Consider the following 71,832-nt stretch of genomic DNA (forward strand, 5'->3'; position numbering starts at 1 on the left):
CCAGTGAAACGCCTGAATTTGCTCTTTACTACACTCCCACACGGCCACTGCGTGTAACGAAACACACGAGAAATTAATCCAGACAAGGAAAGGTTTTGCCGGCGCCGGGGATCGAACCCGCGACCAGCGTAACGGGAGAGCCACTCCTTTACCAGTCGGCCAAAGAGGTACCCCATTGGCCACGTGGGTTATGGGAGGCTCGCCCATCAGGCAAGTCAGCACTACAATAGCACAATAAAAAGACATATTTTTTCGTCAGTGGGTTGCCTGAACGCGCTGTGAAAGAAGGCGAGAATGGCATGCACATCCAGAGTGCACATACGGCCCCAGCTTTAGTCACCCCTGAACTGGCGGGTATTTTTTTTTTGGCTCCAAGTGACGTCATCCCGCTGCTCCGCCCCCAAACCGCCCCCTGCGCGTACCGGTCGCAGTTTTGAAGCAGAGTGACTTGACTTGTTATAAATATAGACTTAGATATCACGTACGTGTGTACGCATAATTTTGCAGCCTGTTCATGAAAAAAAGCATTCTTAGTTAACCAAGGAGATAATATTAAAGTCTCCACGGTCTTCACCAAAGAAAGTATATATGTATACAGCCTATAGACAGTCTCCTTGGGCTTATTACCTGTAAATATATTTTAGCTGCTTTTCCTGGCCTATACTGGGTACTGAACCCCGACTGTTGCCAAGGCTCGATCACATCTGCCTGCACGTTCTACCTCGCAGTGGCTCGCACCCGCCGAGGCGCCGAACTCTCACAACAATACAACTTCGTTTTAAAATAGGCGGACAAATAGATACTCCAATCAAAAATTGTATCATGCATGCCGTTGCTTTAAAATCCTCAAGATCCTGTCCCTATAGTGTACCACAGTGTAATTTCACCAATATAGGGGCACGTAAGCAATGATATTGTCCTGCTGGTATTTGATTACTGTTAATAAGTGTAGCTTATGCAGTACAAGTATCATAAAGTATCACGAGGCGGTTGTACTCTGGTGGGCCGTTGGGGGGGGGGCTGGGCTTAGCGAGAGTGTGTGTGTGTGTGTGTGTGTTGTTGTGGCCGCGCGCCCCGAAGAGGAAGAAGAGGCCCCGCTGCGCCGCGCCGTGCTCTTCGCCGTCCTGCACGCCTCCTGCCCGCTGACAAGTGTTCCCTGGCGTCGCGTCCTGCTCGTTTCATGAGGGCGCGCCACACGGGGGCTGCCGGGCTGTGTAACATGTGTGTGAGGCTGAGGCTGACGTGAGTGCCATCAGCCGGCGACGCAAAGAGCGGGTCAGGCCGGGGTCAGCGGGCCCAGCATGCTGGTGGTCAGGGGCGGCCCATGGCCCGGCCAGATGAGGGCCTACTGCAGCGGCCTGAGGGGCCTGGGGGGACGGCCTCCTGCTGGGGTGAGAGCTGGGGGCCTGAGGCACGGGCAGGGACCGCCGGCCACCCCCGGCAGGCCCGGTCCTTCTCTCCACTTGGCCAAGAGGAAAGGTAATACTGCGGTGCCTCGTGCAAGGGCTGGCCCAAGAGGCTGAAAACATCAATGAGATGTTTTGTCAAGATTTCATAAGTGCACCGTACAGTGTCAGGGAAACTAACCAGTGTTCACTAATTGTGTAGGCACTTCCCTCCTGAAAATAATAATAGAAATAAATGAATAAGTTTGCCTGCATGTTGTAGTAAAAGAACAAATTGCAAATCTCTTTAAAAAGGTGGGAATGGTTAAACCTATTTTGGTAATTTATTATTATTATTATTATTATTTTTTGGGGGGGAAGTAACTTGCCACAGTTTTGAGAGAAATTGAATCAGCTTATATCAATATCTTGGACATTTAGATAAATGTAGAAAGTAAGGTCCATAATTGCAGTCTATTCAAGATTGTGGAGCAAGGCTGTAGTGACTGGCCCACCTGATGCAAAAAGTCTCCTGAACTCACTCCACCAGCAGGGTACCTTCACTGCTGACTGGTTAAGGAGTGGCTCTCCCGTCTAGCCAGTCGCAGGTTTAATCCCCAGTGCCAGTAAAACCCTTTCCAGCTCTGGATTAAGTTTGCATCTTTCATGACATGCTGAAGTTGTTTCGATGTATGGTAAAGTTGAATTTGAGGATGTTACAAGGCCACCACCTAACCCACACAGTGCCACCCTGAGTTTTCTTAAACCAACAGAACCCCTTGTAAACCTAACAAATAGTAACCTGTTAATGCTAAAATAAATAGTAACCTACTGATTTGAGACAGAAGACAAGACTAGGCAAGATGTAAGAGTGGAAGTGACAAGCAGTTCAGAGATACTTATGTTATTTTATAAGATTCTTTTTTTATGCCTATATTTCAAATAAAATGTATTTGTGGGGCTCTGATGTATGCTGATTCAATTTCTACTCTCAAAATTGTAGAAAAATACATCTTATCAAAAACTTAGAAATGTAAAATGAAGCTTAACCAGTATTCCAAACAAGAGATCACCAATGTAACTTAGCAGATAAAGTTAGGATTCGTTTTCAGTCCCATTTCAAATAGGAGATAACTTTCCCCAAATTTGAGTTAGCTCAGGTAAGTGGTTAGCTTGCCTAGCTATGAATCCATGAGCAGGGCCGGCCCGACGCATAAGCGAAGTAAGCGGTGGCTTAGGGCCCCGAGGCCACAAGGGGGCCCCCAAGAGCAATAAAAAATATATTGTAAGAACATTGTCTACCTGTTTATTTACTTAGGGGGCCCCCAAATACAATTTCGCTTAGGGCCCCATGGAGGCTTGGGCCGGCCCTGTCCATGAGCCTGGGTTCAAGTCTCAGACTGAGCAGTCAACTTGCAGCTCACCCAGCTGTTCAGCCTCCCTTTTGGGCTGGTTGATAAATGGGTATGTGGGGAGGGTAATCTGTGGTAACTTGGATGCCACACTAGCCCTGTGTCTCAAGGTACTGGGACACCCACCCACCAAATGCTCAAGGGCCAGTGCAACGGAAATTAACACCTCGACCACATGCAGCTATATAGTGTATCCTTCCAACTTTACCTTTATTCAAGTTACAGGGGGGGAGTGGTCAAAAATGAAAATATAGTGATTAGCAATTGAAACAGATCAGATTAATGAATTGAAAAGCATGCCAAAACTTATCAGAAAAAAAAGTATTTAATTTAGAATGAGAATTTTTTTTTAAATTAACCTTTGGTACCATCGTACCAGGTTACCAATTTAGTGAGGCTTGCCATGAATTTGATGGTACAGGTGACCCCCGCCTAATGAATGGGTTATAATCCTGAAATAAATATTCACTTGGCAAAATTTAACTGAGTGAATATATTACAATATGGGTTAAATGGAGTTTGGTTTTAGAACTGATTTCTCCCACATCCACTTAACTCCTTTTTACTCACCCTGAATCAATTTTTGTGTATTTTATGACTCCTTAAACCATAAGTTTCAACTACATCTACAATGTAACATACAACTGACTAGTAGATGACAAGTAACACTGTTGACAATGTGCTGCTTAGCTGGTGTTTACCTCTTACTGCTGACTGGTTAGTCAATCACTCAATCATACGCCGGGGGTGCGTCGCCTTGCCCACCCTACAACGCCAAGTCCAGGGGGTTAAGAGTGATGGTTTCCCATCTTACTGGTACTAGGTTTGATCCTCAGCAATGAAAAGTTTATTTTCCCCTTTCCGTTCTAGATTAATTGCTCATGTATTTAAAAAAATTTAAAGCTAAGTAAATCAACTATCTTTAACAGAGGTATATCATTATTGACACAGGGTGTCAGGGCTGCACATGATGCTGTGAGGTGCTGTACTGTTTTGGATGTTTGGATGAAAGTGAATGGTGCGTGTTTTCTCTGTTATTGTAACTTTGGTGGAACAGGGCAGGGGATAACTGTGGCAGTAGGAGGAAGTGGGTGGTGGGCAGAAATCAACTGACAGAGAGCATGTTTGACTTAAAGTTGACCACAGGAAAAATTTTCTTATGTGCACTTTGGCATTTGGTAAGTGAGTGAAGGCTGGTCAGATGGGATCTTTGTTAAAGCAAATTTTTAATGTGTGAATGTTTGTAACAGGTGTTGCCTGTAGTAAGTTAATTTTGTTTGGCTAGGCTATCAATTTTATGGAGTGAGTGTTCTATTTTAGCGGGTCTAAATTATTAGTTAGTTTAGGTTAGACATAGTCGGAGAGCCCCAAAAGGTAAGTACCATTGTTTGTATTCAGATGGAGGCCTTCACATCCATTGTTAGAAGTCCTAACAGGTGCCTAGCTGTGCCAGAGCATTATTATAAAAGTTTAATAATGTATATGTTTATTCTTTTCTTTCTGATAATGAGTGCTTCATAACCTCTCAAGGCATGAGTGGTCTGCGGCATCTTCTGGTGCTGCTACTGGGGCATGAGGGCCAAGGTGAGACGCTGGAGCAGGCCAGGAAAGTTGTCCGCTACCTGCTGTGTACCATTGCCCGCCAGTCTGAGGTGCACACATCTCAGAAGCTGCGCCGCGCCCTCCAACTCTACTCAGCATACTCCCGACTCTGGGGAGAAGAGGTAATGAGAGGGAGGGAGGGAAAGAGGGGTGGCAGTGCAGTCAGCCCACCTTATCGTCTGATATATGGTTCCGGGACCCCATGGATGTACAAAAGCTGGTGATGTTCCACACACACATAAAATGACATTGTTTTACAGTGATAGTGTTCATAGTTTTACAGTGATAGTGTTCATAGCTGGAAACCCCACTTATATGTGCTACTAAGAACTGCTAAAACCAAATACATAAATCAAAGTGACTAAAGGATTCTTGCAGATTGTATACCTCCATTAGAATATAATTCAAGATAAAGCTATTTAGTGATCAGCACTTGGTAAAGTTGATGTAATGTACTTATTTTCTGAGCAACCTGGCAGTGACGTTGGTTCTGTTTAGTTATATACCAAAGAGCTCGGTAAACTATAGGTCAAACTATTGACTAGCCTATACTCATAGTTAGTAAAGGTAACTTAGCTAATATTCATTGACTACCTTCCTCTCCCACAGGCGGCTCGCAGCATGCTGGCCAGCCTCCGCCGTACACTGGCATCCAAGAGCCGACGCCTCCTCCTCTCAGCTGTGTGCTTCTCCAACTTCAACTGGGACCAGGAAAAGATACCCAGCGAGTCCCTCCAGGAGTAAGGTCATGCTTTTGCTGTGAGGGTGACTTGATCGTCATGTGTGTGAAATCTATGTTTTGAAGTAATTTTGAGACTGGATTTATTTTTCCAACACACAGAATATATATAGGATGGATTTCTTGCCTGTAGTTTGACACTTATTTTTGTCATTATCTTGTATTGTTAACATCATTGTTTCTTTTTCATTTTAACAACCCTCTTATAAGAAATATAATTTAAAATAGTGGTTTTTTAGTAGACTGATGAGAGTTTAGAATAATAAAACCTCAAAGAGGGAAGGAAACTTCTACATTGTTATTTATTTTCCTGCAGGTCAGCCAAAGATCTTGAGAGTGTGGGTGACCTGTGTCGGGCCACTGTGGAGTGTCACACGTGCGGAAAGAGGCAAATCATCGACCAGAAGGTAATGAAGCTTTTTCCATATGGGTTAAGGAAAAAGTTAACTGATTCATTTGTGTCTTTCTAGTCACAGCTATTACTGTTTATCTGACCCTTTACGATTTTCAAATATTCAATGCCATGTAGGTGTTTCTTCATTACTATTAAAATGCAAAACATTATAAGCAGTATTCTTTAAAAAATATGAAATAATTTTCTGAAACATTGGTGAAAAACGCATGTCCTCAAAGTTCCATTACAATATCGATGGCCTGACAGATGGCTGATGTGGACTACTGTGTGTGTAGCGGCAGCCTGGGCTATGTTAATGAGTCTCAGGAGTATGAGTCTTGGCGGCCCTTCATTGAGCGGGAACACCACATTGTGTGGCGGCAGAGACACCCTGTCTACAACCACCTCTTTGCCTATAAGGGTAAGGTGGATGTTTGTGTTTTAAGAGCATGTTTCCTGTGTTAATCCTTACAGTGCAGGTGTCAACACTAGTCGACAGCTGGTGCCTGGGCTCAAAACGCGGGTGTCGACAATAGTCGACAAGGCTTTTTTTTTATTTAGCGCTCTGTCAAATTGAATTTGTTTGTGATGAAGTAGAGTAAGCATGTCGTTTTCTTTCAAGCAATACCCCAAACATGCCCACTTGACTAATTATTGGTCAGTGAATGCCTTGTGTTACCTTTGAGAAGATGTTTGCTAGACATCCCACCTCTTCTCACCTTTCAATGAATCTCATCCACAAGATGGAGGCCCTTTGACCTTGGCACCCAATAAGGGCAACAGGAATGCCCAGACATAAAGTTTTTTTGGGTGTGTTTCACATAAACTGTATAAAAGTTGTGCTTTTTATTATTAAATCATAGTAAGGAAATCCACTAGGGGTGGAAAACTGTCTATAATAACGTGTTTTCAGTGATCCTACTTCAATATTCCGTACTCGCTCTAGCATTGGTTATATAGTCTTCAAATTAACGCCAAAGGACAGTTAACCCTATCGCTGTGCATGGCGAGGAAGCGACTATTCCCCCAGGTGCACTCTGGCAGCCCAACAGGGGATCTCTTTTAACCTCTGTATCTCAAAAACTATTCATCACAGCTAAAACCAAAAACACCATTGGAAAGAGGAGGCCAAGATCTATAGGATTCGGGTATGTATGCCTCTCCTGTGAATGTACATGCACGTGCAGGGGGTGTTGCCTGTGAACACTTATGTCAGTGCGTGCACGGTGGTCAGCCATATTGAGGCAACTGTGGACATCTCTCCATGAGGTGCTGGCAAGGTAGTATTGCCAACTGCAAAATTTACAACTATTTGGTTAAAGAATCAGTCCGGTAATAGGTGAAACTATGCAAAAATGCCGCTATATTGGACAAGAACATCCACCTGTTACTCGTCCGTAGATTTTCCATGCTAGGCTGATATTATTTTTCAACAAATTTAGTGGAAAACCCACTGAATTGGTAATCCTATGTTGTGAGAAATAGTGTTGGAACACTCTCATGCGTGGGAGATTTGAGTGCAGCTGGAGCTCACAGCGAGCATTGAGCAGTACCAGCAAATGCGCTACCGCTCGCTGTGAGCGTTTAGCAATGAAAGGGTTAAAGGTTGGTACTTTACAATGATACTTTATGCAGTCTTGTGAGGTAAGTAAAAGTGAAGATATAAAAGGTTGAAGTGAGGTATGTTTTGGCTTAAATATGCCTGTGTAGGAGGACAGGCACGGCAAAACAAGCCCGCGCTTGAAGGGTTAATGTGAGTACTTATAAGTAAGTTGTCTTTAATACTGTGTGATCCCAAGTAAATGAGTTTTGCTATTCATTAGGAGAAAATCATAAGTGCATATATACATAGTTCTCCTGGAACATTTATGTGTTGATACAATCATACATAGATATAACTAAGGCCTTTTCAATATTGATTTCAATTGTTAACTTGTCTTACATTTCATATATTATAAGATGAAAAGTCTAATTATTAATCTCATACAGTGTATGGGACATACGATGATGTCAGTCTGAGTTCCTTCATGGAGGTGCAGCTCAATAGCAGCTACAGGACTGACTGGGATGACACAGCCTTAGAACTGCAGGTGCTGGACTCCCATGAAGACTCCAACTCAGATCTGCTCTACTGGCTGGTCAAGTTCCCTGTTAGTTTTACAGACAGTGTTGTTAATCTTATTACCATTTCTAAGAAGTAAATTGTTGTAATAAGAAATTTTCAGCATTTTCCCTCCAATGTAGCAGTTTTTTAACATCAGGCACCAGATGTATAGGATTACTTTTGATCTACTCCAGTGTTCATGCCTAAGACAACCATGCTAACTTGCTGCAACATACAATGCTAAGACTATGCTCACCTACCAGTGTTCATGCTGACCTACCACAATATTCCTTCCTTCCAGCACTTCTTTGCCAACCGAGACTATGTGTTCAAGAGGCGGTTCAGGGTGGACAGGGAGAAGAAAGAGGTTGTGATCGTGAGTGAGGCTGTGAGTGCGGATTTCCTGCCACCGGAGAAGGGGGTCCACCGCGTCAACGAGTACTGGTCCACCATGGTGATAAGAGCAAAGGATGACATGGACCAGGTGTGGGAAGATGGCTGTTTTGTGTTTGTTTCTGTTCATTGTGGTGTGTCAGGGTTTGGTATTCTAGCCAGAAATGTGAGATAAACTGTGGAAGGGAATGAGGGTGTGGTGTGGGTGTGGGAAGTTGATTGTTTTGTCTTTGTTCCCTGTGTTTGTTCCTTATCATTGTAGTGTGTGTTAGGGTTTGGTATTTTAGCTGCAAATGTAAGATAAACTGAGTAAGGAATGAAGAAGGTGGGAGAGAAAGAGAGAATCATGGAAGAAGGAGCTATGCTTGAAATGGATGATTTGTAAGGTGATGATGGTGCAGAGGGAGAGAAAATAAGGAAGTAGGAGTAAGGGAAATGGCGTGGATGCCCAAGTGTAGGCGAGGAAAGGAGATGGGGAAAAGCGGGAGATAGAAAAAAGGGAACAGATTGAGGAGAAATTAGAGAGGGAGAGAAACCTTTATTTTGGAGCTGTAATAGGCATTGTAGCCTATTTCCCTTGGTAATATTTCATCATAACTAGTAGATATTTAGTAGTGGGGAGAGTAGCCATAGAAACAGACAATATCTAAGGCTATTTTTCCATCTTGCAGCCAGGTATAGAGTACACACTCACCTACTTTGACAACCCGGGGACCAGCTTGCCACAGGCCATCACAAACTTCATTGCTGTGACAGGTAAGACTTCACCCCAAATACACGTCTATGGCACAGTGGATATAATGAATGTATCTTGTTGTCTGGTGTGCTTATTGCATGAAGATAAGCTTGTTGATTAGTACTGATGTAAATGCTGCTCTTGATGTGCATATTTTTTTCACCAATCTTTCTTTACTGGTGCAGGAAGTGAAGTTATGATAGTAATGACAACATTGTATTTCAGGGTTCCCAAACTTTTTGAAAAAACTACACACAGCAGCGCTGCACCTCCAGTCCATTCATGAGAAGGGTGAGGATGTGTATGTCAGCTTGCCAGATGTGCTGCGCTACCCTAAGAGAAGTAAAGGTGCCCCTGAAGAGCTGCCTGAACCTAGTTTGCCAAGTGATGAAAAAGTGCTACCATCAAGCACTGAAGTTGTAGCAGTGGTTGATAAGTGTGTTAAAATTTTAAGTGAGGAGAGTTTGCATGATAAAAGTCAAGATATAAAACCAGGAACTGTTACTTTAGCCATTACTTCTGCTGCCGTGGAAGGCTCAGGCATCAATGAAGGTGAATGCAGCAAGACTGAAGAAACACACATGCAGGAGGAACTGAGCATCACAAGTACAGATCTTGAAACTCATAATGAAAAAGGTTCCTCTGTCAGTAACAATAAATCCACCAGCTCACCTTCAGATACATCCGAAGAGACCATGTCCGACATGTCCCTCCATGTAAATGTTGGTGGCAAGGAAGTGTTTGTTGATTTATTAGAAGCCATGGAGGTGGTGGCTCCTGACCTGGAAAAGAAAACACTTTTGTTAAGAAAGATTGAGGAGCTGAATGAAAAGATGCAGAGTGACAATGGAAAGCAAGGCATCATTCTGCAGCAACTGTGGAAGCTGAGGCACAAACTGAAGTCATTTCATGAACAAGCAAATTTGAGAAGGGAACATTCAAGACAACACATGGAAGAGTTGGCAACCCGGGACCGCTATCAACACATGAACATCGATGAAAAAACCCTCACACAGTTGGAGATGCTGTTTGAGGCCATGAGATATGTCCTGCAGGCTGACAAGGACATGCGGACTGGGAAAATGTTGCTGGAAGGGGCCTCGGAAACTCATTCCAAAGAAGAAAATGGAGACAGTACCACAGAGAACTCAAATCCAACCAATTTGTCTAACATATTCTCTATCTTAACTCATATGCGGAAAGATGGGAAATACCGAGGCTCCAATGAGGACAATAAACCACCTGACGCAGCAGACTCAGAGACCAGCAAGAAGAGTAGAAGGAAGCGAGTAAGTCAGGAACCACAAATCCGTAAAGACCCGCCTCCACCAGACTCAGCCGGGGAGACGTGGCCTGATGGAGAACCAAGTGAAGGGGCAGATGACACGAACAATGAATCAGGGAACTTCACAAATGAGTTAGGGAACGTTGTAAATGCTGTAAATAATGTACATGGTGAGACAGGGGATAGTGGCAGTAAGCAGGAGAGGGATACAGTAAATAATGTTATCACTGGGAAAGCAGAGGAAAACAAAGCCTCTTCTGATGCTCAAAATAACGCTTTACTCGCACATGTCATTTATATAGTTAGCCTTGGGTGGGTTTCTGTCTCTGAGAGAGATGAAGCTAAGGCAAAGAGTGAGGAGAGTGTGAGGAGTGTTCAGAGCAGCCGTGAGGACAGGGACGGGGCCGAGGAGAGTGAGTGCCATGATCAAGCCCGCTGGTACTGGTATCCCCTGAGTGGTGCTTACAGGCTTTATGCTTGGGTCTTTAGTGCCTCTGGAGTGAATGCTTGAGTACTGATAGGTGATGGATTTTCCTCTTCAGGTTTCAATACCACAGTGTTTTCAGTACATAGAAGGTATTCTCATTGCATATTTTGATAGAGCAACCATGTCCTTTTTATTTGGGTCATTTTTTCAATTTTTAAAGGTTGCATAATGTGAGTTGAATGGGTTGAGAGCCTTCTAGGTAATGCTAAGCCACAATGCAATTAAGGAATAGTAGTTGTCTGTACATCTGACTTATTTATCATGTTGCTTTATGCTGGTCTTACTGGTGATCTTTCAGGATAAGTGAAGTTTCCACTTGTCTTCAAACAACTAGATCTTTAAATGAGCTTCATTGAATGTAAATATCTGACTATGTGTTTACATAGTGTGTTCTGTTGAGCAGGGATGCTGTAGTAGTACATGCCAATTTAATGTATAGTTTTGAGGCAATGCCTGTTTCATATTGATTATATTTTAAGTTTTGCTTGCTGATGCCCTGAATGGTTCAGATCTAACATCAGTTTTTGTTGGAAATGTTCATTTATTGACTGTCAGGATAATTTAGGACTCAAAAGGTAGTATCACTGAGTTGTATGTTTTCAATTGACTAAAAAAAATTGTTAAAATTTAAAACTATCCATCAGTTTATAATTTCAGATTTTGCCGTAATATTTATTACAGCTTCGATCAAAAGCACATGGGCAGTGTACATAAGTAAATCCCTTCAACAATTTAACACAACTCCAAAGTGCTTCAGGGGCAGGTGATATTTTTATATCAAAACGGTTTCATTAAAATTTCAAAATAATATATGTGAAATTTTCAGTGCTCCTTTTCATGCAGGACCTTTGCAGTTACGTAGTGACCTTGAGTGTCATTGACAACACACCTGTGCGTTGACGTCTGCCATCAGAAAATTAAGATACTGAACCATGTGGAAACATCACGTTACACCCATATTCCCAAACTACCTGCCTACAGAAGGACCATGAGGAAAGTAAGCAAGCATCGATAACGACGCTTTAAAGGTAAAACAAATTCCTTTCCTCGTGAGTTGTACGGGTGTTGCCGGCTCCTTCCCCGCATCCTGCCCGCTCCTCGCCCTTACACCCCGGGGCCTGGCTTTTTTTTTTTTTTTTTTTTTTTTTTACAGCTCAAAAGACACAAAAAAAAAAAAAAAAAAAAAAAAAAAAAAAAAAAAAAACGCTGCTCCTAAAAAGAAACAAAAAGGGTGGCGAAAAGATGGGTCAGTTGGAGAGGTCAGTCCTGATACCCTCCTCTTGAAAGAGTTCAAGTCGAGAAATACAGATGAAGGAAGATTGTTCCAGAGTTTACCAGCGTGAGGATGAAAGAGTGAAGATGCTGGTTAACTCTTAAGTTCAGAAGAGCAGTCAGCGTGGAAATATCGATAGAAGATAAAGAGAGGCAACATTGCGGCGAATTTAAGAGGTGAAGACTATCAGTATGAGGAGGAGAGCTGATTTGCCTCCACTCTGTCAAAGAGCTGTGTGGGAGCCCCCCCACACATGAGATGCATACTCCATCTGAGGGCGGACAAGGCCCTGTATATGGACAGCAACTGTGCAGGGAGAAGAACTGGCGGAGCAATTTACAACGCCCAGCCTCGAGGAAGGAAGCTGATAGAAAGAGAGATATAAGATAGTTTCCAGTTGAGATTTGAGTTAGTTATGGATAGACGTTGAGTGTGGTGATAGCTGGGTGTTGTCAAAGAATAGGATAGTTGTTTGGAAGATTGTGTCAGTGGATAGGTGGAGAAACTGTGTTTTGAGGCGTTGAAGGACACCAGGTTCTTCTTGTCGGAAATAATAATAATAGGGTCTGGGGCTAAGCTTTTCCTGCAGCCCAGCCTTGAGTCGTTAAGTTCCTGAGGGTGGGTCTTCTATTAAAAGAAGTTGAATAATGCAGAGTGGAATCATCGGCGTAGGAATGGATAGGACAGTTCGTTTTGGAAAGAAGATCATCAATGAACAACAGAAAAGACAGAACCCTGTGGGACACCACTGTTAAAGAAGGATAGAAACCGTGGGAGGTAGTTTAGAAAGCAAGATTTGTGCAGACCCTATCAAAAGCTTTTGATATGTCCAGCGCAATAGCAAAAGTTCACGAAAGCGCTAGAGAGGATGACCAAGAGTCAGTTAAAAGAAGATCACCAGTAGTAGAAGAGCGCCGGAACCCATACTGGCGATCAGATAGAAGGTCAGAAGTGGAAAGGTGCTTTTGAATCTTCCGGATTGATTCAAAAGCTTTGAATAGACAAGAAAGTAAAGCAATAGGAGGCACAGTTTTTAAGGACAATAGAGGCACTCATCAGGTCCATAAGCCTTCTGAGGATTGAGGCCAGAGGGCATAGAAAACATCATTTTGAAGAATCTTTATAACAGGCATAAAGGAGTCAGAGGGGGGATGAGTAGGAGGAATATGCCCAGAATCGTCCAGAGTGGAGTTTTTAGAAAAAGTTTGCGAGAAGAGTTCAGCCTTAGAGATAGATGAAACGGCAGTTTTGCCGTCAGGACTGAGGAGTGGAGGGAAAGATGAAGAAGTGAAGTTGGAGGAGATGTTTTTGGCTAGATGCCAGAAGTCACGGGAAGAGTTAGAGAACGCAAGGTTTTGACATTTTTATTAATGAAAAGAATTTTGTTTAGTCGATTTCGGGCAGAAATGTAAAGTTCATAATTAGCATTAGCATTGGCAGAGGAAAAAAAAAGTGACTCAGGCAATGACATTATAGGGAGGGAAGGTTTGCCTGCATCAGCATGACTAGATTCTTGTTCTTCCGGATCACGAGGATCGAGTGCGGGAGAGGCGGGGGAGGGCAGAGTGGTGAGTCAGGGATTGCTGGAAATCGACAAGAACGCTGCATAGCCGCGCACGCAAGCACACATGTTGCAGCCACATAGCAAAAACCAAAGTCACTTTGACAAAAACTACCAATTCTTACAATTATACGTGGGATTCTAGACTCCTCAAATTATACCGAACACGATGGAAGGAACCGCATCATGTTTAGTTATAAATGTTGGAAGGAGAAGCAGGTGGTGGCAAGGTATAATTAAAGTGAATGAGACGTGTTTGAGACCGCTGCCCAAACAGTTAAGACTGCTTGTAAACATTCTTTCCTTCTGCTGGGGGGTGGGGGCTCCGCTGATGCCAGTGCATGCCTGACCTGAGACCTCAGGGGCCCCACCTCAAGCACTGATGAGGTGGCGATTTCTTGTAACTCTTGTTAAGCTATAGGATATGGTCTTCAGGATAATATATTAGCTTAGATGCATGATGGTGTATTAATTTATACTTCCTAGCTCGGGGGCCGGCCGGGGGATTCTTTTTAATCACCGTCTTTTTTTTTGTGTGTGTGTTGTGTGTTATTGTGAAATGCAGGCTAACATATTTATTTCTCTTGGTCTGTACATACGTGACTTTAGGGTGTCATTTACCTCACCCTTTATGACGTAACATCAATTCTTGACAGGGCATGGCAGACTGTTCACAAAGTCCCTTCAGGCTGTAGGCTAATTCTCGTATCGGAAAGGAACATTACAGATGACTTCACAGCAGATGGTAGTTGAGCGAATTTAAGTCAATTAATTAAGTAGCATTTTAGGGACCGGCATGTCGATCACTCCACCGGCTCCACCAGCATCTCCCGTATATGACATTTCTCTTTGTGGCTGACTTGTTGCTAGCTTGCTGTTAAGCTGCATGATAATCGATTCAAAAAGTGATGGAAGAGATACGCGTTATCTCCTGCCAAGATCAAGGACGGGAAAACAGTTCGATCGAGCTTTATAAGAGTATGCAGAAGCGAAATTTAGCGTGATCGAGGCCTCGAAAAAGAATGAGCTTTGTGCAGAGTGGAATGATACATGAACCTGAGTGTTGTTAAGGATTAGAGGATTATCTCGCTGTGTGGTTTATATATATATATATATATATATATATATATATATATATATATATATATATATATATATATATATATATATATATATATATATATATATATATATATGCCTACAGAGAATTAACTTACTCGTCATTGTCAACATAATTAATGTGGTACACCGCTCTCTGGGTGACGCATGTCGTGACTATCAAGAAGACGGAGTGTTGATGAGAGGCCGAGGATGTGCATTACTCAGTGTGTGTGTGTGTGTCAGGCAACATTGCGCAAGGGTAGGTCAATAAACCTATATATATATATATATATATATATATATATATATATATATATATATATATATATATATATATATATATATATATATATATCTCGGCGCTCAATGAAATAGGCGTACGTATATATTTCACAAGACTTTTGATCGTAGGATTTGTGGACATTTAATTCCACAGGTAGTTTTATGACGCCTGCTGTAGTACTTTGACAAAATTTCTGCACCATATGTAATGAAACACTCATACAGGGACGTAGTACGCTTTTAATTATATATAACCTTTTTGTTGCAATGGCCTTTCGATCGAAATGATTGATGGAAAATAAGAAAGCGTCTAATAAGAATACAGCCATTGCAGGGTTAATTGGTTAAACTTACTTATATATATATATATATATATATATATATATATATATATATATATATATATATATATATATATATATATATATATATATATATATATATTCTATAAAACACAATTTAAACATTTGACTATATATATGCAAATTACGATACGACATCCAACAATTAACTCGACTGTATAGCAATATATAGGGGGGGTTAAATGATCAATTATACAAGGACCAGAGATAACTAAACAAGAGGCTTTCGTTATGCTCAGTGTGGGGCCTAAAAATTATCATCCTTCCCCTGCAATCATTAGAACAAAGGCCTTTCCCAACGTTCTCCACCTCACACACACACACACACACACAGCTCTAATCTCACCACTCTCTACCCGTGACAATCAGATGGCTCAGTTCAATAATATATACTTTTCTATGATGGTTAGTTAAGGGTGGGTAAAAATTAAATACACAGAACCGGACGTAACAGGTTTCTCACGTCATCGCCTTATGCTCGGTGCGGGGCGCCATAACAAGGAGAGGAGACAACGCTCGGTGCGGGGCCCAGTCATATGACCACTTGGGGGCTGTGAGGCAGGACGAGGACGCCGGTGTTTAGTGCTACGCCAGTCACTCAGTTGCGCAGGAGGCAAGAAAGGCATCATGAAGGGACTACTGCTGCTGGCTCTGGCGACTCTGGCCACGGCGGAGCTGGGGAGGTGAGGGCCAGGCAGGGGTTGACAGGGGCAGGTCAGGGCGAGGGTTGACAGGGGTAAGTCGCTTAGGAACAGCCGGTCAGGGGTGAGTCAGGAAGGATGTGTGGTGTTGGCATGATATGAATGTTCTGCTTCACTGCTCTCTATACTGCTACGTTGCTCTAGATTCTGCTACTGTTTTTTTTTTTAGGTCGGCAGGGTTACAGGGGTAGGTCAGGGCGAGGGATGACAGGGGTAAGTCGCATAGGAACAGCCAGACAGGGGTGAGTCAGGAAGGGTTGTGTGTTGTATGTTGAGAAAGTTCTGCCACGACGCTCTATGACTGCTATTCTTTGTTTGTTAGTTCGGCAGGGTTACAGGGGCAGGTCAGGGTGAGGGTTGGCAGGGGTGAGTCACACGAGAACAGCCAGACAGGGGTGAGTCAGGAAGGGTTGTGTGTTGTATGTTGAGAAAGTTCTGCTACGATGCTAAGACTGCCATTCTTAGTTCAGCAGGGTTACAGGGGCAGGTCAAGGCGAGGGTTGGCAGGGGTGAGTCACACAAGAACAGCCGGACAGGGATGAGTCAGGAAGGGGTTGTGTGTTGTTGGCATGTTCTACTACTCTGTTAGGTTGGTAGGGTTACAGGCTTTGGCCAGGTCATGGGTTGACAGGGGTGAGTCATGAATGGGTTGTGTGTTATTGGCATGTTAAGAAACTTCTGCACTGCTCTATACTCTGCTCTCTGCTCTGTTCTCCTTCTCTGCTCTGCTATGGGTTGCTAGGTAGGCATGATGAGTTGCTCAGTGTGTGACAAGGGTGTTTTATGAGGCAGGAAGGCCATCTGCAGGCATGGAGTAATAAATAAGCCTTTGGCAACAGCTCGTTATATGTAGTTATGTTATTTTTTTATACTTTTTTGTGTTTGTCAACATACTAATAAACACTCCATTTGACCTTTGATAAATATAAAAGACTGGTTCATAGAAAGACTGACTGGCTGTGTGGGCTGAACCAATGAGTGGACTAAAGTGATGCACAGTGTAATTGCTCATTAGCTAATCATCATCTGGGTATATCATTTTGTCATCATGCCACTCAAGTTCAAAGTTTTGGTGGGTATGAGTCTGTCCTTCCTTTGTCTGCCTATGGTGAATTGAGGAGCAGCAAGAGGCTTATGGGGCATGTCAGGCATCAGGCATGGAGCTGTGGCTGTGACTTCACACACACACACTTATCAGCATTCTCTTTCAACATGTTTTATCCATGAATAAGTAGTTGTATGCTGTTAGGGTAGTTTCTTTTCTATTCTAAGGGCCATTGGCAAAGTGTTGGACATTGCAACATTACTGGCCAACAACCCCCACAGCAACAGGAACCAGCAGGGTGTTGCACTATTGTTTTGCAGTGTCATCAAAAGGACCCAGTTTGCTGCCAACTCAGCTGTCATGTCATTAAGGGTGGACTCATGAACTAGATTATTTTATGCTGTAAATTACTTAAGTTCATTTCTCCAGCAGAGACATTCAACAGACATTGGTGCAATAACCATTTCAACCTCAAGATGCTATTTAGAGGTGAAAACTATTGTTGATGCCTGTGTTGATTTGTAATGAAAATTGTGCTTGGAAAAGTTATTGCAACAGGTTATATGTGACAAGATTGGTTCAAAGTGAACCTAGAGTAACAAAAGGAATGCCAACTACACAAGTAGTAGTACATATTTATCATGAGTGAAATGATCTGCCTTGCTATGTAACTGTGGCTCTTCACTCCAAGAAGTTAGTTTCACACTCTATTTTCTACACTCTTAGACGATATATACCTGTATATATGTAATGTAAATTTTTTCTAGTAGAGGCTTACATATTTGCCATTCAAGGTTTTCTTATTTGTTGTGATGTCCTGTAAGGAAAAGGCCAGCCAGATGAGTAACACTCCCAAGAAATCAAGAGTAACTGCTTTTACAGTTGGATTCACTTAGGTTTAAGAATAGATCACCCAGTCTGAACTGTCAGGTGTGTGGTTTGAACATCTACAAGTGTGGGTGATTTATTTCAATCTTCAAGAGGCTCATACTAGTAAATGTGAGTAACCAGGCCATTTTGTCTTCAGAATACCATTATACAAGGTCAAGTCAGCTCGCCGCACACTTCAGGAGGTCAACACATCCGTAGAGCTGGTGCGGCGGCGATGGGGGCAGGGCGGACCCATGCCAGAGCCCCTGTCCAACTACATGGACGTACGTCTTTTTGTAGTGGCAGTAGTGTAGTCTTGTGTGATACAACTTTTATTCTATACATTTGATCAGTTTTATTTGACAAACTCAAAAGAAGGGAGTAGTAAAATATCTCTGAAACTAAAAACTGATTTTCTTTTTTGGCATGTTCTCTTTAGGAAGATCATGTTTCTTTTTTTCTTTTGGTCTGTCTCTGCCCTGTATATAAAAGATAGCAAGGTGTGATTTGTTTTCACATATATAATGTTTATCTGATGATTAGCTGCATGAAGCCTTAGCCAGAGTTCCACAGAATGGAGGTAATGTTCACTTTTTTTTATCACCCTCTTATGGATGTGGGGCTGAAGCCATTTGCCATGTGAAAAATCATTGAGAAGGCTCCCTTACTTTTAAGTGTTATCACAACTGCGCATAAGTTTAATATCTGGGTCGGGAAGGATACAATGTTCTATTCTTCAGTGGGCTTTGTCGAGTCAGTGCTATTCACCTGCTTATTGTATATTACTCCTTGGTCTACATAAGCTTCAGAATGACTTGAAAAAATTGGGTTTACATTTTTGTTATCAGTTGTGAAAAATGCTATACCTTGCAACATGAATATCAGAATTGACTTTTTTTTTTTTTTTTTTTTATCTAGAGGTGCTCATACATTAGTAGTGAAACATGCTATAACTTGCAGCATAAGTACCGAATGCACTTTTTTCTAGTTGTGCTTGTATAGAGTTAATAGGAATACACATTGAATAAGTGATATCCCTGCAGGCTCAGTACTACGGCCCCATCTCCATCGGTACGCCACCCCAAACCTTCCGAGTGGTCTTTGACACTGGCTCCTCCAACCTGTGGGTGCCATCCAAGCATTGCCACTTCACCAACATTGCCTGCTGTGAGTGTTGGTGGTGCTGCAGGATAGAATATTAAGTTGGAAAAAAGTGAAAAATAGATCATTGGCTGCCAGAGTTCAGGTCTGGGAATGTAGAAGTTAATGAATTTCTTACATACTTATTACTTCTTTTGGTGTGTTAGTCATTAATGTTGTTATCAATTATTCCATCCATTTCCCATAACAAGCTGGTTGAAAATCATGGACTCTAGAAGCAATCACAATACATAAAGGGTGGGAAAGTTCAGGTTACAGACATGTATGTGTGCGTGCACACACACACACACACACACACACACACACACACACACACACACACACACACACACACACACAGACAGACAGACAGATGTAATCTTCCTTACAGATGCCTATTCAAACCTGCTTAGGTAAAAATTAATGTAGTTTTGCAAGACTGTGTAAGAGTTATATTCAAGTGAATCTAGTATCCACTCAGGGTCAGGTGTGTTGCCTGGCTCACCTCTAAGGCTTCCCTCCCCGGCTGGTGTGACTATTGATTACAGGGGTCGTGGGATATCACCTGCAGGGAAGTTCACTTTCCAGACTTAGATATTATGGATTTTCTTTTTTTCTTTTCATCATAAAATGTGTTGGTATAGACTTGTGTGTAATTGGCTGTGTAATTATATAAGAGTGAAGTTTTATGCTGAACACAGTTGGTCTTATAAATTTCTGAGGGAAGGAGATCTAGAGTAGCTATATGATGATTCACTGTATTAGAAAAGGCAGCTAAAAGAAGTGCTGGCCCTCTGATATAGGATAATGTTAAGGAATGGTTTGCAAAATCAGTGGTCTGCTCTGTTGCCCTTTTTGATACCATTACCTCACTCTTTCTTAATTTATTTTCAACTTTCTCATTTTTCACACCCTGTCAAATTCATCCACCATTCTCTGAAGCATCTTTTAATTTTCTGCTACAACACTATTGTTTGCAAATAGGTCTTCCATCATGGACTGCTCTGTACCTCTAACTTTCAGATTTGTGTGAAAATCTCCTATTCTGGTTTTCATTTCTCTCATAAAACCATTAATGTAAATACTGAACAGCTATGTTGATATCACACACCTCTGTCTTGCACCCACACCAACACCAAAACTCTCCCCACTTGTCCTCATTTATACAGAGGCACTTTCGTCCTTGTAAAAATATCTGATCCCTTAAAGTAAACAGCCCATCATACCATATATCGTCTGGGCAATGGGCATCCTATAAACCCTTCCTGTCAACCCTGTCATAAGCCATCTCGGAGTCCATGAAAGCAGCAAACCGTTTCCTGCTCTTTTCTAGGTAGTATTTTCAAGACACTGAATTTATTATAGAAATAAGATTCATATTGATGTGTTGTTCTTATTTTTAGTGCTTCACAACAAGTATGACTCCGGGAAGTCCTCATCCTTTAAGAAGAATGGTACAGAGTTTGCCATCAAGTACGGGTCTGGTTCTCTCTCGGGCTACCTTTCTACAGACACTGTGACTGTGAGTGTGGCCTTTGTTTAATTAATGTGACATGTGAAGAAGAGATTGTAGGAAGATATTTTTCTATTTCATTTAGTGAAAAGGTTCAAGAGCATGCCAATGCAAGTTTTTGACATTTTTACTTTCCGTCAGGACATTGTGTTTAAATCATTGTAAGCATGTTTGGTGTGTAGGTTGGGTCTGTGGCTGTGAAGGACCAGACATTTGCAGAGGCCCTGAGTGAGCCGGGTCTGGCTTTTGTTGCTGCCAAGTTTGATGGCATCCTGGGCATGGCCTATGACAGGATCGCCGTGGATGGCGTCACTCCCGTCTTCTACAACATGGTGGCACAGAACTTGGTGGCAGCCCCTATCTTCAGCTTCTACCTCAACAGGTGTGGAATATTGTTTTCAAGGCCCTTCTTATTCTGGGAGTTATGCCATGGTTTATGAAAACTTACCCATTATTATTATGTGTGTAAATGACCTTTCAAACTCTGCTCTGATATCTAAAGAAGCAGTTTAATTTTCTTGTATAATTTTTAAAACCTCCTAGTGTTACTTGATCTTGACTATTGAACACTTCATAACACAATTTACCTTTGTGTTACCCAGAGACCCGTCTGCTGCCGAGGGTGGTGAGCTGATTCTTGGAGGCTCCGACCCTCAATACTACACAGGAGACTTCACCTACCTGCCTGTCGACCGCCGTGGCTACTGGCAGTTCAAGATGGATGGGTGAGTGTTTCTCCTTTATAAGAGTCACACAAATACAAAACTTACCAGCTCTTGTTCTCTAAAAAAATACATCTTTTACTCTGCAGAAGGTCAATGGTTCCCTTTTAAAAATACATTCTTCCATTAAGGGGGCCGGTCGGTTGAAAACGACAAATATCTGTCAAAAATGAAAAACTGAGAAAAAAATTCCTCAGCTGCCTATGCCCTTTGAGAAACTAATGAAATTTTTCATTAAAATTCGCATTACTTTTTTTTATGGTGGTATAATGGACCCCCACGCATCAAACTCAACATTATGAAATGTACTGGGCATGTAATACATCGATTATTACGATTATTTTCGAGAAACATGTTACCCTGTTAGTGACATCTGGCATTTATCCTTCTCTATACCCCGGCTCACACACACATACAGCCTCAGGGCCCATCTGAGCTTATCAGAGTGAGGTTCAAGAAAAAAATACTAAAAGGAAAAGCATGAGTAAGAAGAGATCAAAAAACATCAAAGAGAAGAAGAAAGAGGTGCTCCAGGAGCATTCTGAAACAAACCTGGCAACAATGAGTAGCTTGGCAGCTATGACACCCCTCCTTTGTGAGCTAATACCTCGCCTCAGGCTGAGGCGGGGTGGGTGGTGGGGGACCAGGAGCCTTACAGACAGAATATTTTATGCCTGGACATCAAAATATATGACTGAACATGAAGACATCTTTTTATATATCATTACAAATAAATGAAAGGATAAATGCCATGATATCACTTCGCTATGTTTGAATGTTACGCATTCAAAACTTTACCTGGCCGTATCTCAAAATGTAAGTTATATAAGTTTGCATTTCAATTTCTCTACCATTTTTCAACCAATTTCAATGAAACTAACACCAAAACCATGCCTAGACTTGTAAGAATCAAATTATAGTGAGTTTTTTTTTCTCGTATATGAAGTGACTGAATTATGGTGTATTTATGTCTGAATTTTTAGGGGGAAATTATGACCATGAAAATTTGAAAATTTATGTTCTGCAAACTAATGATTATTGATACAATATCTCGCTATACTTTCATTGGCCTAAACATGGTTCTTGTACTGTAGTAATTGTTCCCATGTAGAGCAATTATCATAGTAGAAATAGCCTTTTAAAAAAACTTCAAATTTTCCAGAATTTGTCATTGGTAAAAAATGGAAAGGTGATAATTGTATTTTTTTTTTGGGGGGGGGCTAAATCTTATGCATAGGGTGTCCCTTACGTCTGGTATATAAATCATGACAATAACCAATAACTCATTGAATAAAGAAAAAAGCCGGTCCCCTCAAGGAGGTCAGATAAATTTGCAGAAATTGATTTATTCACTTACTTTCTTGCAATGAATGCCATGATGCAAGTGTATCTCCTTCACAAGTTTCTCTCTGTAGAAGTGAAGATGATGATGCTCATGATCTTACTATTCCTCCAGCATGCAGATGAATGGCACCCCAGTTCCCATCTGCAAGGGTGGATGTGAGGCCATTGCCGACACTGGCACCTCCCTCATTGCTGCTCCTGCAGAGGAGGCTCGGCTCCTCAACAAGAAGGTTTGTGTAATGGGGCTTCTCTTGATGGTAACTTAGCATTGTTGATATACAGTAGTAGTTAGGTGGCCTCAGCTGTAACTGGAAGGTTATCATATTTGTTATGCTACTTACTGTACTATTCATTTATTTATTTATTTATTATTTTTTTTTTTCCACTTCACTTGGCTGAGTGGAGTTTGACAGAAGTTTTCTAAAGCTCTGTTGCTCTTTGTTTCAGATTGGTGCCAAGCCCATCGTTGGAGGAGAGTGGCAAGTGGACTGCTCCCTCATCCCCCACCTGCCCAACATTACCTTTGTGTTTGGTGGGAAGGGCTTTACACTGGAAGGGAAGGATTACATTCTCAGGGTAAGGAGGAGGCTCAGGAAGTGGTACATCACTGAAGCATTATACAGCATCAGTTAAGTTTTCATGGTGGGGTGTTGTGGTCTAGTGTGTTAGAGGGTCCAGCCAGGGAAGTCAAGAGCCAGGGCGAGGTAGCTCAAACCTTGGTGCCAGCACGTGATGACAGGAAGGGCATCCAGTCTTATATCTGAAACCACAACCCCAAACAGTGACCCCATATGACCCAGCACCAGGAGGCTTTTTTTTCTTCTTTTTTTTAACTGCCTCCCCTTCCGAAAAATAAAAAAAGATGAATAAAGAAATGGGTTAAAAGCTGCCGGGAAAGACCAACAAAATTTCGGTATTCTGTACCCCAAAGGTAAAGATTAGGTTTGATAAGAGACTACATTTGTTTTTCATTCTGTACTGCAAAAATTTATTTTTCTTAATTGGTCATTTGACTTCTCGCATTGTTTTTAAAGCTTGTGGTGTGATCTGTTAGGTTTATTTCATCAAGGCATCTCATCATATAAAGAAATGTGTTTTATGTGACCTTTCATCCCCTTTGTTTCAGGTGAGTCAGTTTGGTCAGGTGAGCTGCCTGTCTGGGTTTCTGGGCCTGGACATCCCCGCTCCCATGGGTCCACTGTGGATCCTTGGTGACGTCTTCATTGGCCGTTTCTACACAGAGTTTGACCTTGGGAATAACCGTGTTGGTTTTGCTGAAGCCAAGTAGGTCAATAATGATGTCACCAGTTTTGTGGTGCAGTTGGTCATGACTAGGACAGTGGCAGGTCTGTTGTTCTCTTATAATTATTTACACCATTAGGACTCATACCAAAGTTTTGTGTCTGCTTGGAGCTCTTGATGCTGAAGAGTGTGTTAAACTGTGACTTAAGTATCTTCTATTCAATAGTGTGTGCAATAAAGTGGGATGTAAATTTTTTTCTTTTAAAGTTCAGGTAATGTTTGTGTTCATTTTAGTGTCGGTGTTTTGTTTCCACAACACGTATGTTGGCTGAGAAGAGATGCAGAAGTATACACAGAAAAGCACTTTTTTCCTGCCTTTCCCTTACCTTTAGGGTCATGCTATCAGGATGTAGTCAACAACATGCATGCATTTCCAGTAACCTGTCCTTAGCCCCTTCACTCTGACGACGTCGGCGTCCGACAGCGTCACCATATGGAAAGGGTTAGTCCTCTTCTAAACCTCTTAATCCTCTTCTAAACCTCTTAAGAGGAAATGGAAGAGGATCAAGAGGAATTTAGAGGAGGATTGAGAGGTTTAGAAGAGGATTGATCCTCTTCCATTTCCTCTTGACTCTATCCATACTGTGACACCGACATCTGCATCACGGATGGAAAGGGTTAAAGCTGTGGATATCTGGCTTTCCTTTGTATGCTTTATAGGGTTTAGTTTTCACTTTTCATCATATTCTTGGGGTAATAAAACAGCTCTCTGATTAACATTGACTTAATTTGGTTTTCACAGTGTTGTGATGTGTAAGCAATATGGTTGTGTCATTAACAATTTGGAAAAATGCAGTTAAGTGACTTTTTTGGGGGGTAATGAATTCTTTGGTGTATATTCTATGTATTACACTTGGATAGGGTATTAAACTGTGAGAGTTAACGCTGAAGTGTTCAGCTTTGTGTGGCTGGTGTATGTTTTTCGCCTGTACTGTGGGATCAACAAAGGAACATTACATAAGTATAGCTGATGATATAACTTCATCAGTGGGCATGAGTGCTTGTTCTTAATATACACCATGTGATACCTTAATTTTTGTTGCATTTGTAGATAGAATATGACTACAACAGGATATATATACACATGATGCAGCTGTTTCTCGGCAATCACATACTTAGCAATTGTCATCATTAAGGGCAGTGTTGTAAAAGGCAGAGAGTGCATGGAATTCACTGATACATAGGGTGTTTTAATGGTACTCTTGGCACTTAAACACTTTCATGAATTGCTTATGAGATTTACCAACCAAGTCAGTTGATTGATGATGCTACTGTCACATTGTTGGTTCTTGCTTTAGAGTGGATGTTGAACTTGCATTATGAATGGTTTTGAGTAAGATAAGTTCACCCAATTTTCTTGTATGTTGTCCATCCCTAATACAGTATTGTAAACCTTTTTTGTGGTGTTTCTGTTGACACATACTTTAATTGCAAGTAGGTAGTGTCCAGAATCTTCAGTTGCATATTCTCCATTAAAAGTATTGTAACTTTCCTTCAACCAATCTATTTACTTACTTCCATTTTTACCCACAAACCCTATTTACCTCTATTCTGAGCCAATAATGTATCTTACGCCTCCATGGCCTAGTGGTCAGCGTGCCTGGCTCCTACTCCGTGGGCCCAGGATCGAATCCCGGCCTGGTCAGTCGGCGTGCAGCTCACCCAGCTGTTCATCCTCCCTCTCAGGCTGGTCGATAAATGGGTACCTGGGGAAACCTGGGTAAGGTAAGCTGTGGTAACCTGGATGTCACACTGGCCCTGTGTCCCGGGGTAATGGGCTCCCTCCCACCACAGGCTCAAGGGCCAATGTTACAGAGATGAGCACTGAGGCCATGCGCTGCTTCAGCGTATGCCCCCAACTTTACCTTTACCTAATGTATCTTTCACTATTCTCCTATGACCTCATTCCTTAATGGCAGATAAGGCATTTCCTGTTTATCCCTGGATGTAACATTTCAAAATAATCTCATAATAATGGTTCCATACCAATGGCTTTATGATAAGTAGTTTGAAGTATAGAAGTATTGAATCTTGCATACATACTTAGGTCATTTCCTTAATGGTACTGTGACACAGAAGGTCTTCATGATGAAGAGCCAAAGCTAGCCTGTGATTTAGGTTAATGGTAATAACAATGCCTCTCGTTTCTCCAAACTGCCAACTCTTGGAAAATTCATTAACATTTGATAAAGAAAAGTATATACAATATAAGTATACAGTAATATACAATATAAGTACATATGCAATAATCAGTATAAGAAAAAAGTTCACTAATCTCAGGAGACTGGCTATTTTTAAACTGGTTCACCAAGAGAGAGAAACAACTTGGAGTCTGGAAGGGAATGAGTTGGAACAGACAGTTGAATACAAGTATCTAGGGGTGTGGATGGATGCAATACGGCCAAGAATGAGAAGATAAGTATGACGAACCAGTGGGTACTGGGTAGGCTGTCTGGGGAGTGCATCAAGGATGAGAGCGAGTAAGTATGATGTCATCCGTGAGGTTTGGAAGAGTGTGGCTGTCCCGAGTATTATGTATGGAATGAATGTGGTGACATGGAACGAGAGTGAGATAGAGAAACTGGAAGTGGGGCAGAATACGGTAGCAAAAATGGCACTGAATGCACCAAGATTTGCGGCAGTAGAGGCTCTTAGGGGTGACGTGGGATGGAGCACTTATAGGGAAAGACTAGTGAAGGCAACCTGAGGTATAAAGTGAGACTGGAGCGAATGGAGGATGCAAGATTAGCAAGAAAAGTATACTTGTGGAATATAAGAGGTGGCAAATGGACGAATGATAGACAGGCCGGAATGTTGCGTTAAGTACATAAGAACATAAGAACGTAAGGAGTCTGCAAGAGGCCGGTTGGCCTATACAAGGCAGCTCCTGTACACTCAACCCCACCTTACCTCACCATCCATGGCTTTATCTAACCTCTTCTTGAATGTATCTATGGTATTGGCACCCACAACATGGCTCCCAAGCCTGTTCCATTCGTCCACCACTCTATTGGTGAACCAATTCTTGCCTATGTCTTTGTTGACTCTGAATTTGTCTAACTTAAAACCATTTCCACGCGTCCTACCTGGCTCTTTCACTCTCAAAATTTTATTGACATCCCCTTTATTAAATCCCTTCATCCATTTATAAACTTCGATCAAGTCTCCTCGCACCCTTCGCCTTTCTAGAGAGTGTAGATTTAACTGCTTCAGCCTGTCTTCATAAGGCAAGTTTCTCACCCCCTGAATCATCTTTGTCATCCTCCTCTGTACAGATTCTAACATCTTGATATCTATTCTATAGTAGGGGGACCAGAACTGAACTGCATAATCGAGATGAGGTCTAACTAGTGCTAAGTAAGTAGTAGTGGGTATAAGTAGTAGGTGGGTATACTGACCTTTTTTTTTTTTTGGTATTTCGTTGGGAATATACCCCAAGGGAGGAAGGCGGTGCATGCCTCGCAACCACCCAGACGGCTGGTAGAGAGATGCCCAATTCTTTCAAGGAGGAGGCCCAACAACGGGGCTAAAAGATCCCACCTTTCCACTCCCATGGCACCGGGCAGGTCGCCAACCTTTACGCTCGCGGCTCTAGCACCCCGCTGGAGCGCAAGGCGGAGACTACCACGGGACCACGGGAGAATAACAAACAGAAATGGAGAGGGGTTTGAGTGGGATGTAAGAAAGTGGAAGAATATGATAGATATGGCAGTAAAAGATGAGGTATTGAGCAAGTGGAAGAATGAGATGGAAAGAAAGGAACCCCTCGACTGGTACAGGGAGAAAGTGGCCCCAAAGTGTGAGGTGTGGTATGAGGGAAGCCTGGGAGGTGATCTTTTCCGTGCTAGAGCGCGCACAATGTCTGGATGTGAATGCAAGGAACTATTATAGATTGTCAGAGTCCAGCAGTAAAGTGTGCCAGATGTGTGACAGGGGTGTGGACGAGACTGTGCAGCATGTAGTGCTGGAATGTAAGAAGTATGACAGAAAAAGAACGAAGAAGATGCAGGTGTTTCTGATTGAGAAGAGACGTGGAGTGAATGGAAAAGACCAGAAGGGAGAGGATGGTGCTGCTGCTGGGGCTGAGCGGAGAGACGAATGGACGAGTGATTGAGGCAGTGAAAGAGTTCCTGGAGAGCATGTGGCGTGCGAGATGTAGGGAATGATATCTTGCCCGGAGAAGAACATAGACTTTCCGCATATTTTGTTTTCTTTCACAGGAGCTGCTACCCCCGTGTTCGGGCTGTCCATGTGTACTGTGATGGCTCCGTAGATGGCAGCAGGTCGGGCTGTGGCGTGTTTATCCGGGATTACGCTTCCCCCACTCAGTACACTGACATTGAGGTTACCAGGCGGCTGCCGGGGTACCTGTCCTCGACCCGGGCTGAGCTGTATGCCATCCTTGAGGCTCTCCACACTGTGGCAGCTTTGCACGAAAATGTCTACTTGTTTGTCGATAGCCAGGCTGCATTGCATGAACTTGTGTCCTCCTCCCCTGCCGACTGTGATCTTGTAGCTAAGTGCCTGACTGCCGTCCGTGCCCTTGAGGCCGCAGGTGCCACGGTCCACTTCACCTGGATGCCCTCTCATGTGGGCATCCAGCTCAATGAGAAGGCAGACTGCCTTGCTCGACGAGCCCTTCAGGATGACACAGTGGACCCTGGCACTGACTATACGCTTAGCTATGTTAAGAATAGACTTAGGCATTATTCACGTGATAGCATTGCTACCCAACTCAGACACTGCTGTGACAATGGCAGCGCCAGCAGCCTCCACTATGTTAGTGTCTCCCAGCGCTGTGTTTACCTATGGGCGACACAGTGCCCCTCAGGATGTGGTAGCAATGCGCCTTAAGCTAGGCTATAGGTACTACTGGGAGGTTAGTAACCCCTGGTGTCTGCTGCACGCTCTGTGCCAGGCCGAGGGGCCACACACTGCATCACTATGTCATGGAATGCCCTCTCATTGCTAAGTTTAAGCCACGGGACTGCCTTGACCTGCCCCAGACAATTTGTTGGCTCCTGAACCATGATGTCCTCCCTGCTATCCTCAAGGAACACCCTCAGTTTGCACCAAGGTGGTGATGCCGTGTGTGGCAGCCTGAACTACTGCCGTGCTATACAAGGCTGTGATCTCTGCAGTATTTTACTTTAAGGACTAGTATTTACTCTATCTCTGTATTCATTCCCATCTAGTGCTTGGGCAATGTTCTCCGTCCACACATTTTATTGTCTTATTGTCCAGGGGGAGGTACTGCCCCCTCCCTTGTTGTGCTTTCCTTCCTACCATTGTATCTTTTTAATTTCATGGTGCTACCTACACATGTATTAATAGTTGTATAATCACACTCTGTCCTGCCTGGGGGTTGGGATGGCATGTTCCTCCCTTCTCCCTTGTTGTTTACCTGCAACAATAAACTATCAATCAATCAATCACAGGAGCTGCCGATACAATGGCCTGGCTGGGCCCTGGGGATAAACACCAAGCCATCTGTGACGTCAAGATCAAGACGCGCGGGGCCGACAAGCGAGTCTCCGTCGGCAACACAACAACCCAGCGAGCCGCCCCGTTGTGATCGGTTAGTGCCAAAATACCGTCCTTTTGCCAAAATGTCATCCGCTTGTGGAGTGATGGGGTGCTTAAACAGACGGAACAGGTTCCTCGATAAATCATTCTACAGACTACCAGCTGTGGACAAGAGACAAGGACTGAATTGATAGAACATAACACTAACTTTGCAGCAGTGGCTGGCCAACCTGTCGAGAGTGACTATTACGAGGCAGGAAGGAGGCTTCTCACGTTGTGCAGTGGTCATTTTTTTAAATTGGTGCAGCATTATCGATTCTCTAAGACACGAGATTTGAATAAAGTCAATATTCTGCGTGAGTTACGTGTTATGCACCCATACAGTTGCCCTGCGCATTATCCATTAAGATAATTGTTTCAAATGCGCTGGCAACCATAAATCAAAGGAGTGCACCATGGCTGAGCAGAAATGTATAAATTGTGTGAGGTACAAGAAGCCTGAAATCAACCACTCAGCGAATGACCAGTGTTGTGTAGTTCTCCAGACTGAAATTGAGAGAATTCGTAATATGACTGATCATGGCTATTAATCAGTGTCTGTACTCAAAGATAAATTGTGTGTGATGAATGTTCAGTGTTCTGGAAATAATCGTTAGATATTTAATTGTGATACTATAATGAAAATATCAGACATGAAAACTGTGCTAATGGTTATATGTGATATTATTCGTGAAAGAAATTAAGACACTCACTCACTCACTACGAGGTTTGAGAACAAATACATTGAAGACTATTATTAAGGCTAATGTTGTAATTGTTGACGGCCCTCGAGAGTGCTGCATCAGCGGTGGAGCAGGGCCTGAAAACTCATCAATGGTAAACGGTAAACGGTATCAAGATTGTAGCCAAGAATCTAAGATACTCCCAACACAGTCAGTAACCTGCCAATCGCAACACCCAGATGTGGTGCCGAGAACCGCCTGATGGGCGAGCCTCCCATAACTCATTCAGTGAGTGGAGTACCTCTTTGACCAACTGGTTAAGGAGTGGCTCTCCCATCTTGCTGGTTGCGGGTTCGATCCCCGGCGCCGGTGTGGCGTTGTCTCATCCCCTTGATTTAGTCCGTACGCATTGTTTACAGATTACAAGTCACTCAGGCCCCAAGTCACTCCAGTCCCCCACCCTAGTCACTCCAGCCTCCTACCCTAGTCACTCCGGCCTCCCGCCCTATGATATGATATGATAACAATACTGGGTTTAGATTCGTTTTAGTACCGTGCCAGTATCTCATTATCTACCTTATGAAACATCACTATCTCTTCATATATCTTTTCTGCAAACCTTCAACAGTCATGGAAATGCTTTCAAAATCCAATTCAAGGCCTTTTTTTTTACTCTTGAAAATAGGGGATAATGTTTACGATAGCGCGTCGCCTCCTCTGGCGGTGGCTGCGGCGACGGTGCCGCCGGTGTTATGAGAAATACCTCCATGCAGAAATAAGTCGCATATACATGTGTGGCGGCAGTGCTCATCTCTGTCCCTGTGGCCCTTTGAGGCTGTAAGGTAAAGTTGGGGTCATACACTATAGGTGCGCATGGTCGTGGTGTTCATCCCCATCACATTGGCCTGTGGGCTTGTGATAGACCGAGATGGACCAAGCAGATCTCAGGTTTGGTATCCCTTCCCTATTCCCAGCAACTTAAATCTTTTAACCTGCCCAGTGCCACCGCTGTATATACTATACGGTCTGGAGTTTACCTGTGAATAGTGCCACCACCATATACAGTAATCCCTCGGTATAAAGGACCCACTTATAACGAATTTCAGATCTAATGGACAAGGTCAGAGGGTCAGAAATCCACCAGGACCAACCAAGAATAGTTTTTGAACCAACTGTGCCTGGTAACTGCAATAGTGTCTGCTAGCCACCTTGCCCTCCTCCCTTTATCTGCTGTTCCATCCTTCGGATACTGTAGCCTTTTTCAGCCCACCTGATGAAATATTTTCCTTCTTTTGGTTCCCATTCAAATGAAGAACCTGTTTACACCACAAGAAAGTCTTATGCATCAATCCAGGATGTAACTGTAATGGAAAATAGTCAAGTGTTTGTGAGTGTCAGTACTGACACAGCTTAAGGGGGTCGAGGGGAGCGAAGCCATCATGTTAGATAAGTCAAGCTAGGTTTGATTAGTTTAAATTTATTCGCCATGGGGTTTAGGGCGGCAGAAATACACAGTGCAGGGCGGTGGTGAGGGTGGTCCACTACGCAGGCTGGTGTTGTGAGAAATACCTCCACTCAGAAATAAGTCACTCTGCTGTCCAGCATGCATGCACACTGGGGGAATACACAGCAGGAAAAACATTAATTTGCCTGCTTTTGTTCTAGTTTGTCCACTTGTGATCTTTGTGAGGGATGAGTGAAATGTATAAACAGTAGGCATAAGCAAGTTGAACCTCTCTATTTTGTGGGTACGGCAGGGGGTGTACAACAGGCCAGGCATTTAAAAGTCAGTCATTTAATGATTTGCAACAGAAGGAGTTACCAGATTATTTAATAACACACCGAACACTACATAAAAAAAAAGAAGTTTCGTCTGCCAGTGCGAGATGGGCACACTGTAAAATTTTACCCATACCCGTGACAGTAGGGCCCCACTGCCAACCTGGCAGCCTCAGTGCCTCGCAGTCCATTGCCTAGTGTGCTGTGCAGCAATACAGACAACGTGCAGACAACATACACAATAAAAAAATATATACCTATGTTTATTAGGTTCGTCGGTATTATTATATGTATTTTTAAATTTCTGCCACTTATAACAGACTTTTGGCATTAACGGACTAAGTTCCCCCAATTGTCCATTATATCAAAGGTTTACAGTATATACGTCTGTGGAAGAAAAATCATAATTAAAAAGATTATGGTCGTAGTGGTTTGAAAATTGCGCCACCCTTAGAGTATTCCTTCCTTGTCACGTGCTCAAGTGTCTGACTCACTCATTCTAGTAGGTTTGGTTGGTTGTGCACAATCGTGCCAGTACCTACCCATCATTTGTGGGCCCACCATGTCATACCCTAGGTTCAGTTGGGAAAGTATTCACAATTTCTTTCGGCCACCTCTTTTGATTCTTTTTGGGAGCAGCGAGTAGCGGGCTTTTTTTTTATTGTTGTTTTCTTTCTTTTTTTGTGCCCTTGAGCTGTCTCTTGTAAAAAAAAAAAAAAAAAAAAAAATGTGTGGGGTTTGAAGGATGACAAGTTAATCTGTGACCTCTTTGAGGATGACTTTGAAGTAGATAAGGACTGTCCATCCCTCCTCAGCCTCCAGCAGTGGGGAAGAAAGTGTTCATCCTTCCCCATGTAAGGTTTGCCATGTTGGGTACTGCAACACCTCTGTTACACCTCAGCTATGTTGACTATCTTTTGGGGAAGATGAACAGACTCAGTCTCCTTCATCATGGTGATTAGGCACGCCCCTTGATGTGAGGGATGGAGTGTGGAGCAACAAGCGAAGAGAACGGAGGAAGAATGTGAACCTTTGTTATCACCTCACAGGCTCCCTCTTGCCACCCACGCTGCTTCACCACCACTACCACCACCACTATTTTGCCAGTATAGTTCTTCCCCACAGGCTCTATAATAGCATAAGAAAATAGAAAAAAAAATAGCGACAAGCAGGCTTGGTTTGATTTAAATTGATTTAAATCATAGTAAAAAAATCATGATTTAAGCCAAAATTAAATATACTGTATTTAAAATTATTTAAGTGTTATATCAAGAGTAAAATATCTAATGATTTAAATTTTATATATGAAATGAAAGGGCTATATTTTTTGATTAGCGACCGGGCTCAAAAACCGACACGAAAGGGTTAAAAATCAAATAAATTCGCAATAAACGGCTCTGAAAAAAGCTATTTTTGAGTTCCCTAACTTGAAACCCACGCATTTTTTGAGAATTTAAAAAAAACTTATTAACAAATGATTTAGCCCTACCAATGTGCTTTACAATATGGTGCATAACATTTCCCAACTCCCAGTAGTTCAGTCGCTAGAGCTCGAAACGTAAACCCTGTTGAGAACGATTTTGACGAACTCCAGACACTTTGCCGTTTTTGTCTAGTGTGGCCTTGCTATTGCCTCTAGAAGGCTGTAATTTGGCATGTAGCCCCAGAAATAAGTGAGTTATGGCGATTCGCACCAAAGCGGTTGATTTTCCAAAGTTCGTGGCTTAATGACAAGGGCGCCGCAAAATCAAAAGAGTAAGCTGACCATTACTTGAGATGTCACTGCCTGTACTGATACTGTAAAGGTCTTGTAGCAAGTCAGGCACCAGTGAATTATTGCCATCTCTTACAAGAAAAATATTGAAAAGCTTATAAAAAAAATAAACTATGAGTCCTACTTATGATTGTTAAGTGAAATTCTCATCTTCGGGTAATGTATATTAAACTATAGTTTCATTTAACATTGGCCAAATTTAATACAATAAAATGGCCTTTTAAGACTGAAACAAATAATCAGTGGAAACAAACAAGGATTAATGCAAAAAAAGTAATTTTAATAAAAAAATTGATTTAAATAAAATAAAAACTTATTTAAATCAAATAAATTGTTTTTTTAAATTTTTTTTAGAAAAATGATTTTTTTTTTTTACCCTGGCAACAAGTGATGGAAACTCTTCCATTTGTTTTAAGTTGTGCACTAATTTTCTTTGGAAATATAAGAAAAAGCATCATTTGACATTTCCACAACATGTATTATATGAAAATAATTGAACAGAGGTGTCCAGGCAGACTGCACAGAACGGCAACAGTGGTAGCGCCGCTCGTCACTTCAGCTGCACAGCATGAAGGGTGAGTTTTGAGCAATTTTTAGTCCCCCAAACCACTTTCTCTATTGTTCCAAATTGTTATGCATTATTTTGAGTTGGTTTGCTCCCCCCCCCCCCCCCCAAAAAAAAAAGATAATCGTCTGGCACTGAGCGCGGGGAGGGGTCACTGGGGAGGTTAAACTTACCATTCAGTCAAAGAGCGTTTTATTTGTTCAGACCTTATGAAATGTTGGAAAATATTTCAAAACCAATTAGTTTTCAAACCCTTTGATTTATTCCATTTACCTCTCCAGTCAGCTACTAGAGGTCACACAGATTCAAGGTGCTCATCACTTTACATCTATTGACTGCAGAACATGATTTTTTAGCAACAGTTATAACCCTTTGGAATTTCCTTTTGATGAAGTAGTAGGAACAAACTCATTTGCCAGTTTCAAGTCTGCCCGACACACTCGCTTATCTGATGAGCTTTATGATTTTCAAGACTCAACACAAGTACACTGCTTATAGTACATCCTTCCAGCCCATATAGTCACATGTAGCTTTCCCAATATGATTTAGCAACTTATGGGCTGGCGTGCCTGCAATTTTTTGGCCCACTCAACTTTTCCTGCTGTACATATCCTTTTCATGCTTTAGAGAATGGATGGGCCAACCAGGTGAGTAAATCCATTACTCTGGGACACAGGGCCAGTGTAACATCTGGGTTACCACAATTTACCTTCCCCAGGTTTCCCCACGAACCCATTTATTGACCAGCCTGAAAGGGAGGATGAACAGCTGGGTGAACTGCACGCCGGGTGCCCGGGCTGGGATTCGAAGTCGGGCCCGCAGATTAATAGTTAGGCATGCTAACCACTAGACCGCGAAGGCGTGGTGGGAGAGAATCTATCAGTCCGACACAGGGCCAGTGAAACTTCCGGGTTACTACAGTTTGCCTTCCCAAGAATTCCCCAGGTACCCATTTATTGACCATCCTGTAAGGAAGGGTGAACAGCTAGGTGAGCTGCATGCTGACTGGCCAGGCCAGGATGTAGATTTCTAACTAGTAACACAGAAATATCACGCTTCGCCCACTAGCGAGGAACCCTGGTGCCCGATGCACAATAATTGCCAGTATAGCTCTGTTTGTGCTGCCCGATGCATCATTCTGTTACTGTTTCTCAGTCGTCCTTGTGCTGTTGCAGTGGAAGGCAGATACCTTCAGAACTTTTATTCTTCTTCAAGAAAAAGTAGGTTTTACTGAATCAATGTGAGAACATGGCGACACCAAGTAAAACCAAAACAAAGATTACCATACTACCAAAGAACTGGTCGACCCAGATTGATGGCTTTGAAACAATTGTGGTGCAAGAGAAAGTAGGATATATAGTACTTCGCACAAATGCAACAACTGGAGAAGATGCTAAAAAATGGATACTAGCATATGGAAAAGCAATGCATGCTGACTTCAACATCACCAGGGCATACAAATACAAAAGTCTCCTCAGAAGAACTTACAAGTGCCATCATGGAGACACACGCCACTCTGGAAAAAAGAAAACTTTCACCGGGTAAGGATCACTTTTTCAGTTCTAATTCTACAGGCATTAAAACATTATTAATGCTGTATAATAGGTCTGAGGAGGTTATTTCATAATTATATACCATGTCTTAGTTAGGCCCCATCTAGATTACACAGTGCAGTTTTGGTTGCCCTTTTACAGAGTGGACATTGATTCACAGGAAAGAATACAGAGGAGAATGATGAAAATGATACATGGCATCAGAAATCTGCCATATATGAATAGATTTAAAAAGCTTAACTTACACTCTGTAGAGAGATGCATAGTTAGGGGAGACTTTAGAAGTATTAAAGTGGCTCAACAGAACTAATAAGAACTAATAAAACTAATCAATGAGTTTTAAAACTAAACAGTCAAGATAGAACCCATAGTATGGTTTCAAATTAGATAAATTTAGATAAAAAAAAAAACAAAAAAACATAGGTAAAACTGGTTTGGTAATAGAGTTGTGGACTCATGGAATGCACTCCCTGACAGGGAGGTTGAAACAAAAACTCTAATATAATTTCTGTCTCTCCCTCTCTCTGATATTCATCAGTGATCTCTACACAACAAATTGTCCTGTCCACTCATATGCCGACGACTCTACTTGCATTATTCAACTTCTTTCAACAGAAGACCCTCCCCACAGGAATTACAAGACTTAAGACTGGAGGCTGCAGAACGCTTAACCTCAGACCTTGCTATCATTTCCGATTGGGGCAGAAGGAACCTGTAGTCCTTCAACACCTCAAAAACTCAATTTCTTCACCTATCAACTCAACACAATCTTCCAAACACCTATCCCCTATTCTTCGACAACCCTCAGGTGTCACCTTCTACACTAAACATCCTAGGTCTATCCTTAACTCAAAATCTTAACTGGAAACTTCACATCTCTTACTAAATCAGCTTCCTTGATGTTGGGCATTCTGTATCATCTCCGTCAGTTCTTTCCACTGCACAGTTGCTATCCATATACAGGGGCCTTGTCCGCCCTCGTGTGGAGTATACATCTCATGTGTGGGGTGTTCCATACACACAGCTCTCTTGGACAGAATAGAGTCTAAGGCTCTTCATCTCATCAACTCCTCTCCTCTTGCTGACAGTCTCCTACCTCTTTAATTCTGCACCTCTTAAATTCTGCTGCCATGTTACCTTTCTTTCTATCTTCTATTGATATTTTCATGCTGACTGCTCTTCTAAACTTGGTAACTGCATGCCTTCTACGGCTCTGCTCCTCACAACTTTCTACTCAAGGTCATCCCTATACTGTCCAAATCCCTCATGCAAGAGTTAACAAGCATCTTCTCTCTTTCATCCCTCACACTGATGAACTCTGAAACAATCTTGCTTCATCTGTATTTTCTACTGCTTACGACTTGAACTTTTTCAAGAGGAGAGTATCAGGATACCTCTCCTCCCAAAATTGACCTCTCATTTGGCCATTCCTCTTAACTCTTTTTATCAGAGCAGTGATTTGCATTATTGTTTTCTTTTTTTTGCCTTTGACCTGTTTCCTTTACTGTAAAAAAAAAAAGGAAAAAGAAATGCTTTCAAGAATAGGTCAGAGAAGCATATGACTAATGAAGGGTGGGTTCAGCTCATACATTTTCACTGAGGGTTGGTATAAGAAACTGCCTATAGTGTGCCAGTAGGTGTTTTGCAGTTTCATTCTATTCTTATGTTCTTATGTCCTCACTTCAATAATTATACCTGTGATATACTATATAGTTACCAGCAAATGAAGGCCGTTGATAAACTACCGTTCACATTTTTCAGCTGCGAAGTTGAACTTGATCTGAAATTAAAGGTAGTGACAAAATACACAATCAAGAACGACCCCTTGAGACAACAGTATCCCTGCTTCATCACTATAAAGGGCAATCACAACCATTCTACTGATTCTCCATGTGCCCTAAAGGAACTTCGTGTACAACCGGAAACAAAGGAACAATTTTTCAAGTATTTTGACTTTGGTATGTGATTTATATTTAATCAGCTTCATTAGTAATAAATAATCAAATATTACAAAGTGTCTGATAAATAGTGTGACAATCTGCACCATATTTATATATATATATATATATATATATATATATATATATATATATATATATATATATATATATATATATATATATATATATATATATATATATATATATATATATATATATATATATATATATATATATATATATATATATATATATATATATATATATATATATATATATATATATATATATATATATATATATATATATATATATATATATATATATATATATAGATAGATAGATAGATAGATAGATATATACATATATTAGGGATGTACCGATACCAAAATTTTGACTGATACCGATACCGATACCGATACCCCAATATTTGACCGATACCGATACCAATACCTGTGCACTGATTTTTTTTTTTATACAACAATTCCAGCATTTAATGGACAATATCAAATGTTAAGAAAATAAAAGACCCACTACTTGATGTTCCACCATAGAAGAGAAGAAAAAAAAAGTAATCAGTGCTGGCCTGAAAAAAGTGTCCATAGTCATGAATTTTTTTTATCAAGTTTGTTATTAATAAACTTAAGTCCCTTAAAGACATGGATAAAAAAAAATTAAATGAAAAAAATAGTAATATAAAGTACAGGTAACTCGATTTATGCGAGTATTGTGTCCTTGAAGAGGTCGCGTAAATCAAAAACAATGTAAATCAAACAAGAGGTAGGTTTCTATTGAGAAATAAATATCACTTCATTTAGTTAAGAGAGAGAGAGAGAGAGAGAGAGAGAGAGAGAGAGAGAGAGAGAGAGAGAGAGAGAGAGAGAGAATATCCATATCACCGAGATATCCACTCATGCACTCAGTCTCAGCCTCACTCGTGTGAGGAAGAAATGAGGGACACCATGAGCGACTGGATAGTATTGGTACCAGTACCGAGCAGTCTGGTACCGGTACCGTACCGTATAGCTGGTACTGTTAGTACCAGTACTGGTACCGGTACCTGCCCACCCCTATTGTTGAGTAGCGTGGCAGCGTGGGTACTGTATTGTTGTTCAAGTGGCGCGCGGGAAAAACTGAGCTCAGCTGTGTGGCCGCGGCGCCATGTGAGTCCAATTGTGTGAGACATCTGGTGACCACTCCATAAAATATCGAGTATAAGTGAAAAAACATGTAAATTAAACATTTTTTTGGATTTTGGACCCCGCATTATTTAAAAAACGCGTAAACCAAACTCGCGTAAATCAAGAGTTACCTGTAGTACTATTTATTTTATTATACATGGAGTATGGATGTTTGCGAAAGGCAAATACTGTAATTTCTATAGTTATGTTAATATAACTTCCAAAAAGCAAAATTTGTTTGGTCAGTGTTAAAATCAATCCGTTCACTGAACGCAGCCAAAAGGCACTGGCTAAATTCTGACAGGTTGACAGGTACGTAGAGAGGCTAACTTGGAAGACGGAGCAGAACGTGAATGGTACGTGTATCAGATCAGTATTTGCGACACCCACACACTACATGCTCAGCCGCTAAGAGAGAAAAATGTTTAAATTGAATAATCAAATTCTTTTACATCTCCATTGAATTATTGTAAAAATTCTGGAATTATTGTATTATCGTACAGGCATTATTGTACATCGTACAGGCATTATTGTACATCGTACAAACGGTCGGATTTCCATATTTGTGCAATAATTATTGTACGACTGGCAACGCTGATGAGGCGAGTGGAGGGGCTCCGCCAATCCCGCGCCAAAGCTACTGAACCTGTATTGTACGCGTCTGCGGTACCAAAGGCTGAAGTGTAGTCTAAGTATTATATACTTGTATTCAAAGTAATATGAATCTTATCGCTTAAACTTGTGAAAATTAATCGCGGTAAATTCAAAACTATGTAGTATCATGATACTAGATAATTACACTTTAGTAATGTTTTTTTTTTTCAAAAATTAAAAAAATACAGTTACTGTTCAACAAAATTATTTGCAACGAGTGACATGCGATGAACAAAACTCCTTCAAGTATCGGCAGTATCGGCAGAAAATCAGCCGATACCGATACCGATACTCTTAAAATGTGCCGAAACCACCGATACCGATACCGATACATCGGTACACCTAATATATATATATATATATATATATATATATATATATATATATATATATATATATATATATATATATATATATATATATATATATATATATATATATATATATATATATATATATATATATATATATATATATATATATATATATATATATATATATATATATATATATATATATATATATATATATATATATATATATATATATAACTTATCAAGAGTTAACCAGCATCTTCACTCTTTCATCCCTCACGCTGGTAAACTCTGGAACAATCTTCCTTCATCTGTATTTCCTCCTGGCTACGACTTGAACTCTTTCAAGAGGAGGTATCAGGACACCTCTCCTCCAAACTGACCTATCTTTCGCCACCTCTTTGGATGCTTTTAGGAGCAGCGAGGAGCGGGCTTTTTTTATTAATGTTTTTTTTTTTTGTGCCCTTGAACTGTCTCCTTTGCTGTAAAAAAAAAAAATAAAAATATATATATATATATATATATATATATATATATATATATATATATATATATATATATATATATATATATATATATATATATATATTTTTTTTTTTTTTCAGGCATGACTACAGCTCAGGCTTGCAGATTCCATGAAGAGAAGTTGGATCTCAACCTCACTCTAATGGCAAACAATGCCATAAATCCCAGTAGAAGAGCTGTGGCCCATTTACGAGGTGTCTGGTTATCCGAAAACCTTGGAAGTGTGGACAGCACAGCGATGTTTACTGCACTAAGAAAATATGCTCAAGAAACAGACTCAAGGATAGAAATGGTCACTGAGGGCGAAAAAATTGTTGTAGTATTAGTGACAGAATTTATGTTAAGAATACACAAGGAACTACGAGAGGCCAGTGAAGTTGTGCTTGTTGATACAAGAAGTCATGTTGATCAGCTGAACATGGCTGTGACACCCTTCATGTGTAATGGACCTGCTGGACCTGTTCCACTGGGCATTGTTTTTACATCATCACAAGAGGAGGCAAGCTATACAGCAGGTACTCATCATTACATGTAATACTCGTATATAAAGTCATTATGTTGAAAATTGAATTAAAAGTTTATATAATAATGTTTAAATTCTTGATTTCTCAGGTTTCCGCTTGCTGAAGAGAATATTGGGAGAGACTGCATTCTTTGGTCAAGGTCAACCTGACGTATTCATCACAGACAACAGTGATGCAGAAAGAAAAGCATTAAAAGAAGTCTGGCCTGACAGTTGCCTGTACTTGTGTATATTTCATGTTCTTCAACAGGTACTAGTACTATCTTGACCACATAATGCAAAATAAAATGTGTTAAGTTAACCCCTTCATTCCCATGTTGATTTTATGTATTTATACTAACTAATGACATGATTTTATTCAGGTTAGGTAACAACTCACAGTAGTGAAGAGATTAGGTGTTTAAAATGTTTTGGGGAATGAAAATCAGCCATTAATTGAACTTTACACCCAACAGGTATGGAGATGGCTATGTGATAGACGCCATGGGATCAAGAAAGAAGATCGTCCAAAGCTTATAACTGTAGCAAAAAAATTGGTGTATTCAGAATCACAAGAGGAGTTTGACAACACATGGGAAGAATTCATAGGAAATTTTAATGGCCAGCAGTATCAGAGTTATACCAGGTAATTTGAAGATCTGTGTCCTTATTGACCTTATGCCTAATTAGTGGGCGTGGCAAAGCAGTCCTAGTGCGGATGGCAGGAATTATTTGTTACATTATTTTTGATAAATATGATAAAATAATTACATACCAATGTATTTTCGTGCATCTGGCAACCTTTCCCCGGCCCGCCATGGCTTTCCTGCCTCCCACTCAGATGAAGTGGTGCCTGAGGGAAGACTACTTTGTTTACACTACAATCTTCCTCATGAAGTCTTGTTAAGGTATTAGAGGATTTACTATTGCCCTGAAGCCTTTCATTGACATCATGTCAAGGCGGAAACAGCATGTGGAGAAGAACCGCTGAATCAGTTGTGGATCTACAAAATAATTTTGGGGGGGCACTAGGCACTCTTCTCGCAACCGAAATTTCTCAGTTGAATAGAGATTTTGGGCTCTATTCCCTGCGCCTTGGTAGCTGAGTGGTTTCTGTGACCGCCTACCACTCCTCAGGGCACCGGTTTGAGTCCGATTAGATGCCTTCGGTGCACAGCCCACCCAGCTAGCTATTGCTCCTGTTCATCCTTCCTGTCGGGTTGGTCGATAAATGGGTATCTGGGTAAACTTAGGGAAGGTAAATTGTGTGAATCTGGACGGCATAGTGCCAAGTGTGTGTGTGTGTGTGTGTGTGTTTACATGTAGACACACACACAATTGGCACTATGCCGTCCGGATTCCCACAATTTACCTTCCCCAAGTTTCCCCAGTACCCGTTTATCGACCAAGCCGAAAGGAAGGATGCACAAGAGCAATAGCTGGGTGGGCTGTGCGCCGAAGGCACCTAATTGGACTCAAACCGGTGCCCCGAGGAGTTATTGATGTCACGGTGTGTGTGTGTGTGTATATATTTACCTATATGTATTTACCTATTTGTAGTCTACCGGGCCCGAGCTAAGCTCTAATACATATATCATAATCAAGACCCTCTGGCTATTTGTAAAAAGAGGCAGATCCTTCCCTTAAATACTGGACAAGTATACAAAAGTAGGAGAGTAATGTGGGAGTGGAAGAGGAAAGTTTGGTATTAGAAGATACGTATGGTTAATTTGACAATGCTACGTTTATTGCTATTCCCCTGATTTCATGGAATTGATTGATTGAATGACATAACAAAATACTTCATTACACCACTACATATGCCTGGCAATATTAATAATAAAACACTGTTAATCTCCAACAGGTATCTATCAAAGCTCATTGAGCGTCAGGAGGAATGGAGCATCATACACCGACAAGGAAAGTTGCCACATCGGCACCTGCCTAACATCAATGCCGAATCAACCATGTGTATTATTAAAGATATAATCCTCAACAGGTAAAAATCTACATGGTTTGATTTTAATCTACATAATTGGAATTTTGGGCAAATTATGTTTCAACAAATGGAAAATGTTTGTATGGCACTTTATTATCTAATTTCCTTTCAGATGCAAGGCCTTTAACACCAGTCAGCTTGTCCTCTACTTCAATGAATTATTTGATCAGTATATGCAACAACGACTGTTGGATGCAGCCCTGGGAAGAAAGCCTGTCAAGTCTGCAATAGCCAAGACCACAGAGGTTGATGTTCAAGAACTAGGAGGATTGAAGTTTCTAGTGCAGAGTGAGAGCACCCCAGGGCAAACGTATACTGTCGATATGCAAACAGGCATATGTGATTGCATAAGTGGACAAACTAGCAAACCATGTAAGCATAAGGTGACATGTGCGGACAGGTGCATGTTGAATTTGCCGCAAGTGTTCCAGAGCACACCTGAAAATCGTCAGTGGCTTGCTGGTGTTGCTTTAGGAAAGGAAAAAGTGCCCAGCTCTGCTTTTTTTGCTGAATTAGTTCCACCCACTCAGAACACAGAACTGGTAATATCAAACCCATCCCCAGTACAAACTGAAAATGCAGTTGTCCTCCCTCAGCAGGATGAAAAGGACAAAAACGTTGTGTGGATCATTGAAGAACACACAGGACCAATAAACACTGAAGAATTCACTTCTAATTTCCTTCCTCTCCTAGAGAAATTCAAGGATGCCAACACTCAAGCCAACCTCAACCACTTAACCAAACAACTTAATCTTATAAAATCTAGCAACCAGCTGAACAGTTTTCTCAGCTGTGCTGCATCAGCTGTGACTGGCAGTTCTCGGGGTTGTGGTCAGGAAAAAAATCCTTGCCAACCTACAACCATTGCCAGGCAAGAAACAGGCATTCCTGGAGGTGTAGCCCCATTAGGAAAGGGAAGAAAAAGACAAAGGAGTGAAGGAGAAGGTAGTAAAAGACCACAAAATCTTGCCTGCAATGTATCTCAAATTCAAGGAGGTGCTAAAACTCACTGACATGTAGTTTTAAAATGTAATGTAGCGCAAGTCTGAGTGAAAATGTGTATGTATGTATAGGAATAATGTATTAAGTTTGATGATGAAACTTATAAATTTTTATTTATTGTGAATCCACTTACTGATCACACTCACAAAAAAATTTAATTTCAATGTATATTTATGACTATTAATGCAACTTTCAACTGTTAGAAATTTGTTATTATAAGTTGGATGGTAAAAAATATGCCCTATAAATATTTTTTATTATGAATCTTTGTAAGCCTATAAACTTTTATTATTATTAGTTTGATGGTAAACGATAAACCTTATAAATATTTTTTTGTTATAAATTCACTTACTGATCACAAAAAAGTCAATTTCAGTGTTGTATATTTATATGACTGATAATGTAAATTATCACTTTGAGGTTATTATTACACTATTATTGTAAAAATAAAGGCAATAAATACTTTTATTTATTATAAATAAAACACCTAGTGATACCAAAGCAGTACATTAGACTGAACTGTTGGCTTACCGCTAAAACACTTATGCTTACATTGTTACAGTGTATTTACAGTCACGGACTATGCTGCTTGAACGTGCTGAGTTGGGCTCAATTTTTTTCCTTCTAATCTTCCTTTATTTTTAACCAATTCATCGTTCGTAGCCACCTCAGCCCCCCTCCATACCTCCCTTCCCTGCCCCTCTTCATCCCTGCCTTTAGGCTTGCTTCACACGGGTGTTTTTTTTCCCGCGTGGTGTGCCAGGGACGTGGGAAAGAATCCAGTCATTTGTGGCTGAGTGTGTTTGTGTGTTTGTTTCTGTGTGTGCATGTATGAATAAGAGAGAGAGAGAGAGAGAGAGAGAGAGAACATACATAAGAACATAAGAACACATAGGAAGACTGCAAGAGGCCAACTGGCCTACACAAGGCAGCTCGATCCAGACCCCCCCCAACTACCACGTATCTGTCATCCTCGTCAATATTTAAGTCTACTCTTAAAACAAGCTATTCCATTCCCCCACCACCCTATTACTAAACCAATGCCTTCCTATTTTCCCTCTGAATCTATACTTTTCTAATTTAAATCCATTATTGCATGTTCTCTTCTGGTGGGTAATTCTCAGTACTTTACTTATATCGCCTTTGTTGTAACCCTTGATCCATTTGAATACTTCTATCAAATTTCCCCGCACTCTTCGTCTTTCTAGAGAATGTAAGTTGAAATGTTTCAGCCTATCTTGATATGGGAGGTTCCTAAGCCCCTGAATCATCTTGGTCATCCTCCTCTGAACTGATTCTAGCAAGTTGATGTCCATTTTGTAGTTTGGGCACCAAAACTGGACAGCATAATCTTTAAGTGTGGCCTGACTAACGCTAAATAGAGTCTTAGGCTGACCTCTGCACTTGATTGATCAAAACTTTTATTCACAAGAATAAATTACATTTATGAAAAAGACCACGGCACGTAATTGCCCAGTCTTAGCGCGATACAGTGCAATGCTAGTCAATACAGCTGTAGTGACACGACTTGCCTGATGGGCGAGCCTCCCATAACCCACTTAGCCAGGGGGGTACCTCTTTGGCCGACTGGTAAAGGAGTGGCTCTCCCGTTACGTTGGTCGCGGGTTCGATCCCCGGCGAACCTTTCCTTGTCTGGATTAATTTCTCGTGTGTTTCGTTACACGCAGTGGTCGTGTGGGAGTGGAGAAAAGAGAAAAATTCTGGCATTTCATAGCCTAATTATGACACGTAATTATTAACAAAGTCCTTGGAGAGAGAGAGAGAGAGAGAGATTAGTCGCCAGCAGGTAGGATGATTCAGGATCCAAACGAATAGCCTGTCTGATGCACGTAACCTACGCCTTCACGAATCTCCACCTTCTTTTGGGTCGGGCTTTGGCAGCAGTTTCTTTAGGGTAGATATGGGAAGTTGCGATACTCATACACCCATTCTCAGCCAAGAAACCCAAGCTATTTTTGACAGTGTTTCTTTTGAAGGAGACATCTGGCAGCACCACCTGACCTGAGGTGAGACGCAGCGGCAGCGCCACCCCGGCACGGCAGCGCACGGCACAGCCAGTCAGCCACAGCCCACAACTTCATGGCGGACGGACGTGTGAGCTCCAGCCGAGGTGCCGCACGTGGCCGTGGTAAGTGGCGTTCACAAGAAGTTGAGGCGCCGATCACAGCCACACTTCAACCCCAAGAATCAGACTCAGATCAGCTCAGCGACCATCACCCAAGGAAGATCTCAAAAAGGAAAAGGCATTCTGGTGAGTATAAAAGTAAATCTTCAAAATAATAATAATAATAATAATAATAATAATGATAATAATAATAATAATAATAATAATAATAACAACAGCAATAGTAGTAGTAGTAGCAGTATAAGCAATAATAGTGTCTAGTTGTTGTCGTAGTAGTAGTGTCTAGTAGTAGGAGTAGTAGTGTCTAGTTGTAGGAGTAGTAGTAGTAGTAGTAGTAGTAGCAGTACTGTCCAGTTGTAGCAGTAGTAGTAGTAGTAGTAGTAGTATAGGCAGTAACAGTGTCTATAGTAGTAGTAGTCTAGGAGTATAGGCAGTTATAGCGTCTATAGTAGTAGTAATAGTGGTCGTAGTGGTAATACTTTCTAAGAAGTCCGCCTCCCCCTCCGCCACTCCAGCCCCCCCTAACCCCCAAGACAAGCCTGGGGAACTGTGGGGAACCAGGGTTTGGGGGGGGGAAGCCAAAATCACTGAAAAATGGTCTTCCAAAATTTCCCTAGAAAAATCCCTAAATGAAGGAAAATTCCGTAGTCTTGAAAGTAAGGAAAGTCCTAACTTTATAACCTAACAGCCCCCCTCGTCCCCCTGCTAACCAAGGGGGGCTGCGCTCCCTCTGGACCCCCCCCACATGTATGATGCGCCAGAAAATCGTTATTTTTTTTTTTGGTGGGGAGCATATTTAAACTACTCCAACCGAACTTTACGACCTGCTAACGAGGGGCTTTGCCCCCTCGACCCCTCTCCTAGCCAAAGGGGGCTGCGCCCCCCCTGGACCCCCTATATAGCTGAGTGGCTGGCGTGCCAGCAAGTTGTGGGCTACCCTTATATACAATTAGCATATCTCCCTCGAGTTGTATGTCTAACTGGAACATGGTAGCCAACCAGGTGAGTAAACCAGGTGAGTAAACATGGGAATTTTCCTTAATATAGGGATTTTTCTAGGGAAATTTTGGGACCCCATTTTCCAGTGATTTGGGCTTCCCTCCCCCCAAACCCCGGTTCCCCACAGTTCCCCAGGCTTGTCTTGGGGGGTAGGGGGGGCTGGAGTGGCGGAGGGGGAGGTGGACTTCTTAGAAAGTATTACCACAGATAGTAACAAATATATGTAACTGGAAACGCTGAGGCGCCAGCTAATATTACCCCGTCACTGCCGCTGTGTTCATTCTATGGATCTACTGAATATGTATTAATGTCCGAATTCCGAAGTCACCGTGAAAGATTGTGTCAGACAAAGCCACGTTGATGGAGGGCAAGGAATGTGCAGGTGCAAGGGAGAGGTCAGGTCAGGCCTTGGGTCAGGAGGGTGGCAGCTATAATTATCGTATTACAAACCCTCACAACTTACAATCCCCCCCCCACCCCCCCACCCCCACCAGATTCAGATTTTCAGATTTTAATTAAGAACAGAGGGGTGGAGATTACAAAGAAGAGGGTGGGGGGGTGTACATACAAAGATCCTAAAAACTCACAATCTAAGTACTATCACCTCGACTCGTATTTGTCTAATATGTGCGCGACACTATAAAGAAGAACACTGATGAATTTTGACACACAGCAGGAAGAGGAAGCGTTATCTCCAGTAGCCAGGGAAAGGGAAGGAAGGAGGAAAAGGAGGAAGATTAGAAGAGGAAGAGAACGTGCCCATCCACACCAGGAATCTTTGTATGACAACAATGCATCCCAGACGTTTCCCAAGTGTTTTGGGAAACCACTGGGATACATTTGAATATCCTCGGGAAATAATGTTTCCTGTCCACACCTCAAGGCGCGTCCACACCAGAATCTTTGTATGACAACAATGTATCCCAGATGTTTCCCAAGTGTTTGGGTAAACCACTGGGATACATTTGAATACCCTCGGGAAATAATGTTTCCTGTCCACACCTCAGGGTTGTTCTCAGGATGTCGGTTTGTGCGGAGACTGCTGCAATGGCCTTTGTGTTTTACTTATTATTGCACTCACTGGTTCCAATAGCTGGATGTCACTTTTCTTGTGTGACCACAGCTGGCTGCAGTAGTCCAGGATGGGCTGCACCAGGGACTTCCAGAGTGTGAGCATGACTAGTGGTTCTCCGGAGCTGAACGTTCTGAGTACCCAGTCTGCCATGGCCTTCTTCACCGTGATTGTGATGTGATGGGTGAAGGTGGTGTCACTACTGAGATGCACTCCAAGGCATTTGATGTGTGACTTAGGGACAATTTCGTGTCCTCTCACTTTGTACAACTTGGTTGCATCTTTGATATTCTGGTTTGGGCCACACCTCAGTTGCTCGAATTTTTCTTGGTTGAAATCCATGTTGTTCTGTGTGGCCCAAGTGTACACGTTATTGAGGTCTTGTTGTAGGCTGTTCATGTCCTCTGGAGTGCTGATGCTCTGGCTGATATTAGTGTTGTCAGCAAAGGAGGAGATAACTGCTTGTCTAGTGTGGTGGTGATGTCTCCCAAGTGTACCCTTGCGGCACTCCACTTTTCATCACACATGCCTCTGACTTTTGTCCATCTACAGATACTGACTGCTTTCTGTGTGTGAGGAAGTCTTGCAGCCAGACTCCCAGCTTGCCTGTTATGCCTAGCTTTATGTAGCAGTATGCTGTGATCTACTTTGTCAAAAGCTTTGGCAAAGTCAAGGAAGACGACATCTACGTTTTGTCCTGTGGCTAGGTTGTTCAGGAGCCAATTGTAGTGGGTTAACAGCTTGGATAGGCATGATCTTCCTTTTCTAAAGCCATGTTGGCTCTCACTCAGCAGGTTGTTTGCTTCCAGGTATTCTTGAATCTTGTTCCTCACACATTTCTCTTGTATTTTGATAATATGAGAGGTGAGGGCAACCGGTCTATAGTTCTTTGGGAGTCTTTTATCGCCTCCCTTGTAAATAGGGCATATAAGGGAGTGTTTGAATAGCTCTGGCACTTTTCCTGCATCCAACGAGCACTGCCACAGCTTGCGAATGGGATGTGCCATTGCTTCAATACACTCCCGGAGCAGGATAGCTGGCACTCTGTCGGGTCCAGCTGCAAAGTTTGCCCTTAGTTCCCTTATATCTCTCTTTTTTTCTACGGTGTTTATTTGTCTTTCAGTTGTGTGGTGCTGGCTTGTGGGCGAAGGTGGTGGAAGTGGTGGGACTTGGGACTATGGGGGTGTGCGTGGGTGGATTGATACACTTTTGTATTGGTGCATTAACAGGTGACACATTTCTAAGGGATCGTTTGTTAGTGTGCCTTTTTGTGTCTCAAGTGGCCCAATTTTGGATTTTGTTGTGGAGAATTTTTTGCAGTGGCTGTAGAAATACATAGGGTTTTCTTTGATGTTGCTTACTGCCTTGTTTTCTTCTATTTGCTGCTTTTCATGAGAGGCCTTGATTTCTTGTTCTGCCTGTGTTAATCTATTGATGAGGGTGGACTTTCGTTGTGGGTTGTAGGCTGTTTGTAGCTGTCTAGTCAGGGACGCTCTTTTCTTCATTAAAATCCTCCTGTCTCTTGGGATTTTGTTTCTGGAGGCTGTTTTATGCCTTTTTGGTGGCATGTACTTTTGGCAGACTTCTGTTATTGTTTTAAGGAGTGCCTGGAGCATATGGTTGGGGTCCTCTGATGCCATAGTAGCATCCCAATCCACCTCACTGAGTGCAAGCCTTATGTGTTCCCAGTTTATCTTGCTGCTGTAGAAATTCAGGGCAGCAAGTGGCTGGGAATGTGTTGGTGAGGATCTTGTCTGTGGGGTCGCATCCCTAAGTAGTCTGTACTGAAGGTAAAGCCGGCGTCACACTGGACCAAATCTGGCAAGCATGAGCTTTTGCTCGCGGGATGGCTCGCTCGCGAGCTTTTGCTCCTGCGTTTAGCTCGCCGCTTGGACAGGGAGCAGCTCAGCGAGCCGCGAGCAGGCAGTCAAATGAGCTCTTTGGTGCACCGATATGTGAATTATACTGTATTGCCTTGTGTATTTGATCTGTATACCCATGATGTTAGAGAACTTATTCACATTCTCGTTTGATGTTCGATGGTGTTTGTAATAATTTATAATATTGTGAAAACTAGTGTTGGTTTTTATTTTGATTTCTGGATCCCTGACCAGGACCAAGACCGCCCAGCTGAAGTAAACACTCGTCATGACCACCTTCGCTCCTAGTTCTAGAGTTCATTGGTCCTCCTGGTCCTCTTGTATTATGCATTCTTTAATATTTTGAGTCAGGGACCATCCCGAGTTGTGGTACCACAGCCATCCACATTTATTTAAGTCTACGCTGAAGAAAGTTATGATGTTATGATGTTGTACACACCATGGGTCTCCCTCCCTTCTCTTCAGCCATGACCGAACCCAGACTCGTCTTTTCTTCTTCTGAGCTCGTTGAATAACGGTAAGTAATGCCGTCACAGCTGTAATGCGAAGTGTAGGTGTAGTAGGCGCCATGGTTGAGGCTTTGTTTACAATGTTGCTCGTCGCTCGTCAGTGTGAGGACAACAGTGACTTGCTCGCGAGCAAAAGCTGCCAGCAAGAGCTCGTGCTCGCCAAATTTGGGTCCAGTGTGACGCCAGCTTAAAGCCTGTGGTCAGAGATGATAGTTTCCTCCACTGTATAGTTTCTTACTGCTTCTTGGTTGTTGGTGAACAGCAGATCCAATACATTCTCCTTCCTGGTGGGCCTGGTTACCAGTTGTGTAAGAAAGGCCTGGTCTGCTGTTGCCATGAGGTGTCTAGCCTGTTCCCTGTTTGCTAGTGTGCCACTGGAGAGCCTGCCTTCTGGCCACTGGATAATGAGGAGGTTGAAGTCCCCACAGAGCATAATGTTTGGCATTGGCATTGGAACATCTTCCAGTAATTTGTTTATTTTATTTATCACCTCATCAAAGTTTTCCAAGGTGCACTGTGGTGGCCTGTAGCAGTTCAGTATAACTAGGTTGTATGTGTTTATTTTTATGCCGATTAGTTCAACTTTTCCATTTGAGTGGGATATTAGGGTTTTTGTGGTGGGAGAGAGGTCATTCCTCACATATATAATTGCCCCCCCATGGCTTCTTTGCACTCTGTCCACCCTGTATGTGGAGTAGTTGTTGATATTTATTTCGGCTTCTTTCACGTCAGGTGTGTTTCGGTTAGGGCAATAAACATGGGAGCCTCACCAATGGTGTGTTCTCTTATAAACGAGATTTTGGTCTTGTTCGACTTTGGTTAGAGGCCCCGTATATTGCCCATAATGAACTTTTATAACAGCTGACCCCGACCCAGGGTATTTGCTGGGGCGGTTGTTGTAGTTGGAGGGGTATCAGCTGTGGTGGCTGGTGCTGCCTGGTGGGCACCTGTTGCAGGCCTTGGTGCTGCTGCGTTGTGGTTCCCGGTGGCTGCTGGATGGGTACCTGGTGCTGTGGAATGTGCACTGTTGGTGGCTGTTGCAGTTGCGGGTGGAGTGGTGGTGTCCAGCCCATTCGCTTCTCCTGCAGGAGGTCTGTCAGCATTGTTGTCTGGGATGCCACTGCTCTTGTTATGGTTTCCATGGCTGCTTTTATATTCACAGCTAGTTCTAAAAAATCTTGGTTAGGAAGGCCCTCTTGGGAGTTGGGTTGGGGTGCTGGAGTGTTGCTGGTAGACACCCTCCTCTTGTTCCTCTTCCGGATTGTGCCCTTGACATGCATGTAGTACCTGCAGTGGTCATTCAGGCAATTGAGCCTCTTGATGGAGTTCCTGCACAGTGTTGGGTGAAACATAGAGCAATTTTCATGCAATTTGCACCTCTTTGTGCCTTTAATTCCATGTGCCAGTAGTCTTTGGCATGGTGGCGGGTGCCGATATGTGCATCCATTTCCTGAAAAGCCATATTTGCATGTGCCTCTTCTGTAGTGCGGGCATATGGTTGTTTCCTCCACAGTCCAGACAAGGAAAGGTTTTGCCGGCGCTGGGGATTGAACCCGCGACCAGCGAGGCAGGAGAGCCACTCCTTAACCAGTCGGCCAAAGAGGTACCCCCCTCGCAGAGTGAGTTATGGGAGGCTCGTCCATCAGGCAAGTTGCTGCACAACATGAGAATGAGAGAGAGATAGAATGAGAATGAGAGATTGAAAATGAGGGGGAATGATAATGAGTGCCCATGGGTTGAATCGACTCGGTAACTTGCCCAGGTTTACACTCTTATTTTATATGTTTTACAAAATTACTATGTGTTCATTGTACTTCTGATAGTACCCAAAGACCTCTACATTCCAGTAATGTGACCTGTTTGTGTGTAAAAGCCATGGGAGATGAATTACAGATGATTTCCTTGAAATTTCCACCAAGGAATCATTCGCTTTCTTTTGTGTCGCTCTTTTTCAAGCTCAGTTTTCATGCCTCCTATATTATGCTTCACCACAAATATAATTTTGTCTTACTGATGAAACATTATGCTGCCATCCCCACCTCTGTGGGCACAACCAAAGGCAGAGCAAGCCGGCATGAAGGCTTAAAATGTTGAGGTGTGTGGGTGTCGCGCTTCCGGCCAGCCGGGGAATGTTATGGGTGGAATTGAGGGCCGCGGCGGGGAGGGGGCGGAGCAAAGCCATGGCCAATCCAGCTTCACTTCTGTAGCGTCATGCCCTCTCCTTGTATTCTTCCTCCAAGGTGGTTACTACTCGCTGATTGGCCAATGAAAAGCATTTGCTGGCGTTTGCCTTGTGGGCAAACATATCCCGAAGCACGTTTGATATCGTTTGCCTTTGTATGCTTCTGTTTGACTTGTCGGTGACTACAGAAAACTGCTTAAATGAGAAGAGTCAGTAGTGAACTTTTTCAGTCACACCTTGGTCATATCTGTTGGAAAATACTCAGAAAAGATGCAGCTGATATGTTTGTGACATTCCTAAATGATATAGACAGTATGTACCGTTAGAGGATCCAAATATGTTTTTTTTTATTTTGACGTACTGTTTAACATTGTTCTATAATTATGTATTTTTAACTTTGATATGCTATTTAGGATATTTTATTGTTATGTTTTGATGATTTTCATTGGTGTCATATAATAATAAAACCTTTAATCAGCTTTTCATTGGTATCATATAATAAGAAAACCTTCAATCAACACTAATCAGCTTGTTTTTCATTATCCTGCAGTGTAAGGTTCCTGTAGTGAGGTAGACTGCTCGCTGAATTGTAAATATGGTGGTAGACTGCAAGTTAAAGTAGAAAAGGGCAGGTATAGACCGCATACTAAAGTAGCACCGATTTGGATTATGGGTGAGGTAATGTTTGATCCAGGTGCTCTACCTCATGCTCTACCTTATCCCCCACAACCATCACTTTTCTCCTCCTCCTCTTCCTCCTTGAACCCTCCCCTCCTCCTTGACCACCACCAGCACCACCTCCTCCTCCTCTTCCTTCCCGACCACCACCACCTCTACCTCATAATCCTCCTTGTCCTCCACCCCAAATGATATGGTGACGGTGCTGTTTCTGGCTCCACTCTTGTTATGTTACTACTACTACTACTACTACTACTACTACTACTACTACTACTACTACTACTACTACTTTTTTTTTACGTTGCGGCCTATTGCGCCGGTCGGCTTCTTCCCGGTGGGGCCTGATGATCGGCCCAAGGCTTCTTCCCGGTGGGGCCTGATGGTCGGCCCAGCCTGTTCTGGCGCAGACGAGTGTTTATAGTGGCGCCATCTTGCATTGGCTCATGCTGCCCTCCCGGGGCTCGTCTTTAATCCTAGAATCTAGAGTCTGGGTTGATAGGTGGTCTTCTTGACAGCATGTGGGTAGTTTTAAGCCACTCGGCAGTGGCTGAAAAATCCCAGCTTGGTGGCACCAGGGGCGGGGATTGAACTCACGTCTTCCTGAACGCGGCGCCGTCACTCTGTCAACTCAGCCACCGCCTCCCCAACTACTACTACTACTACTACCACCACCACCACCACTATGATATTCTACAATCACAACAACAACAATAGCGACAAGAGTGATGATCATTGTAGAGCAAGGGATGAGGGAGTTTGCAGTTGGGGTGCCTGTCGTTACCTGTGGATTAGCATTATGAGGTACTACTGTCAAATTTCTCATCAATTCATGAAGTCCACACGTCCATTTCTTTTTAACATGCTTCAAAGCCAATAGGAAATGGTATCTCAAAGACAAATGGGATTTTAGGCATGTGTCCATCACCCCATGTAACAATTGTCTCTCCTACAGGCACTGACCTCATTGCTTCCCCGCCACCGTTGCAGTCACAAGACGAAGTGGAAATAGACAGCATGCCTGATACTGCAGCTGCCCCTGTCCCCTTACGCAAAGCTGTCCTGGATCCAGGTATACTATTATTAGTGTCCCCCCCCCCCCAACAGTCTCTCTCTCTCTCTCTCTCTCTCTCTCTCTCTCTCTCTCTCTCTCTCTCTCTCTCTCTTCTCCAATCCCTTATAAAAGCTCTCCAATCCCTTTAAAACAAATAAAAGTCCCGGACCTGACAAAGTATATCCTATACAGTACTGTCTCCAGGATTGCGAGTTTAAAGTTTGCGATTCACTGAGTTTACGATAGGGACCCAAAAAATTAGATTTTTATTGAAAACTGAAATTGCTATATGACCCGAAAGGAAAAGGAAAAGGCTGCTAAAACTGGGTTTTTTCACACCTTGTTGTGGTCCTTGACTCTCATTCTTGCTCTTACCCACCCCCTGGGCCTTTCCATTGGCCGTGGGAAGCATGGTGAGTGGGATCCAGGCAGCCAGGCGCATGTGAGCGAGCAGCCCCGACTGCACGCTGGGCTTGAGCAGCTGACGGGTGGCTGATGATGGTGATGGCGATGATGAGTGTTGGCGGCGTGGCCTCTGCATCAGCGCCACCCAAACAGTATTTTCATTGGGGCCCGTGTGTGTGTGTGTGGCTGTGTTTATTGTGGGCCCAGGCTCCTCAATTTGCTAATTCTTATTTTCCACATGTTGTGCAGGACCTCTTTCTTTTCTTCCATCTCTTCTTTTTGAAAAAGAAGAGATGGAAGAAAAGAAAGGGGTCCCGTACTACATGTGGAAAATAAGAATTGGCAAATTGAAAAGCCCAAACCCATAATAAACACAGCCCCACACACACACACACACACACACACGGGCCCCGATAAAAATACTGTTCAGGTGGTGCTGATGCAAAGGCCACTCTGCTGACACTCATCATCATCATCATCATCATCAGCTGCCCGTCAGCTGTTCGGGCCCAGTGCGCGGGCAGGGCTGTCTGCACACATGCGCTTGGCCACCCAGATAGGTGGCCAAGCGCAAGATGTCGAGCGGTTGCCACAAAATTGAAAGTTATTGGTGAGGTGTATGTGGATGAGTTGTAGATGGCAGAAGAAATGAACAAAAGCTTTCAAGAAGTATTCACAAGAGAAAGTGAGTTTGACGAACCAACTGGAATAGGCCCAAGAGGGCCCTGCCTGTGTGACATAGAAATCACAGTGCAGGAGATAACTAGTGAAATGGAGAATCTAGATGTGAGGAAGTCACAGGGTCCCGACAGTGTTTCCAACTGGGTGCTGAAGGAGTGTAGGAATGAATTGGTGGATAAAATACACAGTTATAATAAGATCATTGGCTGAGGGTGTAGTCCCTCTGGACTGGAAAAAAGCTGACATAGTCCCCATCTACAAGAGTGGAAGAAGAGACGACACACTTAATTATCGACCAGTTTCCCTTACGAGCTTAGTGTCAAAAATATGTGAAATAATTGTGAAAAAGAAATGGACGAGGCACCGCACCTAGAGGAAAATGAAATCACAGAAAGACAGTTCAGATTTAGGAAAGGAAGATCATGCCTGACAAACTTGGTGTGTTTCTATTCAAGGGTGATAGATGTTGTGCAGGAGAGAGATGGATGGGCTGACGCTGTCTACCTGGACTTGAAAAAGGCCTTTGACAAGGTGCTGCATAGGAGGTTGATGTGGAAGCTGGAGATGGTGGGTAAATTAGGAGGACTTCTAAAGTGGATGGAGGATTTTCTGAAGAACAGGATGATGAGAACAACTATTAGAGACAGGAAATCAAGTTGGAAAAATATCATGAGTGGAGTTCCGCAAGGCTCTGTGTTGGCCCCAATTATGTTTGCAGTATATGTCAATGATATGACAGAAGGAGTGGATAGCTATATGAGTCTGTTTGCCGATGATGCTAAGATAATGAGAAGAGTGGAAAAATAGGAGGACTGCTTGCTGCTCCAGAGACCTGGACACAGTGTGGGAGTGGAGCAGGAAGTGGGAAATGGAATTTAATACCAAAAAGTGCAGTGTTATTGAATTTGGAAAAAGTGAAATGAGAGTAGAGGGACATTATAAGTTGGGTAAGGATAAGTTAGACAAGAAGAAAGAAGAAAAAGACCTTGGAGCCATGATCACAGAAAAATTGTCTCCAGAAAGACATGTGAATAAAATATCAACTGAAACATACAACCTGCTGAGGAACATCAGAGCAGTGTTCACATACCATGATGAGGACATGGTAAGGAAATTAATTGTGACCTTGATATGCCCTAGACTAAAATATGCATCTGTGGCTTGGTCGCCATCACTTAAGAAACACGTTAGAAAACTGGAGAGGATAGAGAGAGCGGCAACAAAAATGGCACCTAGTCTGAGCGACCTGCCTTATGAAGATAGATTGCTGAGGCTGAACCTCCCTACATTGGAAATTAGAAGAGAAAAAAGAGATTTAATAGTGGTGTATAGGGTGATGAATGGTAGTAGAGCAATTGGATAGAGATGACCTTTTGATAAGAGAAGAGAGAAACTAAAGAGGAAATGGAAAGCGGTTGAGAAAAAGAATTTGTAGAAGAGACATCAAGAAGAACAGCTTCCCGCAGAGATGTGTTGGGGTATGTAATGGGCTGGAGAGGGAAGTGGTACAGGCTAAGTCAAATGCGCATTTAAGGCCAAATTAGACGGAAGTAGTTAGAAAGACGGAACAGCACGAGCATAGCTCTGTTCCTGTAAATCACAACAAGGTAAATACAACCAGGTAAATACACACACACACACACACACACAAAGAAAATGGTTCCAGAACTGGAGGGATTGTCATATAAAGAAAGGTTAAAGGAAATGGACCTACCAATACTGGAACAAAGAAGAGAAAGGGGAGACCTAAAAATGTGGAGGTCAAAGCGGTCGCGAGGAAACCCGGTCCGTACCTTCTCCAGGAGCTTGGTGTAGGAGGGGTCGTCACGGGCCGCCTTCCGCAACTCCTCGAGTGCCAGATCCTCGTCAGGAGCTGACGAAGGCTGGGGGCGAGCGAGGGAGTGTACGGCCTGCAGAGTGACGCCGCTGCTGATGGAGAGGCTGGCATTCGTGCCGAGCATCTTGTCTTCCGGCGTCGGGCGGCTGACGGGAAAGCAGGAAAGGGCATCGGGGATGCAGAGGTCCTTGCCCGCATGCCACACCGCTGTGAAGATGAACGCCGAGATTTTCTCCTTCAGCTGCTGGAGGCGGGGATTCTCGACAGCGTCCAGCGTGTAGCTATTCAGGATCGGGACCAAGGGCCTGTGGTCGGTGATGAGGTCGAAGTGTTGTAGGCCAATCAGGTAAAACTTGCACTTCGACATGGCCCATACCACTGCCAGTAACTCCAGCTCGATGGTGGCGTAGCGAGTCTCGGTATCGGTGAGGAATCGTGAGCCACACTGGACCAGGCGGAACTTTCCTCCTCCGTGGTCCTGCAGGAGGGTGTAACCTACGCCGTACAGGCACGAGGCATCTGCTGCAGGGTGGTGGGGAGGGCTGGGTTGAATGTGGCAAGGACCGGAGGACTTGACAGGGCCTCCTTCACCTTTTGGAAGGCCTGGTCATGGTCAGGTGTCCACGTGAACGTCCTTTTCGGGCTCATCAGGGGACAAAGAGGTAAGGCGGCGGCGGTGATGTCGGGGGAGAATTCTGCCAGCTGGTTCACCATTCCCATGAAGGACCTGAGATCCGTCAGATTGGCAGGCGTGGCGAAGTCTGCTATAGCTCGCACTTTCTCCGGGTCGGCCGCAATACCATCCCCTGAGAGCTGGTAACTGCAGAAGGACACAGTCAGAGCACCCACGACAAACTTCTTGGCATTGAGAGTGATGCCGTGCGTCCTGCACCGAGATAGTACATACCTTATCGATGCTGTGGAGGTGCGTGAGGTAGTCTTTGTCGGAGAGCAGCATGTCGTCCACTACCTTCACACAGTTGGTCATGCCTTGGAGTGCCGTGTCGCCGCGTAAACAGAAAGCGTCGCCCGTGGCGGCAAAACCCATGGGGCCTCGACAGTAGCGAAAACATCCGTAAGGCATGATGAAAGTGGTGAGTGGCTGATCTTCCTCTTCCAGCGGAATCTGCCAGTAACCACAAAGGGCGTCGACCGTCGCGAAGAACTGCGCCTCCGGGTCCACGCTCCATATTGCTGTGAAGGGCGTGGGCGAAGGGTGGGCTGGACGGGACACCTGGCTGTTTAGCTTCGACAAGTCGGTGGTGATGCGGATGCCCCCGTTAGGCTTGGCCACAGCCACTAAGGGGTGACACCAAGGGGATGGGTCGTCGCCCGCGGGGGCAATGACGCCTTGAGTCACCATAGAATCCAGTTCTTGCTTGACTGCATCCCTGAAGGCGAGAGGGATGACCCTGGGAGTGTGTATGGCAAACGGCTGCGCGTCCTCCCGCAGGTGGATTCTAATCGGGGGACCCGCCATCGCCTTCAATGGCGCGGTCCTTAAGGCCTCCTTCGTCACCAGCACGTCCGAGTACTCCTTCAGGAAGTGCTCCTTAGCTTCCGACGGGGACGTGTGGATATGGAGGGCGGGTGGTGGCTGCGTGTGCTGGCTCAGGTGAGGTGCGGAGGCCGCTGCATGGCCTTGGGTGGCGGTGCGCAGTGCGCTGCTGCCCCGCGCCTCACTTACCCGGACGGCGGCCGTGGCGGGCCAGGCGGCTGGTATCTGGCTTGGGAAGTCGGCGGGAACCACACCCAGCGCCTTGCAGTGCTCCCACAAGAGCAGAGGCGTGGTAAGAGAGGACTGCACGTTGATCCAGCCTTCACACGACCTGTCACCATACGTGAGCTTTACTTGGAATGAGCCCACCGCAATTTGCATCTGTGAGCCATCCGCCTTGTTATAGTTTAAGGTGGGGGGCGGTTGCAAGTCGCGTTGATGGAAGCCTAAGCTCTTGAGGTGCTGAAGGCCTGTCACCGTAACATCAGTGCCGGTGTTGGGTATCATGTCAATTTGGCCAGACGTGTCGCCCTGAGTGACAGCGACGTGGATGGTGGGGGAAGGTTGGGCCCTGGGGTGCGTTTTGGAGTCCACTCGCCAGACGTGGCCCACATGCTCCTCGGAGTGGCGCGGGGCCGTGTCGGGTGGCTGCGTCTGAACCACACCAAGGGAAGGACCCTTCTTCTTCGGTTTGGGTTTTTGGGCTTGTTGAGGCTGCAGAATCGGTTGTAGTGCCCCACGCGAAGGCACACGCCACATTGAACCCCTTTGGCGAAACACTTAGCGGTGTACATCCTGTGCCCCTCGCAGCCACAACCGTGGCAGGGTGCCGCGGCGGCTGGGCACAGCTTGGAGCCGTGCTGCGTGGCACAGCTGCTGCAGGCTGTGCTGGAGGGGGGGCGTGGATGTGCAGGCACCTGCTTTCTCTGCGTGGGTCGCCCTCTTACCCTTCTTGTACTGTGAGACGCCTCTCACGGCAGTGGACGGGGTCTCTATTTCAGAGTTCGTCACATCGGTGGCCTCATACGACCGACACTTCGTCACTGTCTCTTGAAGCGTGCGGGAGGCGTCCATGGTGATAAGCTCTCGCCTCAACTCCCCGTTGCGAACTCCCATCAACAAGGCATGCTTCATCCAGACTTCCTCGCAACGTGCCCCTGAGCACACTTCAATCTCTTCCGAAAGACCCTTGAGACGTGCGTAGAAGTCGGTAAAACTCTCACCCTCGGCTTGCTTACAGGTGGAGAAGGCACGGCGATGGATCGCTTCGTTATTCTGACCCTTCACGTGCTCCCGCAGGAGGTCAAGCACCTCTTCCACCGTGTGCGGGGAGTCGATGGGGATCTGAAGCGAGGTCTCCAAATCACTCAGTGTCTTCGTGGAGAAGCACGCCCTCAGCTCTGCACGCTGCATGTCTTGGGGCATGCTCGACAGGCGACGCATTGTGGCGTGATCATTCCACCGGCTCCTCCATATCCGGAATTGTCGGAACGTCCCATCATGAGCGAGAGGTGGAGGTTGGAGGGGAGACACGCTGCTGCGTGGCACTCGTAAGCAGTGCCTCGATGCACCGTGTGTCTTCCTCGCGACGCACACGCTCTTCCTCACGCCGAAGCCGTTCGTCTTCCCGACGCACTCGCTCTTCCTCGCGGCGTTGTGCCGCGTCCTCTTCCCGGCCTTTTCGCTCTTCCTCGCGGCGTTGTGCCGCATCCTCTTCCCGGCCTTTTCGCTCTTCCTCGCGGCGGCTCTTCCTCGCGGCGTTGTGCCGCGTCCTCATGCATCCATTGTAGAAAGCACGACATGTCCATCCCTTGCGAGGCGGAGGAGGAGGAAGGGGAGGGAGGCGTGGGTGCCTCCTCCCTGCCCTCGGGCTGCGCGGGCTCCGATGGTTCATCCATCAGGGGCGAGGTAGCGGGGGTGGCAGGTGAGGTGGCGGTGGCATTACTCCTGGTGTTCCGAACACTGCGGTTGCCCATATGTACACTTAATACTGCGTTATTTCAACGATATATAGGGGCAGCGCCTCGACAGCTTGAACCGCATATAAATCGTAAATAACCATACAGCAATAAGTGGAGTTCACGGGTGGGTGTGGCCCTGGGCCTCACTCACCGGCACAGGTCAATAAGGGCACGCACGGAATGCGGGCGGCCGTTACGCCAACCGGCTTGTACACTGCTTTTCACTATTTCTCTTTCCACAGAATCCTACTCACTGCGCCATGTTGATCAGGTACTTGTCGACACTTGTAACCATGGGATAGACAAACACTGAATAAACTAAAGTCCGTATATTCTATGGAAAGTAACAGAGAAAGAACAAGTACGTGCGTACGCGATTCAGAGATGGGGTGAACTGGCCCTTGAGGCACTGCCAGCCTCTGAGGGGCCACAATGGTCAAAACTGCTGACACCGCAGGATTAGTGTTGCCCCAGGCAAGGTGCCTATATTCAGAACTAACATTACCCATATAGACAATCAGGAGTTACTGCTAAGAGAAGGAAGAAACACCAACAACACACGAGGACATGGTAAAAAATTGAGGAAAGGAAGATGCTTAAGAGACATAAAGAAATATAGCTTCCCGCAAAGAAACATAAAGGTTTGGAACAGACTAAGTGAGGATGTAGTATCAGCAAAGTGTGTGCACAACTTTAAGGAAAAGCTGGACAAATACAGATATGGAGACGGGACCACACGAGCGTAAGCCCAGGCCCTGTAAAACTACAACTAGGTAAATACACTCACACACACACACACACACACACACACACACACACACACACACAAAGACACACACTCGTGTGCAGGTACTGGTGCAGGTCCTGGTAAAAGGTGGAGAGAAGAATAACATAATAACAGCTTATGTCCCCCCTAAAACCAAAAGTTGGAATGAAGTAAGATATAACGCTATGCTGGAAGATACAATACGGGCACTGACAGAAAAAATAAAAAATAATGAAAAGATAATATTAACAGGAGATTTCAATTGCCAAAAGGTGAAATGGGAAGATTATGCAATGGAGGGTGGTTAAAATACTTGGGGAAGTAAACTATTGAAGCTGGTAACAGATAACCTGATGACACAGTGGGTGCAAGGAGTAACAAGATTGGGAAGGGATGACCAACTATCAAGACTAGACACACAAAAAAACATGTGGAGTTAGATAAAGGAGTCAGTCATGAGTGCCCCTTAGGAAAGAGCGACATTGAACTATTGGAGATGAAAACTTTAGAAGGATGTTAATATTGAGATGAGGCTTATAAGGAAAAAAGGAAAAACTACGCAAAGACAGAGTACGTTGGACTTGACTTTCTTTGGTGGGGTAGACTGGACTGACATGAAGAGGAGTACTAATATTCAAGAGAAATATGACTTTTTTCTGAATACTTACAACAGAGGAATAGAGATATATGTTCCATACTACATAGAAAAAACTAAAGGAGAGAAGACATTGTTTGGATGGAGTTGTGAGACAGCAAGAAGAAAAAGAAATAAGGCATGGAGGAATTTAAAGAAAAGACCAAATAAGAACAATAGGGACAAATCTAAAGAAGCCAGAAATGATTACGTGAAAATAAGGAGAGAGGAGGAAGCTAAATTTGAAAGAAAAATAGTTTTTAAATGTAAAGAAGAACCAAAAATGTTTTATAAATTAGTAAATGGGAAGTTAAAAAGAAATGAAGAAGTGGAAGGCTTAAGGAAAAAAATGTATTCTACAAAAATTTACAAAGAAATTGCAGAAATATTAAATAAAATTTTTCATAAAGTGTTTGTGAAAGAAATCGACTTTGACTGGGGTCTCAAAAATTGCAATGAAGGGAAACTGAATCATGTAAAGGTTGATAAAGGGGAACTGATACAGCTGATGAAAACCTTAGATAGAAGGAAAGCTATGGGACCGGATGAAATCTCAGGTCAAGTGCTAAAAGAGTGTAGAAATGAATTATTGGAGCCACTTTATGACAATAACATGCTCTATAAATACAGGAAAAGTGCCCTTAGAGTGGAAGAGAGTGAACATTGTACCAATTTATTTAAGACCAGTCTCTTTGACAAGTGTAATGTGCAAGATTTGTGAAAGTATGATAAAAAAAACAATGGGTCAAAGATTTAGAAAAGGAAAACATGATAAATAAGGGACGGTTTGGATTTAGAAAAGGAAAATCGTGTGTCCCCAACTTACTCTTTCTACTCAAGAGCAATAGACGTGGTGCAAGAGAGAGAAGGATGGGCTAATTGTGTATATCTCGATTTGAAAAAAGCTTTTGACAAGGTTCCGCACAAAAGGTTAATTTGGAAACTACAGCAGTGGGGAGGAATGGGTGGAAAGGTTATCGGGTGGATGAAGGATTACTTAACAGGAAGAGAAATTAGGACGGTGATTAGGGAAGAAAAATCAAATTGGAGGAGAGTAGAGAGTGGAGTTCCTCAAGGGTCAGTTCTGACACCAATAATGTTCATAATATATATAAATGATATGCTGAAGGGTATAAAAAGTTATATGAGCCTTTTTGCAGACGATGCAAAGTTAATAAGAAAAATGAGGACGGACGAAGACTGAAAAACTGCAAGAAGACCTGGATAAAGTGTATAGTTGGAGCCAGTTATGGGAGATGGAATTTAATGCAAACAAGTGCCGTGTTATGGAAATGGGGAAAAGTAAAAAAGACCGAAGAAAACATATAAGATGGGAGAAAAAAACTTAAAGGTAATACATGAAGAAAAAGATTTGGGAGTAACGATGCAAGACACACTATCCCCAGAAAAGCACATACACAAGCTATTTGGAGAAACCTACAGGATGTTGCAAAATATAAGGGTATCATTCCATTTTATGGACAAAGAAATGATGAAAAAAATAATATCATTGATAAGACCAAAACTTGAATATGCTGCAGTTGTACGGTCGCCTCACAAAAAGAAGGATATCAGAAAGTTGGAAAGGATACAGAGAATTGCAACTAAAATGGTCCCAGAACTCTCAAATATGACATATGAAGACAGATTGAAGGAGGTGGACTTGATGACACTGGAACAAATAAGGGAGAGAGGAGATCTGAACACGCTGTATAAGTTGGTAAATAAGTTTAATGAGGTGGATAAAGATGATCTCTTCTCAACTGTGAGAACACAGGGGCTGAGAGGACATGGAAAGAAACTTAATAAAGGAACCTGTTTGAGTGACTTGAAAAAGTATAGTTTTCCACATAGAACATGGAACAGCTTGCGGGAAGAGGTGGTGGAGGTGAGCAGTGTCCAACAAATGAAGGAAAGGCTGGATGAATGTAGATATGGAGACGGGACTATTAGAGCTTAGCTCAGGCCTGGTAGACTACAAATAGGTAAATACAAATAGGTAAATACACACCCTCTAACCGCTTAATCCATATCCATATAGTGATAATCCCGTCACATCTGATAACACCGCACAGTGGTAGTAACATCGTCTGTATATTAAGATGTCCCTAATATGTAGAAGCAAAGGAAAAGGAGAAGAAAGAAAGCTTCTCTCCATTTCCAATTCTGGATCTTAAAAATAATCACTATAGTATTAAATCTAAAAAAACGGCAAGGATAAAAGTAAAATAAAAGTCACGCGCACAGTGGCTTGGTTACCCATCAATTCTGGCCTGGCCAGACCCCCCAAGCACCCTTGCGCTCATTGTGCTTGCTGATTGGTCCTAATTTCTCCTTATGCCGAACCATAAGAGACTTCGGGAATATGCAGCCCGGTCAGCTGATGTTTTCTGTGATACATGTTTGAAAGAACGGACATCCGTGATTGACTAAAGTGTTTATTGTAAACACATTTTTGTTTCTCATTGTAAAAATAACTATATTAAAACATAATATTAAGATATGTAGTCTATAGGTAGAAACCATTTGTGAATGATTGTAAGTGTGCATGTGTGTCTAGGAGGGGAGATGCTATGGCTGTTGTGGAGAAGGAAGGAAGGGAGTGTGTGTGTGTACATTCTTTTGGGTGATGTGCATGTTGTGAGGCAGTGAGTGAAGACAGAAAACTACTTTAGGTCTGCATTGGTCTCTCATGTTTAGAGCAGCAAGGCATTATCATATATGTAATTCTTTTATTGTTATTTATAGTGTTATTTTATTTTTTACTTTATGTTGTAATACTTGTATGATTTAGCACAACAATATTTTTATAACATAGTTTAGCTGATGGAGGGATAATAAGTAATTTACATATGTATATATCCCTTGCATTCTTGATCTCTTATTCTTGTGAAAATGTGGCATTTCTTTATGCAAAGACCTAGTGATGTTCAGAGAGGTAGAACTTTCAGCTCCTGCAATTTTTCCTCACAAGTAAATAGATAACAATGTATCACCTTGGCAGAATAGTAAATGAACATGGATCTGTTGCTGCTCTTCCTTCACAAGAAAGTGCCATTATATCACTAAACATTATAATAAGGCCCAACATGTCTTTTGCTGTTTATCATCCTGTGTAACAACCATTCTTTCTGCAGGCACCATCTTTGCGGCTTCGCCACGCCCAAGTTTGCAGCCACTGCAACACCACAGCACTCGTGACAGTGTAGCTGCACCTGTCCCCTCACCTCCTGCTGACCCTCTACCCAGTACCTCAGGCAACACACCCACCATATGTCCACGCCCAAACCAGACAGTAACTGCTTCACAATATTTCAACCTGCTGTTTCCTGCAGACAGAGATGACGGTGACAGTGGTAGTGACTCAGACATTGACATTGGTGTCTTTGGATGGCCAGATGACAGCAATGACGGGTCTTCATCCAGCAGTGATGAGGAGGATCCTCTTAACACTGCCAAAGATGGTAATCTGTTTGAAGGCAAGTATGATGATGAGGGCCAAGCTCCCTTGCATGGGCCTTCGGGCTCCTCGTTTGCCCCGTCGGAGGGGTTGGATTTTGTACCACACCTGCACAAGTTTCAGAGTGACAGGAGTGGCATAACTAAAGACTGGCCCTGCAATGATGAGGCAAGGGAGAGTGACTTCTTCTGTGCCTTCCTGGATGATGAGGTGTTGTCATTCATTGCTGAGAAAACCAACAAATTTTACTGCTGGGTGTCTCAGAACACGGATTTTATATCTCCTAAGTCCAGGATGATGCAGTGGGTTGACACAACACCGAGGGAGCTCATGGTTTTTTTCGCCTTGATGATGGTAATGCCACTTTGCAAAATGCCTATTCTCCATCATTACTGGCGTGATGACATCATGAATACTCCATTCAGAAAGTACATGACTTGGGATAGGTTTATAGTGCTGTTGAGTTTTTTGTTCTTTACAGACATAGAAAACTACAGCCCCAATGACCATATCTGGCAGGTGAGAGAAATATTTCCTATGTTCCCTGCACGGTTCAAGAAATATTTCTCTCCCTCTCAGAAGATGATAATCAGCAACTTAACACCTTCATACAAAGGACGCCTCGTCTTCAAACATTATTTCCCTTCCAAGAGATATCTCACTGGCACTAAGCTTTTCTTACTGTGTGACTGTGAATCAGGAACCGTGTTTGATATGATGTTATACACAGGCACAGATGCTGATATACCAAAGGTCAGCAAGAAGGACCCTTTCGGCATGTCTGGTGCCATCGTCAAGAAGATGATGGCGCCATACTTGGGTAAGGGTCATATCCTTTACACTGGCAATTTGTATATCAGCCCTGCTCTGTATCAGTTCCTACATGACAACAGCACAGGGTTACATGGAACTGGAGAGACGAACAGGGGGAGGATCATTTCAAAGTTGTGTGGACAGAAGACCTGCAGTGACAGTCTGACTTCAGATGACACAGATCAAGAAAACAATGAAGAGGCCCAGCAAAACAGATGCAGAAAAAAAAACTTCAGAACTAAGAAGGCATTCATGAAGTCAGATGAGATGACAGACTACAGCAAAAATATACGCTTGATGGTCAAGTCTGACTGCCAGATTAGTAGCCTTGACTGTTTGAGAAAGTCTACCATGTGGTACTGCAAGTTCTTTTTCCACATGATGGACATAACTATGGTCAATGCCTACAATTTCTGGACAATTAAGCATGAATTGAGCCCTAACAAGAGGCCAAAATTGCGGAAATTTATATATAATGTGGGCTTCCAGCTTCTTCAAGATTGCAGCCGGCACACCACCAAAACTAAGGATCCCTGCCAGTCCCCTCAGCCAGATCGAATCGTAGAAGGCTTTGTGCACTACCTCATTCACACGGATATGGTGAAGGGGAAGAGGAGGCGCCTGGAGTGCTATGTGTGCAAACACACGACGAGACGCCCCAGAAAGCGCACTCGTGTCAAAATGAAGTGTTATGGGTGCAACACTGCCCTGTGCATTGGAGACTGCTTCAGTGACTACCATACTTACAATGATCTATGAGGAGACAAATATACTCATGTGCCATCATCATCATCATCACCACCTTTTGTTGAACATCAGGTTTTCCCATAATTACTTGATAAGGTAGATGATTGATGATATGCTTCCAACAAATTCTGTTCATTGCCTTTGTCCAGTGAACAATGCTTCCAAATCCTCTTCAACTCATTGCATCAATGTCTTCTTAGGTCTGCCTGGCTCTTCCACCCGAACAGCTCTCCTCACTGCCTCACCATCCCTCCTCCTTTTCATATGCCCAAACCACCTCAGTTTCCATACTCAGCACAGTACTCAGCTCCGTCAATCCACATCTTGCCACCTCTTCCCTTGACTCTCCATCTCTCCATGTGATCTCAGCCATATACCTCAACATTCATAGATCACAGCCAACCAACACATCCTCTAACTTTTTTGTTAGAATCCATGTCTGAGAGCCATATTGCAATACTGATCTGATACATGCTTCAAATACTTTTCCTCTGTTTTTCAGTGGAATGCTCCTATTCATCAGCATTCGTCTCTCCACTTCCTCCATGTTGTTGCTGCCTGTGTTCTCCACTCCACCCTCACTCTCTAACATATTGCCAAGACAGCAAAACTGTTTAATTTCTTTTATTACAGCACCATCTACTTCTATAGTTTCTGTTTCTTTATCTTCTGACACATGCAGGACAGCACAAATCTACCACTTTATTTAAGTCTCCCAGTCCCAGTCATCTTTTATGGCACCACTTGTCACATTCAGTGCAAAGATTAGAATTTACTTGCACTGCACCACCTCATACTCAACAGGGAAACCTTCCCATGTGTATATTTTTGTTTTAGCCATTTTCACCCTCAAACCTCTTGTGCTTTTCTTGAGCCATTCATACAACACCGCCCTAATTTTCATTCCATGTTCTAAGAGCCTCAAACCCCTGTACCTGCCACACCATTAAACAGTGGTAAGGAGAAACTATCCTCCCATTCTTCTTGACTTTTCTCCTTTAAACAACAGTAAGGAGAAACTATCCTTCCATTCTTCTTGACTTTTCTCCTTTAAACAACAGTAAGGAGAAACTATCCTTCCATTCTTCTTGACTTTTCTCCTTTAAACAACAGTAAGGTGAAACTATCCTTCCATTCTTCTTGACTTTTCTCCTTTAAACAACAGTAAGGTGAAACTATCCTTCCATTCTTTTTTACTTTTCTCCTTTAAACAACAGTAAGGTGAAACTATCCTTCCATTCTTTTTTACTTTTCTCCTTTAAACAACAGTAAGGAGAAACTATCCTCCCATTCTTCTTGACTTTTCTCCTTTAAACAGTGGTAAGGAGAAACTATCCTTCCATTCTTCTTGACTTTTCTCCTTTAAACAACAGTAAGGAGAAACTATCCTTCCATTCTTCTTGAGTTTTCTCCTTTAAACAACAGTAAGGTGAAACTATCCTTCCATTCTTTTTTACTTTTCTCCTTTAAACAACAGTAAGGTGAAACTATCCTTCCATTCTTTTTTACTTTTCTCCTTTAAACAACAGTAAGGTGAAACTATCCTTCCATTCTTTTTTACTTTTCTCCTTTAAACAACAGTAAGGTGAAACTATCCTTCCATTCTTCTTGACTTTTCTCCTTTAAACAACAGTAAGGTGAAACTATCCTTCCATTCTTCTTGACTTTTTTCCTCCCTCATAATCTTTTTAAAAAATCTAGTTAGTTTCCTGATACCTGTCCTTCTGGCTAACCTCACTACTTAAACTCGATGGACCTAGTACCTTTCCATCTTTCATCTACTCCACTACTCTTTCCACCTCTTTCTCTTCTACATTTTTAATTGGGCTTTCCACCTTTTCAACCTCCTCCTGTCTTTCAAAATGTTCTTTTCTCTCTTTCTCACTTCCCTCTCTGTTACTTTGATTACTCCATTTTCGTCCTTTATATAGCTTCTTGTTTATCCTTTTTGTCTTTTCTCATCTGCTAAGCTACTCAAATCATCTTCTGCCTCCCTTCCGCTGTGTTCAAGTTCTTACTCCATGTCTCCTGTGTGTGTTTCTTTGTTGCTGCCACTTGCCTTCTAGTTTCTTTGGTCTTTCCTTTATATGTACACTCCTCTATCCAGCTCTTTTCTTGATTACTGCCACTGTTTGAATGCAATTCTTTTCTCTATAATTTTGTTGTGCCTCTGCATTATACCATCGTCTTCCTTTTTGTAGCTCTTCTTCCAGCTGTTAATCCACACACCTCTTCAGCTTTCAGTATGCTTTCCTGTAAATGCTGTCAGTTTCCCTCTCCTTCCATTTTTGTTGCTAAATTTTCTTTAAACTCCTGTCTCTTGTTGTTTTCTTTCAACTTCCACAGTTTTATTTCTCTTTATCCTCTTTTTTTTCAGTTTCTACCCACACCATCCTAAGTTGAATTAAGCCTCTCTGGGCATAGCCTTACTGTCTATGACTCGCACATCTGCAAGTCTAACTGTGTCTCTACTCCACCACTTTTGTATATCATTTGCTTTTCCCTGATCTTTTTGAAATAGGTGTTTAATATCCTTAAGCCATGCCTCTAACAAAATTCTAGCACCCTCTCTCCCTTGTTATTTGTCACCATATCCATGGCATCCTCAAATCATATTTTCTCTCTCCTAATATGTCCATTTAAGTTTCCTTCAGTTGTCAACCCATCTGATCTATAAACTCCTGCCACTACATCCTTCAGCTTTTCCGCAAATTCTTGCTTTTCATGTGTTGTTCTTTCAACTTGGTCATAAACTGAAAATATGTTGTTGTTGTATGGTGTTGTACTGATTCTCCAAGTACCAACTTAAGGATCATTGTCCTGTTATTATATCTTTCCACTTCTTTTACATTTTATGACAACTCATATCAAATCAGAATTTCTACTCCACTGAGTCCAGTGTCATTCCTGCTGTACCAGAACCAGTATGTGTTCTTGTCACTTCCAAATGATGTACATCCTTGTGCCTTGTACTGCACTTCATGCCAGTAATACACATCAGCTCTTCTCGTCAGTATCTCCAAAACTTCTCTACTCCTGCCTCACATTGTTCCCATGTTCACTGTTGCCACCTTCACTGCTTCATTGGCTGTATCAGTACACATGGAGATTCTTAGCACCTTCTGGCCATTCAAGACCTGCCAAGGACGGAGGGCCACATTGACTTTGTTGCTGTCGGTCATATTGTATGTATGTAGCATTTTTTTGTACCTCAGGTACCCTTCCTGATTGGCTACCCCAATTTTCAACTGAAAGTCTAGGTCAATGTTTCTTTACCTGGGGTGCTAGCACCCTCGGGGGGTTCTGAAATCAATTTGAGAAGGTGCCGGAAAAAGGTGCGTACATTGCATCACAGTGTCAATATTCCCTGTAAGGGATATATAAGTATCAAAGGAATACTTTTTGACAACTTTACAACTTTATTTGGCAAACTTTGATATTATTTTAAACTTTTAGTACATTTTAGTATGGTGATGAAAAGGGCTCAGTTTGCCTGAACATTCCACACTTTGGTAACAGGTCTGCATTTCTAAGCTTTATTGATGCATGTCCTTACATGGTAATCCTGTAGTTATGTAGATGTTAGCCAGAGTTAGGAGGTACTGGGCTGTCTAGCTCTGACTACGGTGGCTGCAGAGTTTGGAAAAGGTTGCGATGCTGCCCTAGGGTAACTGCCTACCATGGCTACGAACTCCACCTGCTGGGCGGGTTTGTAGTAGGAGTTGCCCCACTCATAGGTGGATTGTCAACCATGGCTAACGAGCCCCACCAGTTCTGTTGTCCCTCTCCTTGGTGGATTGCCTACTGCAGCTACAATCTCCGCCTTCCAGGGTTGGATTGGTGAAGTGATGGGGCTTGTCCACAGGTCAGTGGGGAATGCATACAACACCCCTGGGGATCTAACCTGCTCCAAGATCCTTCAGAGAATTAGCTTGGGACCACAAGGTTCCACTTACTAAGGGTGCTACAACTAGGCATTCATAAGTCTTGACAAGGGAGAGGCTGTGAAGGGCAGGGAGGACTTACTAACTGCCTTCTTTTTGCTGGAGCTATCTGGCAGCTGTGGTTAAAGGAAAAAATGGCAAGCAATCTCCTGCCTCACTACAGCACAAGAAACATTCCCTGTCCTGCCGTGGAGCTCACCATGATATGTATACACACAGTTGGGTGTATTCAATGTATATTATTAGCAAAATGATATCTATATCCCTATTTTCCATTGGCCTCATGTGTATCCTTCACTAATTTACAGTAACACACACACACACACACACACACACATACACATACATCTAGTAAACTGGAATTGCAAGACTACCTACAGAAGAAGGAGCCAATGATAGTATGCCTAACAGAAACTAAATTAAATGAAGACGTCCAAAGAGTGTTTGATAAAAAATACAATGTATGGAGGAAAGAGAGAGTGGGCAGAGGTGGTGGAGGAGTGATGATAATGACAAAGAAGGAGTTATTAGTAAAAACAGTAGTATATGGAGAAGGAAAGGCAGAAATAGTGAGTGTAAATTTGGAGAACAAAAACAGAGAAAGGATGACGATCACAACAGCGTATGTACCACCTAGAACAAACTCATGGAGCAAAGAACATGAAATCATGATTGAAGATACCATTCAGAGTGTAAGTAGAATACTCAAGGCAAACAAAAGAGTACTATTAATTAGTGATTTTAATTGTAAAGAGGTAGATTGGGAGATGTTTGAAAGCG

General features: G+C 43.0%; 3 protein-coding genes across 7 annotated transcripts; all 3 read left to right on the forward strand.

The window, feature by feature from the left end:
• The first annotated feature begins 1,038 nt into the window (after window positions 1-1,038).
• Window positions 1,039-11,347, forward strand: LOC127006589 (uncharacterized). The gene is made up of 9 exons (XM_050876660.1): window positions 1,039-1,479; window positions 4,328-4,521; window positions 5,009-5,139; window positions 5,455-5,545; window positions 5,800-5,953; window positions 7,522-7,682; window positions 7,938-8,120; window positions 8,701-8,785; window positions 8,991-11,347. The coding sequence occupies exons 1-9, from the start codon at window positions 1,302-1,304 to the stop codon at window positions 10,559-10,561; spliced, it is 2,748 nt and encodes a 915-aa protein (XP_050732617.1). The 5' UTR covers window positions 1,039-1,301; the 3' UTR covers window positions 10,562-11,347.
• A 4,261-nt stretch (window positions 11,348-15,608) lies between these two features.
• On the forward strand, window positions 15,609-25,150 carry LOC127006591 (lysosomal aspartic protease-like). The gene is made up of 9 exons (XM_050876662.1): window positions 15,609-15,799; window positions 17,890-18,016; window positions 18,776-18,899; window positions 20,276-20,394; window positions 20,568-20,767; window positions 20,988-21,110; window positions 22,564-22,681; window positions 22,899-23,027; window positions 23,578-25,150. Exons 1-9 carry the CDS (start codon window positions 15,744-15,746, stop codon window positions 23,737-23,739), a joined length of 1,158 nt encoding a protein of 385 aa, XP_050732619.1. The 5' UTR covers window positions 15,609-15,743; the 3' UTR covers window positions 23,740-25,150.
• A 4,041-nt stretch (window positions 25,151-29,191) lies between these two features.
• On the forward strand, window positions 29,192-54,201 carry LOC127006592 (uncharacterized). Of its 5 annotated transcripts, XM_050876663.1 has the most exons (9): window positions 29,192-29,331; window positions 34,056-34,129; window positions 35,295-35,660; window positions 37,434-37,630; window positions 40,367-40,801; window positions 40,899-41,059; window positions 41,265-41,434; window positions 42,653-42,787; window positions 42,900-44,528. In XM_050876663.1, the coding sequence occupies exons 3-9, from the start codon at window positions 35,368-35,370 to the stop codon at window positions 43,798-43,800; spliced, it is 2,292 nt and encodes a 763-aa protein (XP_050732620.1). In that variant the 5' UTR covers window positions 29,192-29,331; window positions 34,056-34,129; window positions 35,295-35,367; the 3' UTR covers window positions 43,801-44,528. The 5 variants fall into 5 exon arrangements, 4 of the variants coding, with proteins under 4 accessions (XP_050732620.1, XP_050732624.1, XP_050732621.1 ...); XM_050876667.1 differs by lacking the exon at window positions 35,295-35,660; XM_050876664.1 differs by lacking the exons at window positions 35,295-35,660; window positions 37,434-37,630.
• The last annotated feature ends 17,631 nt before the right edge of the window (window positions 54,202-71,832 follow it).

Source organism: Eriocheir sinensis, chromosome 33 (assembly GCF_024679095.1).
Source record: "Eriocheir sinensis breed Jianghai 21 chromosome 33, ASM2467909v1, whole genome shotgun sequence".
NCBI lineage: Eukaryota > Metazoa > Arthropoda > Malacostraca > Decapoda > Varunidae > Eriocheir > Eriocheir sinensis.

Coding starts and splice junctions, on each gene's coding strand:
- LOC127006589 (XM_050876660.1), top strand. CDS start 1,302: ATGCTGGTGGTCAGGGGCGGCCCATGGCCCGGCCAGATGAGGGCCTAC. Junction 5,546..5,799: donor GGCAAATCATCGACCAGAAG/GTAATGAAGCTT, acceptor ATGGCCTGACAG/ATGGCTGATGTGGACTACTG. Junction 5,954..7,521: donor CCACCTCTTTGCCTATAAGG/GTAAGGTGGATG, acceptor AATCTCATACAG/TGTATGGGACATACGATGAT.
- LOC127006591 (XM_050876662.1), top strand. CDS start 15,744: ATGAAGGGACTACTGCTGCTGGCTCTGGCGACTCTGGCCACGGCGGAG. Junction 15,800..17,889: donor GCCACGGCGGAGCTGGGGAG/GTGAGGGCCAGG, acceptor TTTTGTCTTCAG/AATACCATTATACAAGGTCA. Junction 18,017..18,775: donor CCCTGTCCAACTACATGGAC/GTACGTCTTTTT, acceptor ATATCCCTGCAG/GCTCAGTACTACGGCCCCAT.
- LOC127006592 (XM_050876663.1), top strand. CDS start 35,368: ATGGCGACACCAAGTAAAACCAAAACAAAGATTACCATACTACCAAAG. Junction 37,631..40,366: donor TTTCAAGTATTTTGACTTTG/GTATGTGATTTA, acceptor TTTTTTTTTCAG/GCATGACTACAGCTCAGGCT. Junction 41,060..41,264: donor TATTTCATGTTCTTCAACAG/GTACTAGTACTA, acceptor TACACCCAACAG/GTATGGAGATGGCTATGTGA.